The sequence below is a fragment of the Thunnus thynnus genome, chromosome 3 (genome assembly GCF_963924715.1).
Source record: "Thunnus thynnus chromosome 3, fThuThy2.1, whole genome shotgun sequence".
In the NCBI taxonomy this organism is placed as follows: Eukaryota; Metazoa; Chordata; class Actinopteri; order Scombriformes; family Scombridae; genus Thunnus; species Thunnus thynnus.
Genome location: NC_089519.1, coordinates 10,086,244 through 10,149,873, shown reverse-complemented (window position 1 = coordinate 10,149,873; position 63,630 = coordinate 10,086,244). Strand labels below are relative to the sequence as shown.

The following is a 63,630-nucleotide window of genomic DNA, read 5'->3' as shown; positions in this document are numbered from 1 at the left end:
TTACAAATTTGGTGTCTTTGGAAACTGTGCAATCTTAAGTGGAATTCAAAATAAATTATGTGGGTTTAAACAATGTTAGGCTGAACAGGATGGGTTTTCAGCTACACTAACAGTGGTGTGGCTCTAGGGACGGCAATGATGGTCTGTTGGTTGGTCCACCACTTTGGTCCAGACTGAAATATCTCAAAAACTTTTGAGTGAAATGTCTCAGCATCCATTGCATTGTCATGAAATGTGGTATAGATATCCATGCTCCATTGAGGATGAATTGAAAAAACATTTCCCTTAACTTCTTATCTTATATAGGACCATCATCAGGTACAAAATTGAGTGATCCAATACTTTGGTTAATGACCAAATACCTGTAAAACTAATGACTTTCCCAACAGCTTCAGCTGTACTTTATGTTTAGTGTTAATTAGCAAATGGTTAGCACGCTGACACACTAAACTAAAATGGTGAACATAGACATAGGAAACATACCGGTTAAAAATCAACATGTTACCATTGTCATTATGAGCATGTTAACATGCAGACGTGCTGACTAATCCAAACAAAAATGGCAGCCAATGGCTACCTGGATTGGAAACAGTTGCAATTTGGTAAACAGGTTAATATCTTTTTTTACTGTGCAGCAAACTGTGCAGCAAACAAACAGAAAACTAATGCTAACACATAAGAGGCACTAATGGGGCTAGTGTGGCTGACTGCCCCACTAGGCTGATGGTTGTTATTAAACTGAAAATGTAGTAAGTGTTACAAAAAGAAGTGAAATCAAATCCTTAGATCATTGATCACACTATAGGTGATATCCAAAGGTTTATTATGTTGATACTTGACTTTGCTGTGTACACAATGGCTCTCGTTTGTTGGAATATAGTGTGCATTTCAAGAGCCATGTTAGATGTTTGGTGGATTGGCATTGCATATCAGCACTAAAGAGGATTGAAAGCCAGAGGGGCCTTCAACACCTGTATATTTAATACACACACACACACACACACACACACACACGCGCACACACGAACAAAGAACATCCCTCCTTTGGTTTCTCCAAACACCATACAAAACAGATGGGATATTCTGTTTGTCAAAACAGAATATCCCATAATGCAATCTGACTGACCCAGCCACTCACGACTACTAATCATGTGGTAATAGTCGCCATGCCATAATCATATCACTACATAGAGTCATGAAGGGACTTATAGGCTTTGCCAGATTAATAGTGAAAAACAAGGACTTATTTTCCTGACTTTTCCATCCGCTGATACCCTAAGTAGAGGATTATAGCCTTTAGATGGTCTGAGTCCAAAAAGGCCGTCACAGAGGGGGATATTTGTGGAAAACACACCCCAGGAGTGACTTGCCACACCACACCAAAATATCCATCTGACTGTTCCAAATGAGTACCAGTATGGCTTTGTAACAGTAAAGAATGGGAGAGGGTTGGTTTTTTGGGGCATGGTTAGAAAAGCTTACGCTGTTTTCCTGTCTGAGAAGCAGATGATTCAAAGAAAGCAAGGAGAAGTCATTCTGGAAACTAATATTTTTACATCAACAAATGAAAGTATCAGAAGAAAGTTAAAAAAAAGAGTTGTTCTCTGCTCCTCAAACAGGTACCGCAAAGTAAATCAGCATGTGGTCCTTTGGTTATTTTCATCTGTCAAATGTTTGGAAATGCTGCTTCATTTTGTTTGCCATATGTCTTGTACTGCGAGGCTGGTTGTGTGTATGCAGCTGAGATGCAACCCCAAAGCCATGTCATATTCTGGGCTTGGAGGAGAAAGGAGGATGCCAAGAACTGAAACGTGATGACGAGTGGGTGTGTGAGACTGAGTGGGGGGAAAAGGAACCCTTCCAAGTCCTCCTTTTTTCTGTGTGTGTGTGTGTGAGTGTGAGTGTACGTTCATGGTGTACGCACGTGTGATCAAGAGTGCATTTATGTGTGGGAAGAAGGAATCCTTCCAGCCGTTTTCTTTCCTGAGCCACTTCCTGTGTTCCCCCCCGCATACAACTCTCAAAGCCGGCGTCGGAGGGTTTGGCCTCGGCAAGATCCAACCCACCAGAGGAGACTAAGGAGAGGAGCCAGTGTTTCTCTCTCTCTCTCTCTCTCTCCCTCTCTCTCTCTCCAAGCTCTGTTTCCACTGCTCACTGAATGTTACTATAAATCCTGTTCACACACATACACATACACACGTGCACAAATATTCCCACATCTCTCCATCCAGTGTGTTGGTGTATCTCATATGACTTGGCAGAAGTGAACCATGCATATGTGCGTGCCAGTGCGGGAATGTGTTCGTTAAGAGTTTTGGCAGTTTTCTCAATACAGCCTTACCAAAAGATCCACTGGGAAATGTGGTTTTAACGCCCCCTCTCTTCTCTCCTCTTGTTTCCTTTCTCTCTCTGTTTCACAATTGCATTGCCTCTGTTTCTCCATGCTCCGCTCCTTCTTTTCTTCTTAATTTCTCCTTTTTCTTTGCAATTCCTTTCCATTCTCCTCTAATTCAACCTGTGGAAACCCTCTCTGCTTCCCCGTCCTAGCCATTCCTTCTAGCTCTAATACACCAGTATCTGCTTTTTGTAGCGTATATTCACTATCTGCTCTCATATTAAAATCCTGACATCATCATTTGCATCAAAAAACATTGTACGCTGCGCATTCATATAGGCCTCCAATTCTGAATGAAACTCTCCCAGAGCTGTCCGCACACAATGAATGCTGATGGAAAGACATGATAGGTTATCCTGTAGGGGGGGCCGGTCAGATGAAATAGCTACTTGGTATTCCGACCCTCTCCGAACCATGACACACAAGAGAGGGATGCTGGAAATTATGCAAATGATGAAATACTTCATATATTTCGTGGCCTTCAGAAGTTCATCACCAACAGAATGATATGCAGACTGTGATTTGCAAGGAAATATATACTTGCAAGATACATGTATGTATATGTGTATACGTCTGCGTCTGTTTCAGTCACTCATAAGCAAGAAACGAGTCCCATTGACAGTGATAGGGATCGAACCGCACAGTCCTTTGCCTGTTTTCCACAGTGACTTCAGCAGCCCCCATTCTGCTCTGCGAAGTTCATCAGAGTTCATCGTCTTTGTCCCCGCTGAGCTGAGGCTGGCTACTGTCTCCATCCTTGTCTCGCTCATCTCTCCTCACCCCTGTCCCTCCCCAGGTCTAGTTCCATCACCTATCCCGGGGGGGATAACCGCCTCCACACTCACACACACACACTCACACACACACACACCTCCCCCGTGTGTCCCAGCCCAGCCTCACCCTGCCTCTCCCTCTGCTCTTTGGCTGCAACCTCTTTATGTGATGTCACTGAGGAGAAGTACTGCCTTTTTGGTGTGTGTGTGTGCGTGTGTGTGTGTGTGTGAGTATAGCTGGGTGTGTGTCTGTGTGAGTCAGTGAGCGGGGGCATGTATGTGTGTGAGTATGTGACAAGGAGAGAGAGAGAGAGAGAGAGAGAGAGAGACAGAGAGAGGATAGACAGAAAGAAGGAAAGAAAGGCACAAGTGTCAGGTTTCCCTTTTCAATTCAGAGGCTCAACTCCTTGTTTTTAATCTAGAAAAGAGGGTGAAAAGAGCAGGAAAGGAGAGAAGATAGCTGGGAATTTGAGCTGCTGACAGCTGTTTTTTGTCCCTTCTCTTCTCACCCCTCTTTCTTTCTCTCTCCTCTTTTCTTTCTCTTTTTACACTGTCACGTCTGGGTACCCAAAGCATTTATATAAGTATATATACAAACTGTTTGCATAATTGAGGCCTATTATATGTTTATATCTGTTCACACGTATATAAGATGTGATTTAACATGTCTTTTTTTCCACTGATGATAGCATTTATTTCTCAAATCACATTCTTTACTCTTCCTGTGACGTCTCGCTCACCACATCCTGGTTTTGACTTCAGAGGACGCCGACATATCTGCAGTTTAACGGTTTTCCTGTCAAATTTCAGTTAACACACTCACACGTATATGCACACGAATGTTCTCGCAGAACTTTTTCTCTCACTACGCCAGCCACACACACTGTACGATAAATAATTATATACTATCATGGTAGGCTACTGTCCAATCTGTGGGAAGCCCGTCTACTTTGGTGAGTCTGACCTTTTTCATTTTTACTCTATATGTCGGTCTGGTATTTTTGCTGTTCGTGTCTGTCTTTTTTTTGTTGCTACCTTTCAATGTCTCTCTTTTATGTAGTTTCACCTGAATAGGAAAATATATTAATGAGAAAAAGAGTATTGAAAAAAAAAGTTTTATTACCTCAGAAGTTGACGCAAATAAGAAGTCTGTGGAATAAATGACAAGTAAAAAAAATCATGTGAAAAAGGTTTTAATAACATCAGTATGTGACTCTTACAGTGAACATTTTAGCATGCCAAGCACAGGTGATTTTAATAACATTAATGATGGCTGCATTCCAATTAGGTATACTGTTATCAGCACTCTGATATGACTGGCTCACAGACACAGCTACAACAAACCGAGCCATTGTTAATGATAGTAGCTACACCTGTGCTTTTCCTATCTTTTGCAAAGGTTTTGAAGGTCTAATTTTCTGAGATATCCTAAACACATTTCTCTGTTCAAGCCCATTCTCTGTCTTGAGGACAAAAAAAACAAACAACAAAAAAGGGCCTATCACTCTTCCTCTCTGTCTGTTCCCTCTCTTTCAAGCGCACACAGTCAAATGCATGCACACGTATCCATAATAACAACAGGATGTGGGTCTAGCCAAACGAGCTTGCACGAAACTCTCTGGGTTTCCTCCTAACCTTCTGTCTCTTTTAGCTTGATGCACAACAGCACTCAAACCAATGATTTTAAGTCTTTTTTTTCCGCTAGTTTTTCTTTCCTATTCATGTGGCAGCTAAGTTCAAATTCTCTGATGTGACCCTGGCCTACTTACCTCTTTTCCTTCCAACACCACACTCTGTGGCCTATTTGCACTGATGAGAGTAACAGTCTGGAATCATGCTATTTCTTGAATAACCAATGAATAGATATCATTTAATAGAGCTGCTTATGGTGCAAAAACAGTGATACTGTGTTATAAGAAAATACTGAGTGTTACAATGTGTGCAAATGCAAAAATCCCTCTGACTTTAAGCTTACATATCTATAAAAACATCCCACCATGCCTCTCATTTAACACTGCCTTCATCTTTCTTTGGCCCAGGTGAGAAGAAGAGGTCCTTAGGAAGGGACTACCACCCTCTGTGTCTGAAGTGTCAAAAGTGCAACAGACAGCTCACACCTGGACAACATGCTGAGGTATATGAGGAGAATGAATGAGGGACAATAGTAAAAGTAATTGAATGAATGAAAACAAATATGGATGATGCAGTACATATCTCCTGTTGATTGTGTTTCAGTACGACGAGAAACCATACTGTTCACATTGCTACCTGAAGATGTTTGGTCCGAGAGGTACTGACCTTCCCGTTATGAATACACACATGTGGACACACACATTGGCACCCACATACAATTTCTCAATCTCTTTTCCTGTGTGGATCTCTCTTGACAGGTAACAGGTGACTGGTGTTGCCATGGCACAGCGCAGAAACCAAACTGAACCCAAATGGACAATCGCTGACGTAAAAAAGACACACAGGCCTGCTGAATAGGCCAAAAATTATATAAAATAAAATAGATTAATGAGTAAATAAGAATAATGGACACCACAACATAGAGTACATTCACTTAAGTTGATTATCATTTACAGCTACAATGTATTTATAAATTGAATATTTATGAATGTGATGATGCCATGTGTATGTGATGATTCACTTTTATATTGTAAATGTGTTTTGCATGTGTAGCAAATTGTCAGTCAGTATTAATAAATGCAGCATGTGACAGCATGGTGGATTTTTTTTGTCTCTGTGGTGGACTTTGCAAACACAAACCAGCAGCCCACAAGCTCATTTTTGGGCAAGCAGATTGGGTGTACAGCACTTGTTTGCAAACTAACAAATGCTTTAATCACCAACAACACACAAGCACATAAAAAAATGAGGTGAGCTATAGGGTTCCCTCTTTCTCCCTCATCAGGAAGCCAGGGGGAAGGAGAAGGAAGGAAGAAGGGATGGATAAGGGTGGTTGCTGTTGGCAGGATAAACCAGATCTTATGCCAGCAGAATCTGCTGGAATGGGTGCATACAGTGAGGCAAAGACGGATCACACACACACACACACACACACATACACACACACACACACACACACACACACACACGCACGCATTCATACAGTGTGTCTGCAGTGTGCCTTGACTGCTGCAGGGGCTTGTCACCCAGTGGTGGGTGAAGTACATAGGTTTCACACACAGAGACATAGAGAAAGAGAAGGATGTGCTGATGTGCTTCACTGTAAAGTGTCATGTGTCACACGAATGACATTTACAAATGACATTTCAGGTATTTGTCCTTGAAGGATAGAAGGATACAGAAATAAAGGAGGCTAAGGTTGAAAAAAAAGAAAGCACAAGTGATGGACAAAGAGGGTTGACAGGATTATTCTAACATCTTGCAAAGAGCTAGCAGAGGGATGCCTGCATGTCTTTGAACCTGTCCGTCTCCCTCTCATCCCCCCAGATCCCTCCTTCATCCACCCTTCTGCTCTATCCCTACCACTCTCTCCCTCCCTCTCTCCATGTCTCCTTCACCCCCTAACCCCCTACCTTGATAGATCACATGACTGCTGTGATACCAGCTGGCTGATTGCTCATTTGCATGTATTTCAGCTATACTCCCTTATTAGAGAGACGGGTGGTGATGGAGGGGCCGAGTTATAGGTGGAAAGGGGTTGGGGGTTAGCGAGGTGCTTCGGAGAGTGCTGGGTGATTGAGGGGCACTGTGAGAATTCAAAGAAAGATAGAGCTCATGAATTTATAGGGGAGACAGGGAGTGAGAGGGGAAAGTAAAATAGGCTAGAGGAATGGAAAATTACTGTAATAAACTCGGTATAAAGTAGAGGTCCTTTAACCTGCTGGAGCAAATGTATTATTATCTTAGATGTGATGGCAGCACAAGAAAAAGGCCTATTTGTGCTCCTGAACTTCAGACGGTAGTTATTCCAATGCTGACCAAACTATGATGACACAAGGAGCAGACAAATTGACATCGGCCTGTAAGACACAACAGTGTTTTCACAGCGATGCAAAAAACTAAGAAAGAAAAAGAAAAGTGAAAATAGTATATTTCTGATGATTTTGCGTGGGAATCAAGACTTTGCACCAGTCTTTATTTGTGTATCAATATCGACATCTAGTGGTCATAAAAGTTACTGCTACATTTCTCCGGAAGGCAATTCATTGACACATGAATGAATGGATAATGAAGGCCTCAGTATATTTCTTTGCAAAGTGTATGAAATTTGTGAGTGTGGCGATTAATTAAATATCAAAAATATTAGTGTTGTTTGTGTAACAGAGCGCCACCTGTCAGTTAGATTGAACCCACATCAGGTCAATTACAACGTCTGCCTACTGCCTTCAATTCTTATTAATAAAACCTAAGAAAAATAAGTGGTCCATTCATGTGCATACACAGGAGGCTAATTTTACTAGTGATCATTTTATTGATTGATTGAATGAAGGTGAATTATGTTGAAGCTCTCAGCTGAACTCTGTAGTCTAATAGCTGATTGGTGACTGTGGTTATTGTAGCTTTAAAAGTCATATCAGGTGTCACACATTGTTTACAGAGTGAACTTTCTTTAAAAGAGGCGATAAGGGCGGAGTAAGAGAAAAGCCCAAACTGGTTTCAACTGCAAAGCTAATATTTGGTTTACAGCCGACATTAGCCATAGCCTAACTTGTAACTGTGGGCGTTTGTCAAATGGGTACGTGACACAAGATTTCTACAATAAAAACGTGTTACACATCGATTTTTTTCTTTTACCGAACGAAAAATTGCTCCCGTCTTTTAGTTCCAGGAGTTCGGACTTCACAAGAAGCACCTGAAGGCAACTTTAGTAAACGGTGATTTTTTTTCTTCTGGAGCGCATGCGCAGTGAGCTAAATAGGAAGCAAATCAGACGAGCTTGACGGATTATTATGTGGACATATCGGTGAGCGAAACCAGCTGCTTTCAAATCATTTATATGGGTTAATGTGCTCTCGGGAAGCACGGAGTCTATTTAAAATGGAAGACTGACAGCTCGAAGAGGAGAAGAAGTAACCTTATGTACATTTAATTGTATGGTATTGAACCTGAGCAACAATGATGTCAGAATGCGACCCAACAGAGACAGAGACCGGCGAGCCTGAGCTGGACACCGTAGCGACAGCGGTGCCTCCGCCGGAGTCTAACTTTCACTCTACGGACCCTCCAAAGGTGTTATTTGACAGGAACAGGATAGGGTTGGGACTGGTGACGAACCCCGGAGTCGCCGTTCGTATTTCGGACTCTTGTGAAAGCGTCTTGACCGAGCTGGAGACAGACGGCTCCGGCGAAGAGGCGCTGTTGTTGCCGTGCATTGCAGGAAGCTCGTCGTCTCCGCGGGCTGGACGAGAGAAGCGGAGCAGGCGGAACAGACACAGCTCGTCGTCGGATAAAGACACCTTGGCCTCCCCAGGTAATTGTTTTTGGATCAAGCAGTTCGAGATGTGATTACAGTAAGTACGTGCGAATGAATAGGCAAGTACGTTAGGTCAGGATATACTCAATGAGGATGTGTCCTGGGGAGCCAGTCTCCACAAGATGTTGTATGTGTGTTTAACACCGATTGGTTAGGTGCAACGTTAGAGATAACAAAGTGCAACGTGGTCAAAACATTGTGACATTATGCAAGCCTTCTCAGTAATACTACTCAACTAACTATTTCACCATGGCTCCCTCTGGGACACCCTCAAGGGCCCCTGGAGGTTCTTGGGCCATATTTTGGGAACCGAAAAGGATAATGACAGGTTAAAAGCAATAACTTGTTGCGCTGACAGCTTAAATATTAAAAAAAAAAACCTGACAACTCTGATGGAATCAACACTATCATCCATCTATGTTACATTGTAGACATTTGGCTTGTTTGCATTGAGATGTGATCTCACTGCGTGTCTGTTTACCAGTCAGCTGATCTGATGCAATAGCTGCATGGTATCATCCATATGGATTATATGAGCTGGCACTTTCACATGGTGACCTGAACGTCACATGAAAGTCCAGCCACGAGTACAGTTAACTATGTCACCCTCACAGTAAAGACCTACTCATCACACTTTTGTAATTGATTAATTTTGCATGTTTTCCTCAGTGTGTATATATAGACTCTACACTGCTGCTACCATAGCCTGAGCTCTACACTGCTACTGCATTGCTTATCTGCTGTCACTCTTACATATTCACTGTGCTAGATGTACTTTAAACTACAGAAACAAAGGTTGGCATAGGGAGAACAAAGAAAAGGTGATCTAGTCACCATGGAAGTGGCACATATTCTGACTTAGCTGCTAATTGGATTTTAACACTACTCCCCCTCATGCCACCCACCTCGTTCCCCACAACACCATTTTAAAGCATTTGCTTCCTCCAGTATTCACTTGTATTGGTCTGTCTCTCTCTGCTGAGATCTATTGTTCCACCATGTTCTATCAGGGCCAGGAATCAAGGCCACAGGTAGGCGCGCTGAGCCCGAAATCGCACGTGTTAGCGTCCTATTTCCTCTGGCCTTTCAGGATAATAGTGTTCAGGTGTAGAATTACAACACTCTTTTTATCCGGTCAGTGCATCATGAACTAGCAGTCACGTCTTGATAGCTGCTGTACAGCATCTCTTTGTATGGTATGAAATGCAATGCAAATCTTCATTGTAAATTGTGGTACCTGAATTTTACCTTGCATATCTCACAGAACACAGACTAACTATGTGAGGTTTTACAGGTCAGCGGTAAAATTTACATGCATCCAACACACTAAGCTGCATTCAGCTTTTGGTTCACTTGTACTCACAGCCTTCTTTCACCAGAGTCCATAGTGAGCAAGATGCATTTATCCTCAACTGATACATTTATGTACATTGAATCCTATATTGACAAGTACAATCAAATTAATTCTGTGGGCTTACAATGGCATAAATATAAAGTTGTTTTTCAGTGTGGCCTTTTTGAAAAGTAACTGTTTTCAGAGTGCAAGGTTGTGACATCTCACACACTGCATGCACTGCAGGTCATCTGGTCTCTGGAGCTCTGGGTGAGCTGAGCTCCCGTTGTCAAAGAGCTCTGCTGGGTCCATTAACTGACCAAGGGCTCTGAGAGACAGACATTAAATATGCATAAGGCCTGTGAGCAAGGGAACACGCATGTAGACACACAAACACTCCGTAGTCCTGTACTCTGCATGCTGATGATGAGGAGGAGGGCATTTTGGGAGAGAGGAAGCATGCACGTGCATTTACTTTCACTCTCGCTGCCTGCTGGGTGGGAATAATGGAATGAAAGAGAGAAAGAGAAAGAGACGGAGAGAGAGAGAGAGAGATTCCATCCTCCCGCAGCCACACTACACAGTGACATTATCAGACTTTCATCAATAGTGCAATCCAAGAGGGGCATGCATCCCTCATCATGCAAGATAGCTGAATAAACACTCTGAATTATCTCTTTTGTTGAAGATGAAGATAAAATATTGTGTCAACACACACAGAAAGAGATAAGACTTTATCACAATTTATCTATAGGTCTGTGTTGACACCATCTTATTCCCATATTTCAGTCAAGATGGAGCTGCTTTTAGATAAGTCATTTTCACTGGAGGCCAACACAAATATACCGTCATGGCCACACTTTTGTTGTGTGGCAGGGTGGTATAGAGACAGTTAGAATCCTGTTAGCTTCAGGGGTGTTGCTGTGCACTGTAAAATCTGGGCTGCATAGTGACCTACTCAGGAAATGACAAATCTTCAGTAAATGGCTTGCTGTCCATACTAGACTGTGCTTACTGGATAACTGGGCAAAGAGGACGTTGCACACACACACAAAGCCAGGGGATCACACATTACATGCGCTCCAAATCAAGTTTGACAAGTTTCAAATCTTTAGGTAAACTGTGTTCCTGTGAAACTGCTTTTAGAACATCTGGAGACCTGTCTGTCTTGTCTTGAGGCAGTATCACAAAGAGATGATCTGACCTACTGGTGTGAGTCTCCCAGATTAGAGTTGCTCTACTTTTCAGGCTCCCTGTAAAGGCACGGTTTAATTCACGTTTTAGGATGACCTAGGCTTAGTGAGCGCCAAATGGAGCACAAAACAAAAGTGCAGCATAGCTTATAACATCATTATAGTTTCCCCTGTGAGGTGCACCTTATGCACAGACTGAGGCTTTTAGAGAGAAATGTCAGTGTTAATATTGTGAGGTTGGTGGTTTTTGGGTGAATAGAAATGAAGCATCAATGGAGGAACAAATCACACAATATGGGAACTAAAACTTTGCGGCTGGAAGTCCTTCAGGGGTCTGCTGTTGCATAAAAGGCTCAGTTTGACTTAGTCTCTAAATGCTCTATGCTAGGATATTCTCATGTATGTGGTCAAAGTGTGCCATATGAGCAAGTATCTACATTTTAAATCATCCAAGTCAGTGATGTCATGTCTGCATATCTTTTATCCATCCCTTTTATTGGCTTCTCTCTCCACCCCCTTCAAGCTAATTAGCTTCAAAGCTATCTTTGTTTCTCCTCATCTCTCTGTGACAAATGGCATGTTAACTGCCCTCCCCTCCCTTTGTCCACTCCTCCCTCCCTCCCTCCCTCCCACCCTCTCCTCTCTGTGTCTGTCCCTTCATCTCTCCCTGCATCCCACTGTGACTTCAGTGTGACTGATACAGAGCATATGGAGCCTTTCTGTCAGCTGACTGTTCTGCCTCATGCGAGGAGGAGAAGGTAGAACGTGTCATGTCATATGATTGAGCCTCCATCAAAGAAATAATTAGCAGCCCAAATTCATCAGAGCGCAGGCACACCCGGAGAACGGCTACATCTGCGAGGCAATATAGAAAATGCAATTTTCTGACAAGCGGTGTAGCGACTCATTTAGCAGTCACCTCACAGCTAGTAGGCACCTGGTTTAAATTCACTGACCAGCTGGGGCCTGTCTGTGTACAGTTTGCATGTTCTCACTGTTTTCCTCCCACAGTCCAAAGACATTTTGGTGAAATAGTGTGGGCGTAAATGTGTTTGTGTGTGTGTGTGTGTGAAAGATGAGTCCAGGTTGTACCCTACATGTCATCCAGTGTGTGCTGGGAACAGTTCCAGCCTCCCATGATCCTGAACAAGCAAACATTATAAGCAGTTTAAAGAATGGATGGATGGATGGATGGATGGATGGATGGATGGATGGATGGATGGATGGATGGATGGATGGATGGATGGATTGCTCCAGTTGCCTCTCACATACAAATTGTGTCTATGATATGACACAGTAGAGTGGGTAATTAGAGGAGAAACAGTTGATGGAAAAGATGGACCTTTAGATAGACTTAAAAATCACAGAAATATACAATATTTGGATTTTTTTTTATCATTTCAGCTGATTTTCTACATACATCACATATATTTTGATCTTAGTACACATTTTAATAAAGCAATATCCTCTTTTTACTTGACCCAGATGACCTATGAATACTTTTAAATATTTTAAATATTCTGTTTTTCCTTTGGGTTCATAACTGAGCAGTGAAAGTTTTCAGTAGTGAGCAATGATCTCTGACAGGGCCGGCTATAAATTTTCAAATAATACCTCCTGCTTTCACTTTTTGATACTTTTTCCTGCTTAAAATATGCTTTTTACCATTCATAATCCTTTTACCATTTACCATTGATGTGTCAGTGTGCAATATGTAGATAAGGTACCAGCAATATTACCAATGTGTTTCAGTTATGACTGTTTTCATAATTGTTTGGCAGCGATACTGATGATCTAAGAATTTCATAATGCTTTGAGGTTCACGAAAGTGTATTACCAACATATTTTAACAGCATGACATTAATTTAACGGCATATTTTTTGGCATGATGGTGCCGTATCGTTATTCCGCTCTTGAAGAAAAGCTATTGCTATTTCACAGTAGCACACTCTGATTGCCTGCAATGTAAATATGAATATTAATGTTAACCTATTTTCGTTCTAGGTACCAACAGTGGGGACTTCAACCATTTCCCTGACGATCCAGAGTTTGCAGATATTATCCAAAGGGCTGAACAAGCTATCGAGAACGGCGTCTTTCCAGAGAGGATTTCCCAGGGCTCCAGTGGGAGCTACTTTGTCAAAGACCCAAAAGGGGTGAGGAGGGGATCGAGTAAGGACACTGAAAAAAGGGGAAGGGGAGGAAAGGAAAGATCACGGATTGAACTTGTTTTTTAAAAATAAATTTGAACGTTTGTTTTTGTCAATAACTTTCTATGCCAAAGTTCTAACATTTAGTGAACTTTAAGTTCCCTATAAAATGGCTCTGCAGTTGAAAGGTGTGAGAGGAAGTGAGGAGTGGAGAAGAATTTACAGCAGACACTCCCTGAATAATGCAACTAGCGATGCTTGCATCAATAACAGATATCCAGCATGCATGATAAGCGTCACATTAACATGTTTAATGTACACCGCAGGGAAAGCATATTGATCTCTCGCTTGTTAGCAGCATCTGTCATTTTACATTTGCTGCCTATAACTTTACATTTATTACCTGCAGTTCCTTCATCATCTTCTCTAAAGCTGTTGTGAAATTAAAAAAGTGTTAGTTCTGTTCTGTCTCAGTGTCTGCTTTTTCTATTGCCTGCCACGTGCCAAATGAACGTCAAAATGCATTTTAGATATAACACCCTTATCATTCTCTTTCCCATCCACAGAAAATCATTGGTGTTTTCAAACCAAAGTCAGAGGAGCCTTACGGTCATCTGAACCCCAAATGGACCAAATACTTTCACAAGGTACACTGTGTCACATGTTTAATTGGTCTAAACAATCTGAAGCAATATAAGCACATATGTGACAACACTGTACAACAAGTCTCTCAACACCTGCATCTCCAAAACTCTCCATGTCCTTGTGTCTCTCATTAGCTCTGCTGCCCGTGTTGTTTCGGCCGAGGCTGCTTGTTGCCTAACCAGGGTTACCTCTCAGAGGCTGCTGCCTCACTGGTTGATACCAAGCTTGGCCTGGGAGTGGTGCCGAAAACCAAGGTGATACATGTGATTACAGTGTAAAGTTCTAACTTTCAATCAGTCTGTACCTGAAACTAATGTCTAAACTCATATAGATGTAGTCAAATGGAATATTCTGTGAATACTTAAATGAGTCTGGATGTAGATATGATTTAGTTTATCTGTATTTACAGTTTTCTAACTATATGATAAATTGTCTTACTGTGGTCACTGGATGTAAAACTGAGTGTTCTTCTATATCAGGTGGTGTATTTAGCCAGTGAGACATTCCACTACAGCGCCATCGACAGAGCCAAATCTAGGGGGAAGAAGTACGCCTTAGAAAAGGTCCCCAAGGTGGGACGACGATTCCACAGAGTGGGCCTGCCACCCAAGGTAACAGATTGTTTTCACTTTTTTCATTGTTTTATATACACATTTTATTTCATTGGCTTTCAAATGACACAGAATGTTCTGTTTTATTGTCATAGCATTTTCCTGTCATAACTCTTTATTTTGTATTGTGTGTTATTCCAGTCAGTTATATCCCTTTGGCAAGTTTATTTATGTTATTGTATGATTTAGAGGGGCTGTTACTCAGAGGGCCATAAAAATGGTGTGATAATAACATAAATACATGTTTTTTTTTAGATAATTCTGAACAGTATGTCTCTAGCGATGCTGTCTTTTCCATGTACATGGTGTGCTTTCTTAACATTATGAAATGAGGGACTGGTTGTTTTAGTGAAAGAAGTGCTCAGAATCACTCCTGCATCAAAGGCAGTGGACAGTAAAACAAATCATTCCACACTGTCTGTTTTTATGTTGCCTGAAAAGACCGTTTTATTCAAATAAATAGGATAGAGGGAGCATAAATGTCATCCATGCTTTAAATTGTGTTCTTTATTTCAGGATCTTTCAAACAGTGACTGGATATTCTTAAATCTTTCCCTACTGCACTATACTCCTCTCTAGTGCTTATGGTGCTGCTCCCTATCTGTCATCTGAAACAGACGTCATGATGTTCTATAGTTTTGTAGATCTTACAGTATGTGTTGAGGAAACGTTTTGAGGAAGTGGTTTCATATTTCAACTGTCACACACTGCTGACATTTCAGCCTCTCAAAATCACAATTTCACATATTGCACGATTGCACAACACCACAACATTATCATATAATCAAACTGATCACAATTTTCAGAGCACTGAGTAATGCAAATACAGTGGTGGTACGTGTGTATGTGATGTATCCCATGGTGCCTCTCTCTCTCTCCAGGTGGGCTCGTTTCAGCTGTTTGTGGAGGGTTACCGTGAAGCGGACCACTGGCTGCGGCGCTTTGAGGCAGAACCGCTGCCTGAGAACATCAGGAAGCAGCTGCAGTCACAGTTTGAGCGGCTGGTGGTGCTAGACTATGTTATCAGAAACACAGGTGAGGGTGTGTCTGTGTTGACATTTAACAGTGTTTACTGAACTCAATGTCGTCAGTTTTACCTGGGTTGGCTGTAATATGATTTTGATAATTATATAAATGCTATTTATAATACTTATCTCAAGTACGATTGCATGTTAAGTTGAATTTGCGCTTGTCATCACGGCCATTAAATCTGATTGCTGTCTGATCGTGCTCTCCCTTCACACCTTCATATCTACGTATAAACACTTTAGACTCCTTCATTTCCATTTTCTCTTTGTCCTTGTCCTCAGATCGGGGGAATGACAACTGGTTGATCAAGTACGAGAAGCCAGGAGAAGGAGAAGGACAAAAGGTGAGGTTAAGTCAACACATACTAATCATGGAGCAAATTTTCACCTTGCCTTATGTAATAAAACTGCTGGAGTGCTGACACGTTTTCATCTCGGAACACAGCTCATGTTATTTCAGGTCTGCAGGGAGAATGATTTTGAATTTCTCCCCCCCTCTCATTCAAAACACATGACACACAGGGGCCAACATAGACACACAATGGCTTGGATACTGTACTTCTGGAACAATCCAGTGCCCCAGTGAGCTTGCTGCTAGAATACTCTCAGACTACCTATCATCAATCATTATTTGCCATGTATTGATAAATGAGCTGAGGTTGTCATCTATCTGCCCAATTACTCATCCTTTTGGACAGTGATCAATAACTAGTGGGGTCATCGGTCGTTAATCATTCAGTCAGTTATCGGTGATGGCTTCTCTGATCCTCTTCTTTGCCCTCACTGTAGGATGCAGAGTGGCCAGAGAACTGTCCAGACTCCTGCATCAAGATTGCAGCCATCGACAACGGCCTGGCCTTCCCCTTTAAACACCCCGATGAATGGAGAGCCTGTATGTTGATCTCTCTCCTCCCTCACGTCTTTTCATTTGTCTGCTGTCTTTGCTGCTGACGGTCTCTGTCATCGCCTTGTCCTTACTAATCATGGTGTTAACAGTGGTTATTCATTTTCATCCTGTAGTACATGTAGCTGTATGTCTTTTCTTTTCCTTTTTTTGTACAAATTATACAAAAGAGATATTACGTGTTAATAAGATAACGTTAGAGGTGCTGGTAGACAAAGCCAGGCTAGCTGTTTCCCCTTGTTTCCAGTCATAATGTGATGCTAAGCTAAGCTGCTGCTGGCTGTAGTTTCATATTTAGCATACAGAGATGTGAGTAAGGTATTGATCTTCATAAGCATATTTTTCCAAAATGTTAAACTGTTCCTTTAATTTTCTGTCCATTAAGTAATTAGATCTTTAGATCACTTTTTGAAAGTGTGTTTTAAAAACAAAATGGCACGACACGGCAAAGACAACATTATATAACTAGACACTGTGGACTATAGAGGCAGACAAAGGTCACTACACTTACTGTCATACAGTGTGTTGTGAGAGCTTATGACAAACTGTACTATTGTGCTGCCTGCTTCCTTCAGACCCGTTCCACTGGGCATGGCTCCCCCAGGCTAAGGTGGCCTTCTCCCAGGAGACCAGAGACCTGGTGCTGTCCCGTCTCTCTGACATGAACTTTGTCCAGGACCTCTGTGAGGACCTCTATGAGATGTTTAAGGTACATGCCAACCTCATAACTTTCATCTTTTCTCTATTTATAGAAAATAAAAATTGTACTAATAATGGCAACAAAGTACTCTGTACTTTGTTAACATTGTTACAGGACATCTGCTAACATGAGTAACTTTCTCTCTCTTTAGACGGATAAAGGCTTTGACAAAACCATGTTTGAGAGACAGATGTCTGTCATGAGAGGACAAGTGAGTTTTTCTTATTTTTCCTCTAAACTGACTGTGTTGACTTTGTTGTTTCAGTCAGTTTTCTGCCTTTTGTCTTTCTCCTTTGTGTCTTCTGTTTAGTTCTTTCTGGCTCTTTCCTTTTACATCCTGCCTTGCTCTCCTCTCTCTCTGCCCTGCCCCACTTTCAGTCACCTCCACTGTTTGCTCTGCAACCTCATCATCACCTATCTTGACTTAATTCCTCATCCTCCGTCCCTGTCTGCTGGCTGTTGTGTTTCTATCCTGCTCCTCACCTCTAACCACCTGCTTTCTTTTTACTTCCTGTCTCCTCTTCTCTTCAGCCAGTGTCTTCTGCCTTGTTAATTCTCTCTGTTGGGTTTAGTGGGCAGATGAATGACCTTAGTCATTTACTTTCACATGAATGCTTCTTGCACTTTGATTGTAAATTAACACTAAATGCATCAAAGCATACAACACTGATCTAATTAATGATCCCATTTCCTCTGTCTGTGTACAGTATATAAGTCTCTTAAGGAAGAGTCATACACAATATTTTCATACATCTACTGAAGTTCCTCTTAAAATTAAAAAAAATGCCAGAATTGAAAGTTTCCTTAAGCAATTCTTCCCACAAAGCGACATACAACCAATGCACCAATACTTGAAATTTTAATCATTATCTTACGTTTCTTTTCCACTGCATAGTTTCTGTGTCTCATACATGTATCCTTTTTGTCTCCAGGTGTTGAACCTGACCCAGGCACTCAAGGACGGGAAGAGTCCCATCCAGCTGGTACAGATGCCGCGGGTGGTGGTGGAGCGCAGCCGCTCAGGTGGGCAGGGACGCGTGGTCACGCTGGGCAATGCCTTCACGCAAACCTTCCACTGCAAGCGGCCCTTTTTCTCCTCTTGGTAGTCAGAGAACAGTGTCGAAGGGCGCTGAGGAGAGACTTCAGAAACGGCTCCTTTTTGTCCTGAAGCCAGGAAGTGAGGAAGAGGGGAAATGAGGGAGAAAGAACAGAATGTCACACTGGAAATTTCTCATATTTGTCAAGAGGAAGGAACAGATGATAGAAAGTAAGATGAAGAATGTTTGGTGAAGAAATTGGGCCTCATTTTTGAAGAGATCGCAGAAATGTACAGGAGCTAGAGAGACTGGCATACCAGTGTCTCCTAGAGACAGTGGGACTGTTTGTGGTTACCATGGTGACTTGATTGGATAATCGGCTTTTCCACAGAGGTGGGTTTTGTTTATTGTTAGAACGCAGAAAGGATTTTTTTACCCACCCAAAGTACCTACTGAAGGCTCTTGCAAGGTCTCTTAGTGGGGCTAATGGCCAAAGAACAAGCACTTGCAAACCACAAACTATCAGATATGTGGTCCAGTGGTGTTTGGGATTCTAAAGGACTGGTTTCACAGATCTCTCCAGAAAGTGTTTGTTTTTGTTTTTTTTCAAGGGCAACGTTGCTCCTGGTTTGGGATAAAGTCTGAAAAATATTCGCTTTGCCTTGTAGGATTACTTATTGAAATATAAATGTGCACTTGCACTGCTGGAAGTGTTTGACTAGTTCCACACTACTGGGTGAAACTGCTCTTTTACCCAGTGTTAGTTTTCAAAACTATATCTGTTGAGCAAATACAAACCCAGTGAGTGTCTTCAACTCTCACTACTGCCAAAATCTGTCTGCGAAAGTAATATTGAAAAGCCTCAAGAAAAGAATATCGTTGAAACTTGAATATAAAACTCTTCATCGGAGGAGGAGGACTAGGAATAAACACATTGCTTGAATGTAATCTGTTTACCGTTTCTACACAGATTCTTGCTCCTAAACATTTCAATACGAGTGAATGCTGTCAAAAATAGAATTTTCTCGTAACAATGAATGTATTTGTTGTTTGACATGTATTTAATTGCTGGCAAGCAGCTTTCTCTCGAACCTCGTGGCATGGGGGACGGCACCTCCTCCCTCCCCTTTATGACATATTATATGAAGAGGAAAATCAAACATGACGACAATATTTCACACTTGCTCGATGCCGTTGTGTTTTCTTATGTATGCATCTTGAAATTTTTATTCCAACTCAGTGATTGTATGAGAAGAGTTGTATACTGTATGTAACAGATGAAAAATAAAATTTGGAAATTGGATTCTTTGGGGTTTTTTTTTTACAGTCTTACAGAAATAGCAGTGTTGATAGTACACATTGTATTATGCCTCTGTAGATTTATAGTCATCCAACAGTATTGACAAAAGTGTGTCCAGCAGAGCGAAGATGACTTGGGTAATACAGTTTCCATAGACCTGTGACAGGGTCTTTAAACTTAGAGTCCAAATGGTTACCTGATTTCAGGAACACCATAATCCCTCAAACCAAAGTCAGCTATTAATAACTGTTGAATGAATGAATGAGCTTCGCGTGTTGTGGGGAAAAGACTATTTGCATCATGTACTGATATAATTTGTATGGAATTTGAATGTTTCTATACATAACATCTGAAAAATAAGAGACCTTCACATTATAATAATGAAATAAGAACATAATGAGAAAACAACAAAGTGCCAAAACAGCAAAAATATAAACTGGAGCTTTGCAGTCCTGTTAAAATGGATCCTGATAACTCAGCTATACAACTTGATCATACTTGGTAAAGACAGGCAACACAACTGTGTATCTGCAGTGCATTATGGGTTTTCTCTGATCTATTTTAGGAAAGATTGTTGTACCCTGGGGTTTTGCCATTTTCTGCTTGACTTCCTATACAAACAAATTCAGCAATTTGGAGGATATGCCTACCCAGTCAACATGGTTGATCATAAACTGTTGTCATGGTGATATCAATGAAACACCCTGATAGACCTTAAATTGTCTGTCACACTGTTCCTGACTGAGGGTAGTTCAGCCAAGAATGAACTGAAAAAAGACTTTTTAAACAACTTAGAGCTAAAACAAACAAAGAAAAACAATCTCTTAAAGGACAGCAAGCTGAGACAGTATCCACTGCATTTATTGTTCTCTAAAAATGTGACCTGCTCTCACCAGCAGTGTGCTCAGCACCAACACAGAATGACTCCTTTGGTATTTGGCTTCTCCCACTCGATCATACCAAGAAACTTACCAAAACAACTAAAATATGACAACTGCGGTCAAGAACTCATAATGAAAATACATAAAAAATATTAAACACATTTAACCTCTACATTGTATTTAATAAAAATACCACAGACATTTGACATAGCTTAATTAGGCTGGAAGACAGGTCAAGTTGCCCACACCGCACTCAGACACAAATATAGACAGCCTTTACCTATACAGGTCCTTTATTACTGCTACAGGGGAAGAACAAACCAGACTGCAATATATTGCAGTAAAGTTAAACTACAGAAAATAATGAGTAACTACAGTACTGTGCAAAAGTTTTAGGCACTAAAAGTAAAGCAGGGACGCTTTCAAAAAGCCATGAGTAGTTTGTATTTATCAATTAACTTCATATAGTGTTCAGTAAACAGAAGAAACCTACATGAAATACTGATATACGTATTCTCAGTACACCTGCACACAGTTTTTCAGGTATTTGGCAGGTCAGTTGTTCCTGCATCTTGGAGAAGTTGCCATAGTTCCTCTGTGGATTTAGACATCTCAGCTGCTTCTGTCTCTTCATGTAACCCCTGACTGACTCCATGATGTTGAGATCAGGGCTCTGTGGGGGTCATACCATCTGTTGCAGGACTCCTTGTTCTTTTTGCTGATGAAGATAGTTGTTCATGACTCAGGCTGTATGTTTGGGGTCATTGTCATGCTGCAGAATAAATGTGGGACCAAAAGACACCTCCCTGATGGTGTTGCATTATGGATAAAAATCTAAACATCTAAAATAACTAAAACTTTTGCACACTAATGTAAATCTAAACCTTTAATGTTTGTTACTCTTATTTGGTGGTAGGAAAAAAAAAATACAGCTCAGCAAATGACTTGGTGTTAAAAGTTAGACAAGTCAAGCACTAGACTAATTTAACACTACTGCCTGCTCTTGGAGTCACACAGACATCATTGTTGTCTATTTAAATAGCAAAGGAAAGATCAATATCCTGCCAGTTTATAATGGTGGTTAGACTCACATTGTTTTTAATGAAGGCATTGATGAGCAGAGGTTGTCATGTGCACGCAAACACGTGCATAATTCACTGTTGCCCTCATTAAAGCATCTCTACATGCATCTGCAAATGAAACACGTGCACAAAACACACCCACGTACTTCCTCTACAGTGTGTTCCTCCCTAGCCATGAGACAAGCAGTGGCAAAGTGTCATCACACATACGCACATAGACACACACTGACAAAGGCTGTGCCTACACACACACACGCACTCACTGACTGCGTGGGGTACAGAGCACATCTGGAGAGGATATAGAATATGATAACAGACGGTGCAGTGTCATCAGTATAAGGTGTCAGCAGTAGCGTTGCCTTACACTGCCCCCATGTGGAAAACTGGCCTCATGCTGCTCATGGGCCAAACTTAAATACACAATCTGTAAATACAGGGAAACTGATGCTGCGCACTGCTTCTTTACATCAGTAAAACTAGAGTAAAACAGACCTGTATTTTGAATTGTGTCTGGTTTAGAAACACAGAAACTGTTCAATTATCAATGTGAATTTGTCTGAAAGGTGAAACAGGTTTCACAGGTTTGCAGTCCTATAATTACCTCACCATCATTCATTTTACATTTGGTGCTTCACAGTCACAAACAAAATTTAGGTGTAAACACAATGATATTACATTCTTATCTTCTTTTTTAGGCTAGCAGGTGATACAAGGATAACATATGAAATAAAAAAACAAAACAAAAAACAACCCAAAATACACACAAAAACACTGGTTATTAAAAATGCAGCTACAACACTTACTGCCTGCAGGCAGCCTATTAAAATTGAAAAAATAAAGCTTTTTTGCCTGTAGGTGGCAACATCAATATATTAGTCTATCAATGGTCTACATCTGCAAGTCAACTGCTGGAACCTTCTTGTTTAGGTGGTGCATGTTGCCAGGATTAGAATATGTCCGAACAGCTTCCCTTGTGGGGAACCTGCAACCTGCAAGATGTGAATGAGTGAGTTTTTGAGCTCATATGTGTGAGAGGATCCATAAGAAGTCCACATTAAAAAGGTAAATAAAAAAATAAAAAAACACCTTTTACAAATGATGATTATTTTTGTATTAATGTTCATTTCGTGTGAACTCCTGCTGCAAACTCATTATCTCCACTGAGCCTCTGATGAGGAAAAACAGACTCATTAAATTCATACCTGTTTTCTAAGAGCTGAAAGGCTACAAAATACTGACAATGGTTGAAACCCGAAGTTCTTATGACCTCATTATATGTCCATGCTGCAATATGACACTCGCCAATTCAACGCAATATAATTTAGCCATAATTGCTTAATATGCCTTTAAATGATAGTCCTGTACAATGGGACTGGACGGTTTCGGTAACTTCATGTCATGAATAAACGCAGACCTTAGTCCTCACTATATTAGTATGGTTGTGTGTGTGTGTTTGTCCCCACTAGATGGTGCACATTATCACAGCAGCTGGAGTCGCCTCGCAGTGCGCTTCAGGCTCTTGGGTCAGTCACAAGGCTGTCAAAGTCTGCAGGCACTGATGACTCTGATGATGACTCTTATTTCCACACAGAGTTTAGAAAGCTAGTTTCATGTCTGGGTCTGATCCCGTTTCATCCAGCAGCAGATCAGTGGAGTAAAGCAGCGCAGTGGAGAGTGTATTCATTTCAGTTTATTTAGGGTCTTAACACAAAGAAAAAGCCTGGCTGTTTGGATGTTTGGAGAGAAAACATTTAATATGGCGATATAAGGAGTAAATCACATTCATCCGAGCTTTCTGGTACTGTCGATATTTATGACAATGCAGTTACTTTTACTTGCAGCGGCGTTTCTCTTTGCGCACGACTTCACCGGAGCCGTGCGCTCTGACAGGTGCGCCTCCCGCTGCGACGTGAGCTTGTGTCCGAGCCCCAGCTGTCCCGGCGGGTACGTCCCGGACCTGTGTAACTGCTGCCTGATGTGTTCACCGGGCGATGGAGACCCCTGCGGCCGCACAAACGACCTGCCCTGCGGGGATGGCTTGGAGTGCAAGCTGCTCACTGCGGGGAGGCGGCGAGGCTCCGAGGGGGTCTGCCGGTGCAAGATGGAGTATGAAGTGTGTGGAAGCGACGGGAAAACGTATGATAATGTATGTAAGATGAGAGCAGCCAACCGTAAAGCTCTGCAGAAGGGGAGACCCGCAGTTAGCCAAGCGCACAGAGGACCCTGCTCACCTTCAGACACAGGTAGGGCTGACTGGGTGGTCAGAGGACCACAGCCTGGAGACAGAAATGTGTTTTTACTCAATATTAGCTTTTAGGCTCCCAAGTTGTCTGTTGTTTAAGGATTATGTTTGGGTAAAATTTATGACCATATAAATCCCCCAAATATCTCTAAATGCACTCAAAGTGTGTCTTTTGTGCAATTGTTGCCAGAAAAACACTGTCACAGCTGATGGTCCTTGCTTGACTTATTGTTTTGAGATTTGTGCAATATGCATGTGGAATTAAAATCAATTTAAATTAAAGGGTTGACAGTTAAGAGTGAGAGGTGAGAAGAAACACTTTACGCTCTTAAGAAGATTGTAAAAATCTTATTGTAATGTTGTTTCTCCGCCTCATACAATAAGATGGGTGCTCAGAACAATATCTGGAATTGTTATATTAACATACTTGCAGCTGAATTAAATCAGAATTTTGCAGTAGGCCTGCTTTACTTAAAAATAGAACAAACAGCCAAATCTAACAGTGAGAGGATCATCTTGAATATGAGATTCTCTTGATCCCAGTTCTTAAATATTATTTATTGATGAAGTTCAAGGATGTAAAGAATAGTCATCAGATGATATTAAGGATTTAAGGATGCAGTACAAAAAAAGAAGAGTTTATTGTATGTTTGTTGTATTGTGTGTGTGTGTGTGTGTGTGTGTTTGCATGATCATGTTAATGCAGTTGCCTCTTCATGTCTGTACAGGTCATGCCCTGGTCCATCCCAACAGCCCTCGCTACAAGTTCAACTTCATCGCTGATGCAGTGGAGAAAATAGCCCCTGCTGTTGTCCACATTGAGCTGTTCGTAAGGTGTGGCGTGTGTGTATGTACAGTATGTATGGGACAAATTCCAGTGTGAGAGATACTTATTTAAAAGAAAAATTAGTCTTTGCAGAATAGATCAAAGAGTACATCAGAGAAGTTTGTCTCTTCTCCCTTTAACTTGTAACTTCCCTGTAGATTTAAATGATTCTTTTGTTATTATTTGGGTAATTACATGTGGAAAATCTTCTCAGTGCACATGAGATGATAAATGGGAACTTTAAACAACTTCAACTAATACAACCTCCACCTGCTGCCTCTCTTATCCTCAACTATTAGGAAGTTAGTATCCAAGTCAAAACTTGTGCTGTTATGGGTGTAAAATTGTTGAATGAAGCCTTAAAAGATACAATTTTAATATTTTTCTCCTTCATCAGCACTTATCTACTTCTCTCTCTCTCTCTCCAGACATCCTATGTTCAGTCGCAACGTGCGTCTCTCCAGCGGCTCTGGTTTTATCGTGACCCACTCAGGTATGATTGTGACCAACGCTCATGTGGTAACCACAGCTGCCACAGTCACAGGGAGGCCCCAGCTGCGTGTTCAGCTCCATGATGGCGACGCGTACGAGGCCGTGGTCAGAGAGGTAGACAGCAAGGCAGACATCGCCACAATCAAGGTCAATCCTCAGGTAAATACACACTCACACACTTCACACAAGTTCATTTACAAACTCCTGTCAAGATCATACTACTTTTTTTTTTTTTAACTCTTTTCTCTTTTTCCAGTTTGAATAACTTTGAAAAAATGTAATTTTCTGGACATTTTCTACTTCCTTTGCCCTTACGTACTCTCCAAAAGCACTTTACTTCATTAGAGCCCACAACTTGAAACGTTTCTGTGCCAAGTTCTGACACAATTTTGCAAGACATTCAGAAAGCTAGCAGGAATAATTTCATAAACACCAGCTCTGTGACTCACAGACACAGCGTTGATGTGTGTATTCTCGCACCCATATCTCAAATACTTGGACAGTTTTGTAAGCTTTAAACTCTTCTTTCTTTTCTCTCCGTCTGCCTCTCTTCAAAAGTCCTTTCCTCATTCATCATTTGTATTTTTTTTCTCTGCATGTCCATGTTACCTCATGTTGTTGTGTTGTTGATAATTCAGACTGTATGTATGTGTGTCCATATCGGAGCAGAAGAACCTTCCTGTGCTGTCTCTGGGCTGCTCAGCTGATCTGAGACCAGGGGAGTTTGTGGTGGCGATTGGCAGCCCCTTTGCTCTGCAGAACACTGTCACCACCGGCATCGTCAGCACCGCCCAGAGAGACGGCAAGGAGCTGGGCATCGTGGACTCAGACATGGACTACATCCAGACTGATGCTATCATTAATGTGAGCTCACACACACACACAGAGTCATATACATGCATATATATATAAACTAATCAATGCCTTATTATATCATTTGCAATGGATTTTGGTTGTTTGCATACGTGTCAAAACATTTGTTTCTCTCTTATATTTCACCTTATCTGTGAGAAGTACGGCAATTCTGGAGGACCTCTTGTTAACCTGGTGAGTATTGTGCTGTGATATCAAATATGACTGTTATTTAATGTATTTGAACCGAGGTGTCTAAAATAACATGTCACAAAATTCTATTTCAAACCTATATAATTAAACAGTTCGAATATACCAGTCTCTGCAAACCCTCCGTACGTGTGCAAATTTACACAAAAGTATGACTGTTGATGGCAAATGATGTCACACACAATTAAACATGGTAAATGTCAAATGTGAGCAAGAAAAAATGTATCTGTCCCATACTGATCACTGCAGTTGTGTATACTGCTACAAGGAACAGAGTTACATTAGCATCATTTTACACAAGTACCTATTTATATACCAATGTGCAATGTGTTAAGCTATGCAAACATTTTGGTAATGTGACATTTTCTGGAATTTATGTACATCAACACACAGCAGTTCTTGGTGGCCAGTATTTGAGACGTTTTCATCTGGACAGTTATTTTACTTTGAGCTCTGTGTGTGATGTAATGTGTAATGTGCAATGTGTGTGTGTGTTTCTTTTAGGATGGTGAAGTGATAGGCATCAACACCTTGAAAGTGACAGCAGGGATCGCTTTCGCTATACCGTCAGACAGAATCAGCCGCTTTCTCACAGAGTCTCAGACCAAACATAGCAGAGGTCAGGGGTCAGAGCCCGAGGAAAACGAAGGTAAAAAAAAAAAAAAGTAAATAAATCCTTATACCTGTGGGAATACTTTTTATGGAGTAATTATTTTTCACTAAGTCTCACTTGTTCTGACAGATAAGACCAAATTTCAAAGAGGATATACAGAGAACCCACAGTCTGATACAGGTGAGAGACACTGTTATACAAGCTTTGGTCATCATTCAATTTCCGAGTCTGGAGACTTCAAGACTTTCATTCTTGATGATTAAGTCAATACTGTTGTTGTTTTCAGAGGTATCAGGAGTGAAGAAACGCTTCTTAGGCATCCGAATGCTCACAATCACCAAAATGTGAGTTTTTAACACACACACACACACACACACACACATACACACAGACTAGATCATGAGCAATTTCAGCACAGACAGAATTTAGAATTTACTTAAATTATAATGATTGATAATGACATTTTTATTCCAATCATAATATTTTTTAACATTTGAAAAGAACTGAATGTTATTTGTATTGTCGTTTATGTTAGCATTAATATTAGTGTGAATATTAGCAATAATATTAGTATTAACATTAATATTATTGTGTTTTCTGTGTGTCAGTCTAGTAGCACAGCTGAAACATCAGAATCCAGACTTTCCTGACGTCAGCAGTGGAGTTTTGGTGCAACAGGTCATACCCAACACTCCGGCAGAAAAGTACGTTCACATACACGTGCAAAAATCCAAGCACACACACACACATACACGCGGCATGGAACAAACTTTGCTAGGAACGAAACCATGATTCATCAAAGTGGCACTCATCATCACTGTCTTTTTTTCCACATCAAGTAGTTCCATTTTAAGATCAAGGATTTCTTGTTACATGGTTGATTTTTAGTCATGTTTACATTACACCTTTGGCCACTTTATTGCACTCCTGGCACTTCCTGAATCAAATAAATTGTCTTCCTCTCTGTCTTAGTGGAGGTATTATGGACGGTGATGTTATTGTGAAGGTGAACGGTCGACCGGTCCAGACCACCGAGGACATCCACGAGGTGTTGCGAGGAGACCAGCCTCTCCTGCTTGAGATTTGCAGAGGAAATGATGACTTACTGTTCAACATTCAACCACATTTTACGGAGTATTGAAGAAAGGGATTATTCATTTGCAAACAACTGTTGGGCAGGACTCATTTCCTGTCATCTTTTTTTTACCAGCCTGATGTATATTTTGTTTGGTACCTTTTGTTCTGAATGATCTGCAAAATTTGAAATGTGTTGTATCATATATATGGTAGTTTTTTTTGTTTTTTTTTTATAATACTTCAAATACTGCAGAGGAAAATACATTGCACTATATACTGTATGAGGCTCAGAGAGTTTCAGAATAAAAGCTTCCAAAGAAGTACATAGATTTGAATTTGTCTGCCCAGCCGTCCATCTGCCTGCCGCTCTGCCTGTGAGTCCAGCAGCTGTTGTCCATCTGCACAGACGGCAGGTTGGGCTTCTTTGTTTATGTCTTGTTATCCCACTTCCCTCCTCTCTGCCTTGGAAAGACATTCTCCTAATTTAAACAAACTAAGCTGACACCTTGACACACAGAGTACACACACACACACACACACACACACACACACTGAGCCCTGTTACTGGAAAATACACTTTTATCCTCTCCTGTTTTGGTAATGGAAATCCTCATGCATGCACGTAACAGCTGAACCCTGAAGTTAAGGACCGTGGCTTCAAGACAGAAAGTCCATGCGGGAGTACTGTCTCCTGATTGGTTGTTGGTGTTTTAGATGAACCAAATGCAGCCAGCAACTGATGACAAAATTCATCCAAAATTCTTCTTCTTCGTGGCTTGGCATGGCATTATTCCGGGACAGTGTTAGTCTTGGTTTGTCAGTAAAGATGTTAACATTACCTTAAGAGTGACCTTGTAACCCCACTTGAAAAGTATCTGTCTTTGCACAGCTCATAAACTGGAGCCAGACAGACAATCCTCTTTGCTTATTTGAATAGTTACTGTGCCATGTTACTATTGTCTGTGGCACAGTGTGGACGACAGAGACAAGGGGATAAAGAGAGGATAAATAAAATGGAAACAGAAGCTGATGACACTTAGATCAAGAGAAAAAGGGAAAACTGGGTGAATAAGTAACTCCCACAGTGGATAAAATTGCTACCATATCGCCCAGCAGGAGTTTTGTGGTTCTCTGAGCCTCAGCTGCAATTCGTGCAAGTGTGTCTCTGACCCAGTTGTTTGAGCATGTGCGTTGTGTTTTCTAGTCTTGCCAAGACACATTGTCATAGCAGAGCGCCAGGCTACTTCCCTGAAGCAGGCAGAGGACACAGCTGTTTGTTCTTACCGAAACAAATCTCCACACTGAAACCGTCCCTGAGCTCAGACTGAATCAAAGCATCTCTGTTAAATTAAACCACAAAGACCGCAGGTTTCTGTAACCAAACTAAATACATTGATCTGAAGTGCAACATATAAGCAACATTTTCCATAAGACCAGCTTGCTTGCATTGTTGAAGAGTTCAGCTCCTGTTCAGTCCTTCGATCAATGAATGTATCACCATCTAGAGGCCGAATGGAGTCAAGTCTTTGCAATAAAGACTATTTATAATTCCCAAATAGGCCAGTAGATGGCGTGTTAGGTATAAAAAAGTTCCCCCTGACGTGGCAAACTGCTCAGATGCTCAGATTAAAGGACTATTGTATATGAGAAGTTATAGCTCCTGCAGCAGGCTATAGATAGCTCTGGTTTCTGATTGGATAATGTTCAAGCTTAAGTAGAGGGCACAGCTACATATTTATAAGGAGTGTCTCCACAAATCTTTACTGTTGCTGTCACATCTCTACAGAAAATCTTGTAGATAACCCTGTTCCTGGCACTATTAACAGACTGAACAGTTCATGAGCTATAAGACGTCTTATGTGATCTACAAACATGAGTCTATGTAATACAAGGTTGTTTTTGTGTTGCATGGACCTACTGTATGTGTTGCTCACTGGATAGATGATCATAATTATGCTGTTAGTGTTAGATGTGCTGATTATCCTGTGGAATAACAAACAATTTTAGGAATTCCATGAAATTACACATTCAATGCTGTAGTGACCAGTATTTACCTTATTCACCAAACTAAGAGCTTAAAAAAACAAATTTCTAGATTAGAGGTAACTAATATCCAGACATTACTGGAGATTTAGGGTATGACTTTGTAGGCTTGGAGAGACTTGTCACTAGAATTACCTTGAATTATAAAACCATGCTGTATATTGGCTTGTTTTGGGATTGTATTTTCCCCCTGTAAGAAGTTTGCTCAGTTTTTTGACTAGGAAGAACATGTACACTCTGCTATGTGGTGTGTTAAAGACCCTAAAAGCTTATTTTCTAAATCGGCCTCTTACTGGAAGTGATGAAGTCCCACATGAAGACTAAATTTTCTGCAGTTCATAAGGGTCAGAACAGTTTTTGTCATTTTACATGAGAGATTTCTGTCTTTATGTTTTTTATCTGTGCTGTAGTTGAGAGGACCCCAGCTGGAAAAAGTTGATGACACGTGTTTCCATGTACCAATTAGGATTTAGCAATGTTTGTATCAAGATATGACGACAGCTGTGGGGTTGTTTGCTGATGTTGCCAGGCCACCGTCAGTCAAATCTGATCAAATCACACCCCCACAGTTCTTATAAAGCCGAATACATAAGAAACAATAACTAAGGATGTTTTTTCCCCAGAACTTTAACTTTGATGGTTGCACATTTAGAAATAAACATTTAGTGATACAGAGAGGGTCTGTCTTCACTTCAAATCTATTTTTGTTTTCCATCTGGTTTTTATCCAACCTTATTTTTCATATCCACTTTTCATCTCCCCTCTTATGTCTTTTTCTCTCTTCTGAATTTTCCTGAACTAGAGTTTCATTCCTATTTTTCCTCCCTGTAATACTGTAAGAGCCTACCCACGCTTTTGACCCCTAGGAGGATCCAGCGACCTTCGACCTCCAGTAGAGGCAGCTATAGGGAATAATGGACAACCAGGTCAGTCATGTGTTCAAGGGAAATTAATGATGTTGCTTGTGACGCTTTGTTAATTATTCATAGAGGGAGATAAAGACTAACAGACATTCATAGAGGGGTTCAATGATAATGCCATATAATCCCATATAATGTCAAACAGTGAGTCATCAGCGACCCCAGAGCCTGGTGACATTCTGACTGCCATCACAGCACTTAATGGATGCTAATCAACATCACCTCTTTGTTGCCTGCCAACAAACCCACATACACACACACACATGCATTTTTCATATGCAGCTCTCAAATTAACCTGGGAGGGAAGCATGTGCCATTAGAGGACACTAAGCTGAGCACCACTGTTTCGGATGTGTGTGTGTACATTTGTGTTCTCATATGGAAAGGAGCTAAAGAGGATACGTTCACAGTAAAGTTGTGAGTTGGAGGAAGTTTGGAGGAACAGACTGCAGGCTCGGGCATCTGGCATGGCAGCAGAGCTATAGACAGATTGGACTCAATTAAAAAAAAAGAAAAACCCTGTTAAACTGTGGCATTACAGTAGTACAAGCCCTAACTACTTCCATCTGTCTGGCATCTAACTCTTACTGTAGGCTATGAGTCACTGCCTCACTGACCAGAAGTACTGTTACTTAATGTGAGAAGAGGAGCGAAGAGAAGAGAAGAGGAGCGAGGAGAAGAGAAGAGAAGAGAAGAGAAGAGAAGAGAAGAGAAGAGAAGAAAGTGAGAACAAGGAAAACCAGTCTTTTTACACACGCACCCAAACACACACACAACCATAGCATACAGTATAATGCAACCAAAGGCAACATCTCTCTAACAATGTGGCTCCACAACTGGACAATTAGCTAAAGCTAAGCAGATCCATATGTTGTTGTGTTAAGTACTCTGCCTGGAATCTATACTGTGCCCCCCTCCTGAAGTGTAATAAAATAATTTATGGCACATTCAAGTGCAAAGCTGTACTTGCAAAGGTAGCCCATGTAAATGCATATGATATAACTCTCAACGGTTTAGTACATTTTCACTTTCAAAATGACCACTCTCGACAGGGCACATCATTTTCTGAAGGTTTTAATAAGGGCTGGAATTCCAGGCATTCCCGGGAAAGTACGATCTGTTTTTACTGATTTTTCCTCTGGAAAGTCTCCGCAGTCATTTCAAAGTTGTTTTGAACTTGAAGTGAGACAGTGGATGTCTTCTCTCTTGTTTTGCGTCTGTCTTGATTTTTGTCCTTTCAGTCCGTCCGCAGCAGGTTTCTGTCAAAAAAGAGAGGAAGGGCTGATTATAGTAAAAAAGAGGGACAAAGTAGGAACATTAAAATTAAAAAAGTGTTTAACTTTTTCACTTTTTTCCCCTTCATGCATACACTACATGCTCCAACACAGGTGCTGAGAGTTCCTTTTCTCACCTTTTCAGCCCCTCTCCGTCTATCTCATCTTTCTCACCTTGTCCATTTTCTCGTTCACACCTGTCATTCTGCTTTGTTTTTTTTTTCCAGCGGAAGAATGAGTCTCCAGTGTGTCTCTTTGTGGTCCTCAGGCCCTAAAGCTGGAGCATAAAATCAGCACTAGTTGACTGTGTAGAGGACACTGTGCCCTTTTTCCACAAAGACTTCTCATTTAATATTTCTGGGTGTGAATATGGTTGACGTTAATTCCCCCAGTAAGAAAACTGTTATGTTATAACAGTTCAGTATCCCTAATTATTATCTGACAGTTACAAGAAAGGGCATTGTAACATTAGACATCTGAGCCACCAGGTAAACTTTGCAAATCCACTCTGATCTAATTTGTGACAGTTATTTTCCAATTTAATCCACACATAAAGACATTCAAGGGATGCAGTATTGTTTTTTACAAGACTAGCTAGACTACTGTTGGATGATAGTCTTGTTTTATTTTAGCTGTACTATAAGCAGGTATAATTTCTATATCAACAATGGATCCCATGACCTCATTTGCGTGTGAAAAGTATCGCTCCTAGTGACAAACCCACAGAGAATTATCAGCCAACTCTGCAGTTCCCTACAGCGCTACAGAGCTTTAGTGTTTTTCAGCTTATTGTTTTGGTTTTGCAACCCACAACTTTACTGTTTTGGCTCACTGTTTCAAGGTTGAGATTTTGGGAAATACGCTTTTATTTGCTTTGTTGCAGAGAGTTCAGTGAGAATATCAGTATGACTCACATGTCTGTGCGTAAAGTATTTAGCTGGAGGAGGCGATTAGCTGAGCTTAGCATAAAGACTGGGAGCAAGGGGAAACAACTAGCCTGGTTATGTCCCATGTTAAAAAAGAATCTTCCTACAAACTGACTAATTAAACAATGTATCTTGTTAGATTAACGGGGAATTACTGGAACTAGCTGTCTCTTGTTAAGACCAGAACATTCCTGTAGCTGTCCGCCTCCTTCACAATCCAAACAACACTGCGGGCTGCTCAGCAGGTTCAAATAATTGTGCAATAGGGCAGATGTTTTTAATGCACTTGAAGCACTTATCTAGTAGGTTGTTTGATGTTGCTGCTAATTTCCCAACAGGTGCTAGTGTTTTATCATGTTCTTGTGTTGGATTTTATTTTACCAATTTGTTTTATGTTTTTATGATCATTTTATGGGGTGGATATTACCTGTTCTGTAGTTTGTTTAATGTATTATCTGCTTTATGAGTGAGTGGTTTTAATATTTTTGTCTTTTTCTGTTTTTGTTTATGTGAGCTCACTAAGACAAATTCCAATCAGTCATGTTGATATGGCAATAAAGTATTGAATTTTGAATCTTGACAACCAACAGCCGGAGTCGAGTAGCAGAAGACACCAGGAAGTCATCAAGAAATAGTTACAGCATGTAATTGTCCATAAAACCACAACTTGTCACATTTAGATGTGTTTGTGCTGTTGTTAGTAAGCAAATTTTTGCTTTTGTTTAGTGTTATAGAGAGTCAGTCTAGCTGTTCCCCTGCTTGCAGTCTTCATGCTATGCTAAGCTAAGCTAATCGCCTGCTGGCTCTAGCTCCATAGTCAGCACACAAGCACGAAAGTGTTATCAATCTTCACATACCTAATGGGGAGGAAAACAACTAAGCATATTTTCCCAAAAATGTTGAAACTATTCCTTTGAGATCAAAGTGTTTTTGTCATGCTCCAGGCAATACTGTTAAGCAAATCAGTTTCAAAACAGAGAGAGAGGCCAAAGCTTCACTGTGGTTTTACACAAATTCCTCAGGACCGGATGTCCTCATGTACCCCCTGCTGAGGAAATCACACACACACTTAGATACACACACACACACACACATACACACACACACACACAGTCACACAGTGAAGTGAGCCCAGAAATTCTTTTGTCAGGGCTCCAGTGATAGCTAAATCCTGTGAGTCCTTCCTCTGTCTCTCAACTCCCTCTTCCTAGCAGACTACTGACTCATGCTTTTTACCTCTCCCTCTCTCTCTTTCTCTCTTTCTCTGTGTCTATGTGTCTCTTTCTCTATAAATCCAGTCTGCAGCCTTCTCCTAAACTCCTCTTCTGTCTTACTCAGGCATTTCTCGGGATTTTGAATAATTCAGTAACATTTCCTCATCGTGTGACCTCTGCGTGGGTGTGTGCGCACACGCTCGCATAGGCAATATTGTTGCAAGTGCAGGCTGGTGTGTTCGATTGTATGTGTATGTGGGGGTGTATTTATGTGTGTAACCAGTCTTAATCACCCCTCCTCCATGTGCAGTCTATTTAATGTTTGAAGAAACAGAGTAATTGCCTTGTACTGTAGCCGGCTAAGTCTCTTAATGAGAATAATGCATGCTGTGCCAAAGCTAGAGGCCCAGTATTCTGTGGGTAAAGTTGGCACACACATAGAAATCAGCATTTTACTGTAGAAAAAGGTTCCTTAAATCTTGAATATTTAGCTTTTGTTCTTTATATCTTACTGACAGACTAGGAATATTTGTTCAGCCTGACAGACTGTGCATTAGTTCCACCTCTGTCTTAAGAAGCATCACAGGTGTTGGTGACATGCGGTGCCAGGTGGTCATATACCTGGTATGCAGGAAGTAAGTCGCAAAACAATTTTGTTTCCCAGCAACTTTTTTAAGGATAGAGCATCCGAGAGTCTGCTTTTTTCATTTTAAAAGCAGAGGTGGAGACGTCTGAAATGCATATTTGTGAAAATAAACAACAAGCCAGCCAAGAAAAGCAGAAACTATAATCTTGTGTAACTGCAAAGGAGAGAACCACATGTCCTGTAATGGTCTGAGCTAGGGCAAGAATTGTTATATTTGAAAACAGTAAGCACATGCTGGATTACAAAGACAATAGGAATCCAGAAATGAGCCCAACAGACAGTTAGGGAAGTGGCCTATCAACTCAAAACACTGGTTGCAAAATGGGACTAAAGGTTTGGATTTTGCAGAAACAATAATAAAAACACTACTTTCAAAGTGATGGCAATTGGAAATGTTGACATGTTTTTTTTTTCCTGCAAATGGTGGGATCTAAGGATGATTTTGTTGGCTGTTGCATCAATCACTTTGTCTGTTTCCTATCAGGGGATTTCATGTAAAAAGTATGGTCCAGAGGAAAGTATATTTACAACTACAGGTCAGATTGCAGTGGTGGAGGGGTGACCAGGCTGAGAACAGTATTCACCTTTGGGTGGCTAAGTCAGTTTTTTTCTGCATGCCATGGCTCCAGATTTTAGGACAAAGAGACACTGTTTCAGGTCACTCTGCTTAATAAGCACCAAGCTTACAAGCATACCATTAAGAATCATATATGCACTTCTTGTTTTTGTGGTGGCCAAAGACGTAGGGCTTCAGGCACTGATCACATATTTGCTCTGCCATCTCCATAAAATTAGGTATGAATATTGATGATCTCAAGAACACGATTTATCATGACTATGCTGGTTCCAGATTTCCTACCTGTCAAAAAGTTCAAATGACAAAGATGAGAGTGATTTTTATGTCAGAGGGAAATATTGTTCTGTTAATTCCTCTACATTTACTAGACAAAATTATTAGTTACTTTGCAGATGCAGATTTTACATACAAAATATATGATCAGCTTATAAAATATGACACATTATAATAGATTAAACTAATAGTATATACAGATGTGGCTGAAAATATTGGTACCCTTCCACCTTTTTGAAAAAACAAAATTTTCTCTGTATTAAGTTGAAACTGACAGAAGTATATGGTATCCATCATTCTTTATTTCACATTGAATATGACTGAAACGTTGCTTTTGATTTACATCTTAACATATTATTTAATACAATAAAACAAATGAAAATGACATGGCCAAAATTATTGGTACCCTTAACGTAATATTTTGTAGCACAGCCATTGGAGGCAATAACTGCAGTCAAGCGCTTTCTGTAACTCTGAATAAGGTTTCTCCACTTCTCCACTGGTAGCCCTGCCCACTCTTCTTGAGCAAACTGCTCCAGTTCTCTCGGGTTTGATGGGTGTTGTCTCTCAACTGCAAGTTTCTTTCCACAGATGTTCAATGGCATTCAGATCAGGACTCATAGCAGGCCCCTTCAGAACGGTCCAACATTTTCTTCTCATCCACTCTTTGAGGTCATTATCCTGCTGGAAGACCCATGACCTGAGACTAAGACACAGCTTTCTGACACTGGGCAGTATGTTTCGCTCCAAAATGCCTGATCGTCTTCTGATTTAATTGTGACCTGCACAGATTCAAGGCACCCAGAACCTGAGGCAGCAAAGCAACCACAAAACAATACTGAGCCTCCTCCATGTGTCACAGTCGGCATGGTGTTCTTCTCTTTGAAGGCTTCATTTTTTTTTCTCCTGTAAACATAGGGTTGGTATGATTTACAAAAAAGCTCTAATTTTGTTTCATTTTGTTTCCCTCTGAAAGAATGTCCAAACCACCTTCTCCCAGAGGGACTGTGGCTTGTCAACATGTATTTTGGCAAAGTCCAGACTGGCTTTTTTGTGTCTCCATCTTAGAGGTGGGGTCTTCCTGGGTCTTCTACCATGGAGCCCATTTTCATTCTGACAGTGACGGATGGTGCGACTTCAAACTATTGTACCTTGAACTTGAAGATCAGCTTGGATCTGTATTGAAGATTTCCTTGGTTCTCTCTCGACCATTCAACCAATCCTTCTGTTCAATCTCAGGCCAATTTTCCTCTTCATTGAACAACTACAACAACTAAAGTGTTGCTTACTGCATCAGTAATGATAATCCAATAATATCACATGTAATAAGTAATACATGTATAATACTGTCAGGGGCCATTCTGCTGCCAAATGACTACTTTTACTTTTGATACTTTAAGTCCATTTAGCTGATGAATACTTTATTACTTGTACTAAAGTAAGCTTTTGAATGCAGGACTATTTTTATATTGTAGTTATTGCTACTTTTATGTCATGGATCTGAATATTTCTCAAAATGTTTTCCACCACTGGACAGCAGCATGCATAGATATCAATATTTTTGCATGATTAGTGATTTGTGGTATTTATATCCTCATCATATTGAGATGTGCAGGCTAAAACTGATCACATATTTGACCTAACCCATCCATCATCACCCATGTTTCCTTTAATGCTCCTAAAAGTGGTTACACTCCAGTATTATTCATATTATCATCAAAAGGTGTCTCTCACCATCACATGCTCATTCCCCAGTCGGGCCCCCATACTGTTTGCACGTGACTGAGAGTGAGATAAAGAGGCAGAGCGAGGCGGGGAGGGAAAGAGAGTGTGACAGACAGCATGGATGAAAGTGAGTATATATGTGTGTGTGTCTGGACATGTGAGTGTCTGTGTGAGTTAGCGTTTCTGTGCAGAGCGTTTGCTTTGTAGCTCACAGGGCTAGGACCTATTTATACACCCAGACTCCCACGCTCTAGAAACACTCACCCATGACATTTGTTTCCATTCTTTCGCTCTCTCTCTCTCCCTCATATCATCTTCTCATCCCCATCTTTTATCACATCTTATTCTTCTCTCATCACCATCACCGTCATCACTGGACAGACTACCGTCACCTCCACAAAATGCCTTGCTCTTGTCTTCCGAGTATAGAATTGAATTGAACAAAGCAGGCAGATTAAGGTCACTGCTTCCAAATAGGTGTGATTCTCTTCAATCAGTCACTAAGTGTCTTTCTAAAGAGCATGCACCCAGAGGGGTACACTGTGTTGTCAAACAAAGCTCAGAATGAGGATTCATTCAAATGTGAATTTCTGGTTAAACTCTTCACTAAAATACAGGCGACCAAGCCTCAGGAGGGCTTGCGTGCAGCAGTGAGGATGGAGGGATGGAAGGACAAATGGATGCATGGATTGGTGGACAGAGAGTAAAATCATTTTCGTGCTTAACTGCGAAGTTAAGGTGATGAGAGAGCTCCATACTGTGTTGCAGACCGTGGGAATTGTGATGTTATGTAACGGTGCACACACTCAGCATATACATAGAGTCATACAGCCAGGGGCAGTGGCTTAGGGGAAGTCGGATGGACCCTGCCTGCTCTAACAGGACTTCTTAAGTGCTTCTGCCATCAGCATTCTGTTGCTTGCATAACAGCCTCTCCAGCCCTGGGAACCCAGAGGAAACATGTGACCACTAAAAGGGTTCCTTCTGGCTGAGGGGTGATTTCTCATTCCCTCTCTTCCTTGTTTTTTTTTCTCTCTTTCTTTCTCTTTCTTAGCAACAAAGGGGTTTTTCCTTCACAGCAAGAGAATCATTAAGTTAACAGCAGTTGGGGGACAGCAGTTCCACTGAGGATAGTGCATGAAAAAGAATAGTAGGGCAGTACATCGGGTGTCTTACTGTAAATGTGATCTTCTAGGAACCTGTTAATGATTGAATGTAAATGGAGCCTATGAGGACAGCAGGGATAAACAACATGTTGGGAGCTGCTGGGAAGAAAGGCGACACAGCCAACGTTCATGCCTCATAGACAAACATATATGATGTGTAAATAGTGAGGAAAAAAGCTGCCCACACATTCGCACACACTAGCACACTCATGCTTGCATGCTTGCAGAGGTGAAAACACGCACACACACACACATACACACACACACACACACACACAAATTACTTCAAGCTCATTTTAACCACCACATTTAAAAAAAGGTGGTAAAGATAGATATCTTAAGAGATTAATACCATCATCCTGCACATGTCCTTCCTTCCCCTTAACCCATTTTTCTTTCTGCTCCCTCCACTCTTTGTCACATTTTCAGCCTCAGGTTCCATCCTTCCCTCCCTCTTTCCCTTCTCTTCCCCCTGGCCACCCCAGCTCTAACAACCCTCATTTGTAATGTAGATTACATCTAACACTGATATGTATATATATTTATATTCTAACTGTCTGATATTTTGAAGAATTGTATATGTGGCAAATTGGTTTCCTACAGGCATTTGAGGGAGATCAACAGAAATCAGTGCAAAAGAAGATGAAGTTCAAAGAGTGATGAAGCCACCAGAGATTTAGTGTTGCTATGGAGATGGAGTGATTCTCCCTCTCTGTGCTTCACCTGATGTTTTGTTTATTTTTTTTATTTTTTTTTTGGAGGGGGGACTAAATCTGTCCCTGTGATCACAGCTTAACTGTGGCTATGTGCTCATGTTGAACCAATGGAAGGTTTTTAAAGGCAATTTAAACTGTATGTCAAAGAAAGGATACAAAAAGTCACTCTTTAAACACGCACATGCACACAGACACATGACAAAAACATATTTATCAAATCTTAAGCAATGTCATATTTTCACAGCTATCACTCAGGAGTTTTATGCAAAAACAAAGAGTCATTTTTAGTTTAAAAAAAACCCCCTGAAATTTCTGTGCAAACACCATCACATCCCCATCTTTGATATCAACTCCTGCTTGCATGAATATTGTTAAAGCGTCACATGAGCCAGCTAACCACTGCACGTGCAGGGCGCACGGCATTGCCAGCGAGAAGGGAGGCGCTGGATAGTGCGCATGATCGAGAGTAAACATAGAGAGAGCAGTTGATAACCTGAAGTCACCATTTCCACAGCTTTTCACTTTGGACTAAACAACTGTGATTATACACTGGAGGCGGTGGGGGGATCAACACTAATTTAATAGCTGGGAAGTTTAAGTGACATATAATGGGGTTCAAACGCTGCTCATGCCACTGACAGGCACTGACAGTTTCAGGAAGACTTGTTGAGGCATTTCAGCACACTGGACAGCTCTCTCCGCGTGTCTCGTGCTCACCAGAGCGCTTCTGGCATGTGCGCTGGGAATACGACCATCAGTCACAGCTGGTGGAAGGCACGACCAGAGACCATGGCGGACTCGCCACAGCATCCTTCCTACAGCTGCTGATAAAGCCGAGCCTCAAGAGATGAGCATCCCGGAGTTCCTACTGGAAGTGTCCATCGTGGTGATAGCTGTTGTCTCGTTGTTGACAAACTTGTCAGTGCTGTTATGTTTCACCCAGAGCGCCGACTTAAGGTCCCATGTGCCCGGAATCTTCGTCCTAAACCTCTCCTTCTCCAACATCCTCCTCTCTCTCATCAACATGCCCGCCACTTTTCTCGGGGTAACCAAACGCACAAAGCCCTTCGGGGACTTGTTCTGTCAAGCCGTCAGTTTTGCCGAGACTTTCCTCACCATTAACACCATGCTGAGCATGGCCGCGCTGAGCATGGACAGGTGGATAGCGGTGGTGTTTCCCCTCAACTACTCCAGCAAGATGCGCTACAGGGATGCTTTTCTGATCGTGGGGTACTCCTGGCTGCAGTCTCTCACCTTCTCTCTGACTCAGCTGCTGATGGACTGGGGAGGTTACAGTCACACCTATGCCACATGTACTGTGCACCTGGCCGGGGAGGAGAGGACGCAGCTGGCCGCCTATGCGACCTTCACAGCGCTGTTCCACTGCAGCAGCTTTGCGCTCTGCCTCCTCGTCCTGTGCTTCGCGTACCTCAAAGTTTTGAGGGTGGCCAAGTCCCACTGCAAGAGGATAGATGTCATCACAGTGCAGACTCTGCTTCTGCTGGTTGATATTCACCCCAGGTAGAGTATACTGCACATAAAACTTGGAACCTTTGAGCTATTTAAGTATCAAAAGTCTGAGATGTTTCGGTTGCAGTTTGACCTGTTTTTCAAGCTAAATGAAATTCTTGACTTATTGAGATTCTGTTCAAAATGAATTTTATAACACTGATTATTTAAATGATTCATATATTAGTTGTCATGTTTATTTATCATGTCAGATATGAATTAGTCACTCTGTCTCTGTGTGTCTGTCTGTCAGTGTGAAGGAGAGGTGTCTATCGGAACAGAAGAAGAGGAGGCAGAGAGCCACTAAAAAGATTTGCATCTTCATCGGCTCCTTCCTCCTCTGCTTTTCACCCTATGTTATAACAAGGTACGAGCCTGATCTAATAGCTGTACTTATCTTTCTTTTTAATGAAAGGCATTGTGCAAACTGGTGTGACTTGTCTGTCTCGTGATGCTTTTACAATAATGGAAAATCAAACTATATAACATTTCCTGTTGATATATGATAAATGAGTCTATGATACAATAATAGATTTATATTGACCTAATCCCTTTTACACATCGAAGAATATTAACATCTTATTTACAGGGACTGGACTCAATACCATGCACTATATTCAAATACAACAGACGTGAAACACTACCAGACGTTTCTAGTTATAATAACTAATAATAATAATACCTTTATTTGTATAGCACTTTTCAAAACAATAGTTACAAAGTGCTTCACAAAGCGATGAGACACAAAAAGCTTACATAAAATGCAGGGTAAAATAAAAACAAAGCAAAACAAACAAACAAAGCCATTCAAAACCCATGCACAATAAATATAAAGTAAGCTCAACACAATAAAATAATAAAAGTAAAACGTAATTAAAAAAAAAAAAGTTTTAGTTCTGTCTTATTTATCTGTGTCTCAAATAAAGAGCATCGAGAGGTTTTAGATCAAGTTGAGATGATTTTTTCAGGCCATGTTTTTAGTTACTGCACTGTCATAATGTTTTTTACAATAAAACAACACAGCCTCAAAACCTCTGTAACAACATTATAATGTGAACCTGGGCAACATTTGTGCAGGGATTTTGCAACAGTTTGCATACAAGTGTATTATTGTGTCCACCAGGCGCTAACACATGAATGAAACTTGACACATTTGCATTTAAAGTAACACGCTAAAACGTATATAGGATTGGTTTTAAATATTTTACTGCTAGTAAAAATTGCAACACACAAACATAATGGCTAAGACAATGTGTGCCATTTGAAAGACAAAAAATTATGAGTTTCTCATAATTACAAGCTGGTGACAGAAATAGGCTTCCGTAGGAATGGAAATTAACTTCTTTTGCTGTTCCTCCTGCAGGTTGGTGGAGTTGTTGCCCTCCGTGCACATCCCCCGGTACTGGGGCATTGCCACCAAATGTCTGTGCTATGCCAAGGCTTCCAGTGACCCGTTTGTCTACTGTCTGCTGCGGCAGCAGTACAGGAAGGTCCTGGTTAGTGTCATCAGTCGGGTTATGAAACAGAATCAGTACTCACTGTCTGTCCACAGCACAAGCAGCACATTGGACACCACAGAGGACCACTGTGTTGCCAGAATAGCCTGAGCTCAATGCACAACTATTTTAAATTACGCAACACCTGCATCCCTTCTGCAGAAAGGTCAGAGGTCAGAAGCAGCCCTGTAGATGGAAGGGAGTCAGTGCCTTGCTCAAGGACACTTTAATAGAGGGCTGGACCACATGACTCTTTCAGCCACAGTGCTGTCCACTGGGAGGACTGCGAAGGACACATAACAATAAATCTGAACACACTGGCCTCTGATGAGTGCTAAAGGCCTTTTCAGACTCTGTTGTTTCCAGAGGGCTCGTCAGTTTGTCTGCTGAGGCATTGCCAAGGATAACTCCACATGAAATCCACCACACAATATTTATTACTATCATCACTGTAGATGTATATTTGAAGTAACATTGACTTTGTGAGGAGGTGTTCTTCATGTCTGTAATGTAAGTCTGATGACATATTTTGAAGCTAATATTAAAGTTTGTGTTAATGACTTTTTTAACACATAGAGTGTAAAAAGTGAAGTGTCAGGATGTGTGAAGATATTATACCACAGCAAAAACACAGATTAAAGAATAAACTCCACTGCCACAAACACAATATGACTCCACTATATAAGTACAAACGGCAAGTCATAATTAGATTGTGGGAATATTGTGTTACTGTTAGGTAATTTACCTAGCAGTTAAAGACCTGTGGTTCCCAACCTTTCTGTCTTGGATCCCTGATTACACGTTATGACCTTAATGTGAACATGAGGTATGTGCATTTCAAATATTTTTTCTCAGATTTGTCTCAATTGAAGGATGCCTGAGGAAATGAATGTATGCAGGATTTCACAAAAAATATAACAAAAATCAGAATAAAACCATTTTCTGCATAAGATTCTTTTCTTCCTTATTGCTTTAATCATCTTATGACCCTTTAGACTTTCGGAGGGTCGTGACCCCAGGCTGGGAACCACAGCTAAGGACACATTATAAATCTTCGCAACAGCCTAATGATATATATATATATATGAGTATTATAACAATGCAGCAACGAGGACATGAAGGTTGATGATTTTTCACAGACGGAGGGTGCAGAGATCTACCGTATTTTTGCATTTATTGGCGAACAGGCTCAGAAGCCCTATTATGTCAAACAATACAGACATGAATTTCTCTCAGTCCCACCCCCACAATCCACGTTTCTTCCTCGTGTCCCCCACCCTCCCCCCCAACACACACACACACACACACACACACACACAGACACACATCTCTGTGCAGTGAAATATGATCGGTGCTCGCCCTTTGCGCACGGCAGTTAGCCATAATCCCGGCGCGCCGCAGTGTTTTTCAGGTCAGGGATGCTCGGCGCAGACAAAGGAAGGAGGTTTCCGTGCTGTGGGTGGTAATTATCATCCAGCCTAGAGAACGGAAAAAGTTGCAGCTTCAAACACTCACTGCCACATCACGCACTGCCGTTGCCAAGCAGCCTACTGCGCTAAAAACATGCATTTAGGACTTTTGGTGCTGTTTCTTTCGTTGACGAAAAGTTGTTGGTGCGCTCCGCAGCAGACTTGTCACCCAGGAGACGAGTTGTTGGGTAAGGACACTTAAACTTTAAACAACTGAATCATGTACAGTGAATGTGTGTAGCCTGCCATACGAAGCTAAAGACAGAGTCTATGGCGATACGACACGTACGAATGACCAAGAAACAGCTGATAGAGCCCATGTGCAGACCTGCAGACAACACTTATCATAATCATATATTAAGAGCGCCTCTGATTTAAATGTTGTACCTTAAAATAATCGATTATCATGCTTATCAGCCACGTGTTTTTGCATTTAAGTCTACATCCTCCAGTGTGTGGAAGCTTTATTGCTTAATATCTAGTTGGAGTTTATCTATAAGTCTATATCGAGAAAACTGACAATGACATCATGTTGAAGGACATCTGTTATTTTTCTTAAAATCATCTGCCATAACCGGTGATAACAGAAAGTAGAGTCCCCTGCTTTGGGCTCTCGCTGCTTTTGAAGATGTCGCCTCCTAGCGTTTTTATCTGTGACCCACTGCTGTTTTCATGCCTCTTTATCTCTGTTGTCTGGCTTGTTTTTTTCCTCACAGGAAGATGCAGCAACACCGTCTTTGAAGAAAAACGTAGGTGACTGATTGATTTCACTGTGTGCAATTTTAAGTGCCTGCAATTATAAATCATACCTGTGATGATGACACAGTAACAGACTCACAGGTACAGAAAGTTACACTAGCTGTCTAAATGGTGTCAAAGGTATCCATGCTGTTATCTCAGGGCCCGGCTGTCCACTGTTATCTCAGGACCTGGCGGTTCAACTTGCTCAGTTGAATTTTCAAGCCATGGCCTGACCTTCGGGGCTAGGAAACTGAAATACCAAGTGCTACTGCAAGATGCAACAGGCCTCCTCTCCAGATAGGCAGAAACGCAGCTGCTGCACTCCAGCTAATTCTGCAGGGCTGCAGGATTTATGGAGCTTCAAAAATACCATCCTGTACTTTTCCATTTTGAAACACCAGGTGTGCTACATCAGGTCTCTTGGTAGTTTTTCTATGAGATCATAATAAGGAAGAAGTTAAATATGTGAGAGATACAGATCTTTGTGCACAAGCCTAATGCTGACCTGAGATCCAAAAACTCTTCTAGACAAACCACAAAGAAGTTTTGTTTTACTCACTTATTTAACTTTTCAGCTTTTTTCCTACCTCTTCCCTCTCCCCACAGCTACCTGCACAGAGATGAACCTGGGCTACTGTAATGATATGGAATACTCTAGGTGGGTCTCAGAGGTTGGTACTAATGTGGACAAGGCAATCAGCTAAATACTTCTTTTAAACCAGTTTGTGTCTTTGTTTTAAATTCAAATTCCTCAATAAGCTCTTGACAGCTTATTGTAGGTCTTCATGTTTAAACCCTGCTTTTAAAACACTGCTGCTCCAGAACAATATTCCCCAACATCATTGGCCATCGGAGTCGTATGGAAGCTGAATCAGGGGCAGAATACCTCCTCCTGAGCGTCATCCATGGCCTACTCAACGGGGAGTGCTCCCCTGAAATACGTCTCGTGGGCTGCTCTGTGCTCGCCTCCCCCTGCCAGGACGACAAGATGATCAGGCCCTGCCGCAGCACATGCGAGGCCCTGCGAAAGGACTGCATCCATGCCTTTGAGGCCATCGATATGGCCTGGCCCTACTTCCTTGACTGTGACCGCTTCTTTGCCAGCGACCAAGAGGGCTGCTATGACCCACTAGCAGGGCTGAAAGGTAAAGATCAAGCTGTTTTACTGGACCGATGCAAACCTAGCGCTCTTTGAAACACTTCCCTAAATCCTGGTATCCCTCCTCCAGCCAGACAGGAGCTAGCATTGTCCAGCCTCTCTCCTGAAGAACCCAGTACCATCATCCAGTTCACCTACGCCACCAACGCTCAGATGTACAGCGTACTGAAGAGAACAGCAGCCAAGTGCTCCCATATATCTCACGTTTACAGCATCGGACGCAGCACTGAAGGCAGAGATTTACTGGTAATCGAGTTCACCAACAATCCTGGACAACATGAGCTATGTGAGTAAGGATCTGCTGTGTAAATAAGCTGCATGTTAATGTTAGTACTGTGGTATCTACAGCTTTGTGTTTACTTTTTTTTTTGTTGATTCCTCTTACTCATGTTCTGTTTGTAATATTTTTCTCTTAATTCTGCATCTATCTGTCTCTGCTGTTCATCATTTCTGCTCTCTTATTTCAAAATCCCTACCTTAAAACGATGTTGTGAATTTTCATTTTTCTTTCAATATGATCACTACCGTGACCACATAGTTTCACCAGGCACCATGATCACATAGACAAAGTCCAAATTCAAGTTGCAAATGTCAGCATCCATAGTAACACTGATAGGCATCTTATGCACAATACAACAATAATATTCTTGTAGTGACAAACCCTCTATAGAGCCTTTTAGTATCTTTCAGCTTCATGTTTTGTTTTTATGGCCACAACTTTATTGTTTGTTTCACACTAACTGCTTTCCTCAACCTCATTTCCAGCCACAGCAGGCAGCTATTTTCATTGAAAAAGCTCTGATAAACCCACTGTCAGGTACCTACCCAGCACCAAACAGCCAAAAGACACAGGTAGCAACTACCTGGTGAAGAAATGTAGCATTTAGCAGCTGAAGAGCCAGATATTTTTCTGTGGAGTTAGGTGATTGTTTGCTAACACTTTTGCCACAGCTTTATAAAGTGATAATATGTCAATGTTTGTTTCTGCGCCTTAGTTACTAAAAAATCAAATAATGCTGCTTTAATGATATTTGTGTCTGTCTGTAAACCCTAGTGGAGCCAGAGATCAAGCTAGTGGGAAACATGCATGGCAACGAGGTGCTGGGCCGCCAGCTGCTCATCTACCTGAGCCAGTACCTGTGCTCAGAGTACATGCTGGGGAACCATCGAATTCAGACCATCATCAACACCACCCGCATCCATATTCTGGCCTCCATGAACCCGGATGGCTATGAGTTGGCTGCCTCAGAGGTAGAGGATAACAATGACCCGGAGCTCAGCAACCACGAAGTAAATATTGTTAACAGTACAAAAAAGACAAACCACCATTATCCATTCTCAATCCACTATCCACTGTCTGTCCGCTGTGGAGGGGGAGGAATGAGGTGCTGATCTGAAGAAGTTTGAGATTTTCTAATATCTTTTTTTAAGTTTCTAAAGCTGTATGTTTGTGAAATGGTACAGCATGGAGCAACTTTATGCCAAGTACTAATACGTTTTGTAAACATAGATGATGACCATTTTGAAATATAGCAGCTAGCTTTTACCATGCTGAAAGATAAAGATCTGATTCAGAAACTATGACTATCAGGGATAATATCTGCAGATTGTACTGCATGTCATTAGTAACTGGTGCAGTACTCTTGATGTGATATAATTATTACATAGGTAATTTAATAATTATGTTATGAATATAGTCATTTACAAAAGAAAACAAGCAGTAATCAGTGGTTCAGGAAAGCAATCCAAGTGCTCAAGCCTTCCACCTCCTACTTGCTTGTCTTTCCACATCATCTTACTAGTCCAGGTCACTTCCACTACCAGATAGAGTAATCAGCCAAAATTTGAGTTAACCATAAAACATTTTTGGACATCTTAATGAGCCTGTACATATGCAAAATAAATATTTAAAACCTAAAAATATTCATTTATATATAACCATAGCTGGCAGTGGGAAAACCACTCTGTCCACTCTACTTTTACTAACCAGAGAATTCAACACTAATCATCACTTCATTATACTTTTGCAATTGTAGAAGTGTCCCCGCTCTGTTTCACTTTATATTATAATTTTGTACAATTTCCAAACAACTGAGACCAATAATCTGTCAGAAATGTAATCTGTATGAGAAAGTGGGACTTCTACAGCGGCATCTCTTGAACCTTTTAATGCTCATCATAACAATACTGATACAGCCTTTGGTCAAAAGTTGTATATTTATTCACTAATGCCTAAAGCCTTATTACTGTGTGTCTGCCAAGCTCTGCATGCATATAGGCTATGGACTGACCATGTGTATGAAGATCATCATTGTCCATGTATGCATTGTGCAGTCTAAAATATAATCTGTGGTATAATTTTGTCATATTACACAACTAAACTGAACTTCCTGGGTTGTATTACATAAATGGTTCAGGCATTAATGAAATTGTACAGCACACTGTGCCTTTTGTACTATCAAATGTCAAAGAGATAATGTTGACCAAACTAATGTTAGCAGAAAATCTACCCTTTGAATGCACTAATAAACTGATAATTTTATGTATTATTATAATGTTAAAGTTATAATTAACAATGGTTTCCTCTTCACTCCATTCGCTATTTTTTCTCCTGGCGGATATATGGTCTTGTCTACATGTTAACAATAGAATTAACTAATATAGTCTAACATGCTCCTTCTTGTGCTCCTGACTAATATTCATATCATTTGCTCAGTATTTCCTTCACTTAACCACTGCTCCTACTTATGTCTACACATCATCCTCATTGTCATCATCAATCCACACAATTTAAGACTTTCTGATGATCCTAGTTGTTTGAACCTAAATATTTCAGGGTCACTTGTTGAATGGTTGGACCAATGGTCGGACAAATGCCCAGAACATCGACCTAAACCGCAACTTTCCCGACCTCACCTCCGTCTTCTACCGGAACCGCCGCAGCAGGCACTACCGCATTGACCACATCCCAATCCCTGACGCCTACTGGTTCGGGAAGGTAAAAGGACGTTAGTTATTAATTACCTTATCTGCACTAGATACACAGTACATCCCAAGAGCATGATATTTTTGCTAAAACATGACAACATGACAACATTTGGGCCAAGAGTAGGAAGAAGATGATATAGGGCCTCTAGAAACCCACACTCATTACCTTGTTTTGGGCTGTAGGTGGCACCAGAGACCTATGCAGTGATGAAGTGGATCAGGTCACTGCCTTTCGTTCAGTCTGCCAGCCTCCACGGAGGGGAGCTGGTGGTCTCCTATCCCTTTGACTTTTCTAGACACCCGCACGAGGAGAGGATGTTCTCACCCACTCCAGATGAACAAGTAAGGATGGAGGACAGAGGTGGACATACAGGTTGCTGAAATATTTTGGTTCAACAAAAGGACAGATATACAGATACAGTATGTACTGTAACAGGTGAACTGACATTCCCCTCACTCACAATTCGCCCAACTCAAAAATCTTCCCATGCTCAGGTCTTAAAGCAGCTGGCTCGTACCTATGCAGACGCTCACGCTACCATGTCAAACAATGACACAGAGCGGTGTGGAGCCTCCTTTTATCGAACCAGGGGCATCATCAATGGGGCTCTGTGGTACAGTTTTGCTGGTGGTGAGATAAAACACTTTCAAACTACTCATACAATGAGACATTATAGAAATCCAAACACTGATGGTTTGGATAGGTACCTGGATTAACATTGCAAATAAAGCTACACACATGGGTCTTGTTAGTTTTTAAATGTAATTACAGTATGGAAGTTTTTTTTTAACCTTATTTACTTTTACACATGTCTCATATATATTATATATATAATATATATATACGTTTTTCCTTCGCAGGTATGTCAGACTTCAACTACTTGCACACTAACTGTCTGGAGATCACCGTGGAGCTCGGCTGTGACAAATTCCCGTCAGAGTCTGAGCTTTACCCTGAATGGAAGAATAACAAGGAGGCTTTGCTCACCTTTCTAGAGTCTGTACGTGTCTGGTATTCTCCTAATTGTGAAAAATGACCTGTTTGATATTTTAACAGTGCTGTATTCATTTCAGCTGCTAACAGAAGGGTGAATAACTGACAATGAAAGTGTTGAATTAAAGTCACTTCGGAAGACAAATTTATGGATAGAACACTTGTAGCGAGCAGGTTTCAAGGACAAGACTTGACAGAAATGATAAAACCGATATTAATAATAAGTAGGTAGCTGTCAAGGGAACTGTAGCCAGTGCATGTAGGTAGACAGGGAAATAATACGGCTTGTCACTGTGCTCCCTGAACAGGTCCATCGAGGGATAAAGGGAGTAGTTAAAGATGTTGATGGCAATGGGATAAAAGGTGCCACCGTCTCTGTTAGGGGGACTAGAAGAGATGTCACCACAGGTAAATCAACACAGATCAAATATTCTCCAATTGCCTTGACTTGAAAGATTTTTTTATCTGCTTGATTTAATGTCTGATAGACGAGTTAAAATTGTATTGCTGTTCACTGTAGCCTTCAGGAATTTGGTGGTATGGTGTAGCTCTGGGCATATACATATATATATTGTTGCCTTTTGCTATTCCTTCCCTTTCTTTGATTTGTTCGACTGCCTGTCTGGCATGTTTACATCATCACTCTGTTCCCCTTTCTCTGTTCTCCCTCCAGCTGAAGATGGAGACTACTGGCGGCTGCTGAACCCTGGCACTCACATCCTGACAGCCACAGCCAAAGGTTACTCCAGGGTCAGCAAGAGGGTTCATCTGCCTTACCACATGAACAGGGCTGGACGTGTCGACTTTGAATTGGAGAGGGTTTGGAAATTTTTCTTTACGATCCTTTTCAACAAATGTGGCATATTTTTTAAAATCTTACTTCAAGGCCAGGTCCGGTCATTAATTCATCGTCTCTACTCTCCACCTTCACCCTCTTCCTGCATTCAGGTTCCCGTGGAGCCCGATTTTGATGACCACCTCTTCCCCACAATAGACACATGGGATCGTTTCGACCCCTACAACCAGTTTGAGCGCTACGGTGATCCAGTCGTCAGTGAGGGAGGGATAGAGCGGGAGGAGAAACCGTGGTGGTGGAACTACTTCTCCCAGTCTGGTATCTCACCTCCAAATTGGCTGTTGCGAACTGTCTAGACGCATTTGAGGACAATAAAGATCCCGTCATACCACTGCAGAGGGAGATTGTTGATGACGGTCCTGCATCCAGTTCCACTGGTGCTATCAGACCTGCACTTTGTAGCAGGAGCTGTGACACTGAAATCCACAGTACCTAAATAGGTTTCAGTGCAGATGTGAATAGGCTTTATTTCCCCCGGGCAACACATTTAATTCCAGCCTGTAAGTGGAGTTTTTGGCCAATATTGCTTTGCAGCTGCATTTGACCTGTTTTAAGTTAAAAAAAAAAAAAAAAATCTGGGAAAACTGGAAAGTGGATGAGTTATGGGTGCCTTGTTGTTTTAAAAGTTGTTCACAGTCAAAACTGAAGGCATGCACTTATTTGAATATTGTGATTACAGATGACAATTTCACGTGTGACGGCAGCTGCATAAAATGTCTTTGTGCACACTTTAAAAAATGAGTTGGGTAACGAAATGAATGCAGATTTGACTATTTTTGTCTTTACAATGTGATTTCCTTATCTGTTTTATCCACATTTCCTACATTATATAAAGCACAAGTGATACCGTCAAAAAGTTCTGGACATGTAACAGCATCTCATATTGAGCACCACATTTAAGCTTGGATTAGCAGCATTACTGTGCCAATTGTAGACAGTAGAAATTCTTGCTTTGTTTTGTTTTTCACAAGTATGAGGAAATAAATATTAAATATTTCTGGCATATCTTCGTCCATTTTTTATTTCTTGAAATGTTTAAGTAATATTTTTAGAGATGAAAATAAACCCTACTTGTTTTACATCTTGAGATGCTGTTGTGGCCTTTGATCACCAGAGGACACCAGAGAACATGTAATAGCAGACAGTATGCCAACTTCATTAAAGTCAGTGATGAATCTCACTAATATATAATAAAGGGAATTTGTACCCTTCAGTCATTTGGGAATTTATAAAGGCCTATTTCTTCATAAACACATTCACTAACTTATACGTGTCTTTTTCACACACGCCACCAGTGAGGATGGGTTTGCTTACTAAAAGTTGATTTTACAGTCTATGCAAGACTTAAATCTCAGGTGAAAGGTCGGTATACTCTTTAAAGTCATTGGAAAGGTAGTTGCTGCTGCTAGCCTCTCTTATATTTTTAATATTTTCGCAGCCATCTTGCGGAAGAACACTTTTTTCTTTTTATGAAATAGTGCACAGGCGACTTGTATCCTTGCGCCTTTAATGGATGACCGGTGTGATTGTCAGTTGTTTTTTCTTAACAACGGAGTTGTTTTGCTAACAGACTAACAAGGGAGAAAGTTGCTTTTAAATTAATGTAACTGAAGTTAACGGCTCAACAAACTTTTGTAACGGAAGAAGAAGGCTAAATTTAGCTTTTGTGTTTGAGGAACCAAATACAAGCTGAGTGCCAGCTAACATTAGACAGATGACTGACACACGTCCATCAGTTATCGACTCTAAGGTAGACTAACGTCACTCTGTCACACAAGTAAAAGTTATAAAAACAGTCTGACAGTCTATCAAACTTTAGCAGGCCTATTTTCTTAGAGCAGGGGGACAGCTGTCTATCTCTTACCACTTAGCTATTCACCTGTCATCATGTCTGCCATTCAAAATGAGTGCCAGCTACACCTGGTTAGTTAGGACAGACCACAGGACCAGGAGGCCTTCACGGGACCAAACGGTACCGATAAGCAAAACAAGTGTTTCCAGTGCGCAACCAGGAGCTGTAAGTTGATGTTTTGAGAAATGTTATGTAGAGTGAGCATTGGTCTTCACTTTATACTCATTCAACGTAATTTTGCAGGTGTCTTACAAACTTGTAGCAGCACATATGTGTGAATCACTATTTGGCAGTTGTCTCACATTTTGCTTATATACCTGCTGGTCAACTTCTTCTCTACCTTTGTTGAATCATTGGATGTAAAATCATACACACAACAGTGATAACCAATACAGCTTTTTCACAGCAGCTCATCTTTCATATTAGGAAAGGCAAAGGTGTAACTAATAGCGTTAATGGTGGCTCAGTTTCATTTCTGTGCCAGTAAGTTATGCCAATGAGTCAGCGTGTTAAATACCTGGACCCTGGAACTGGCACACAACCATTACAAGAGTGTGATTAGTTACACCTGTGTGCACAGTGAGAAAAGGTCCATTAAGGAAATTTTAAGGTCAATTTCATGGCAGTGATCCTCGCAACAGGCCAACATGTTTTCACAGAAATCTTACTCTAACAACCCTTTGAATTTTAAGGTTTTCTACATGGTTTTGCTTACTTGCGTCCAATCACGTCTAGGGTGACAATTTGTATGTTTCAGATGAAAAATATGAAGTTTAATTTAATTACAAATGATTGTGCAGCTATGTGGCAAGAATTTATGAGTTTGTGGAACAGTGCTACTACAATACATTTACACTCTTTTCAGTCATTGCTGACCAAAAAGGTGTCATGTGTTTCTGTGTTGTAGATAAGCTTACAAAATGTTTTAAATGTTTGCAACTCAATTCCCTCGTTTCTGGCCATCAAAATGGTAATTGGGACCCAAGCTGAGCAGCTCTCTGCCATAAAATTAGGAACTTGGTGTGGTAATTCATTGCAAAAAAAACCCCTCCAGAACAAAATAAAAAACATATTATCTCACCTCACTATCAACTGTTTTCACTGTAACTATATCTACCAAACAAATAATAGCAAAGTCTGTGGATAATCCAGAGTAACAAGGATACAGTTTCTAGAAAGTGATGTTGCCAATGAATTTTTAAAGTGTTTTTTTTTTTTTAAGTGCTTTGAGCAGCTCACACAGAATTCCATTCACCTTTATTATGTTGGACTGGCAACAGAAGTCTCAGAGACTGGTAAACTCGAGCAAATACAACCAAAACTGTCTGCATGGGAAAATGTCTTTTTGTGGTTTGGTTGAACTGACCCTTTAATCCCCCTTACTAGCAATAATTTAAGCGATTAAATGAGCGGTGTCTTGCTACATTCCTAAATCCTGTTATAGGTTTGCCTGGGCCGAGCAATTGCACAAAATACCTGAGTCAATCCATGCACATACGGCATTAGGGACACTTTATACAGACCAAATTATAAAACATGCAAATAAGTGACCATGCTTACAACTACAAATATATTTAAAATCATGATCTAGCATTAATCCATCATTGCACTGTAGTCTGCATAGCGTCTGTTTATTTAGGTCTATCCAGCATAATCCATCTGCACCACCTGCATACTACAGCTTACCCAATTGTCACAGCTGGAGCAGAGGATGCACAGCAGTCTATCAATAATATCTGCTGTGGACTGGATCGCGTGCAACCTCTGCTAACCTCACAGTCCATCTGCTATCTGCTTCTAAAGCACGCTGACCTGTGTTTGAACTGATGTATGCAAGTGTATTAAGCCAGAGCACAATTCATATCCATAATCTATCCCATAATTAGCAGCACTAGATGGAGGCCTAGACAGTAATACTATATGGTGCAATTTATGCAGTTGACAAGGAAGCTGAAGTCATTATTGACTGGTGAGATGTAAGAGAGCAGGTTTTAAAACGATGAGCCTGCAGTAGGTGGGGAAGTATCCTCATTATAGGACCATGTATAGTGAATTAAATTGAATGCAACAGTAAAAGCCACAGCAATAATTGTCAGATATTAAATTAAGTTTTAAGAGTATTCATTTAAGTTCCATATTGGAGGTCATAAGGTTCCAAATACATCCTGCAATGCTGGGTGTAAACTAGCTGTGTAATAATTGAAAGGTTCATACTAGACTCAAGCCACTGTAGTGTCCCTGTGGATCTTGTATTAGTACATCAGTATGAAAACCAAACTGTGAGAGTCTTTGCTGTTTGAACAACAATGCTATGAAACGTCATGCTGGAAGTGTTTAAGGTCTCTTTGTAATCTTCTGATTTGTCATTTGATATAAAGTAGAAACACACAGTATAGTTGAATGTCTTCTCAGCAATCAAAGCATATCAGATATGTCAGATAGAGAAGTTTTGATTTGTCCCTTGATATAAAGTAGAAACACACAGTTTTACTGCTAATCTAAAACCTTTTTACATTTTCTTAGGGGAGTGGAAGTCTGAATACACACATGCGGAACATGCAGCCGTGGATACGTCTGTTTCTACAGTACCTGTTCCTTACTACCAAACTCCAGAGCAAGGTATTGCATGCATACAACACAGTGATTTTAATTACTAATTACAATGGAGACCTTTTCTCTATTAGGGTGCACTATTGCATACTTCTAGTAGCAGAGACAACCAAAATAAAACTTAATGACAGTGGTGGGTTCTGTGCAACTGCTTATTGATTTAGGCCCACCTGTATTCAGTCAAATAATGTCCATTCAAACTGCTGCTGCTGCTTATGATTTGTTACAACACAGCATTTTATAACACATATAAACCATGCATTTTTAGCATGCTGTCTGTATGCCTTCATGATATTGTTATAGAGGTTGAAGTTCTGACATTGAGTAATGTCGGATCTCGCAAGACTGACCCAATTTTATCAAGAGGTAATACTCCCACTTTAGACTGCTCGCTGCACAGTCACATGCACGGTACTGTTTTTGGCAGAGACGGTGCAGGCAGGACTAGAGCCAGCAAGAAGTTTGTCACAATGGCCGACTTTTCTTGTACATTAATGTGAACATAACTTTGGGCAGAGTGGAAGGCAAAGTTTTCCCGAGGGATGTGCGGTAGTGTTTTCACAGAATGGTTTTGATAAACACGCAGCGGTCACTGTGATATAAAGTCTTCTAAAGACAAAAATCTTTATTGTCTCACTGAAAATGTGGAGTCCCATTTGTCAGTTTAGCATCATGTCTCTGCACTGTTATCTATGCACCTTAGAAAACTTTTTGGAGCCCTTAGTTTCCTTGACGCCTGCAGAAGAACCAAAAGTGTTACAAATACAGCAGTGAATTTGGACTTTTTATGAGTTTTATTTTATTCTTAAATGAAAAGAATTTCAAGGTTGTTAGTTGGAATTCAGTATAGTTAAACATCTTCTCAGCAATCAAAGCATATGTCAGTCTGATAGAGAAGTTTGAAAGTGACTGGATTGCAAATTCTAGTTATAATTGTAACCTATTAGAAGGAAAAAGAAATACATGTCCTCCTCCTGTAAGCAACAGAACAAGAACATCCGATGTTTGGGGCCTTATTTCTGATTGCAGCCTTCACATGGACTTGTTTCTCTCTACTATCTCTAATACACATGACTGACCTCAGTGAGACCTACCAAATAAATAAAACTTAACTTAATGGTAAAGAAGTTTTGATACATAGAAAAGCAACAGTTCTATTTCCAAAGTGTTTTTATTTCCTCATCGGTGAACCCTGCTGTTAATACAACAATGAACAACATGAACAGTTATGTAGCATTTGTATGTTTTCTTTTTGAAAACGCCATTTTTGAATCCTGCTATAATTATCTTCTTTCCAAGGCAGCGTGTTCCCAGATGTCTCCTCCTTATGTTCCTGGAGTGAGTTTCCATCTGGCAGACTTCCACTGAGGTCTCTGCCTCTCTCTCTCTCTCTCTCTCTCTCTCTCTCTCTCTCTTTCTCTGGCCTCCCCAATGCACCATGTAGTCACTTTCAATCTGACTGCATCAGTTTCTCTAACATAACACTTTTTAACACTCTGCATATATAATGCAAATGCAAAACCACTTTGCTCTGAACTTCCTCCATCCTTCTCTTTTCCTCTCCCTCCTTTCTCTCTCTGTCGGTCTGTCTTTCATTCCTGTAGCTATCTAGCTGTTATGCCCCAGGAGTAGAGGCCTGCTCAATGTGGCAGAGATGATTTGTTTGCTTTGCAATTATTTTCCGTCAGTGGAGACAAATGGATTCATACTGCATAGAAAAACCCACACAGACAGGGTCGGAGCGATGAATGCAGTGGAACAGACTAATATGTACTGCCCACAGATAAAGATAGAGATGGGGAACATAGAGCACCTCGGATGAAGATTAGATAGCTTCATAAAAAGCTCTAAGGACAAAGAACTTCACAGTACCATATGGCTGTGCTGCAAATTGAAATATGTGGTGGCACTTTAATTGTTGCTTTAAAGAGCAAGCTTATGTTTTAAACTGACAGCCTCTTTCAATACTATGGTCCCTACATACCCTACATACTATACATCTTTTCTGACCCATCTCTCAATGCAATGTTGCTACTGCCACGCATGTAAATGCTAGGTGAGCATTGATTCAGAAGGAATCACATTTTGTTATATTGTTTGCTTTTGTTTTTCGTGTATCTACTGTTTAACTGTCTCAAAAAAATTTCATTTATATACAACAGCAAATTTGTTTTAAGGAAATGCAATGCTGCCTGGATTATAGTTTTTTATCAACATAATGAGGAAATGTCTTTCATGAATGTATCTGCAAAACTTCTACTGACACTGGTTTTTATTTTTTTTTCCCTACAATATCAACTTGTTGCAACTAAATCATGATGGATATTTTTATGTTTATGCTGGATTCATGCCATGTGGGTTGGATGATAAAGATGGGAGAGTTCATGTTACCGAACTACTTAAGATGGTTGTGTGGTTACGAAGTTGGTTGTGAAAGGCTTAAAAATGGTATGTGGTGCTAAATTTGGTTTTAATTACCTTGACGTGAAGATCTTGGCCGATGTCAGGCATCCATATTTGTTCACTTTTTAATTTTTCCCGTAGAAATTATGACTGGTACTGATACTGGTAATTATGATAAGGCTGATATGACATGATTGCAGCATTAGGTGACTCAAAGCACTTGGTTAAGGTTAGGGAATGATTGTGGTCTTGCTCAAATACAGAGAAATTCAGTGCTGACTTGTAGCAGTCAGTACTTAAATCAATATTTATTCAAACCACAATTTTTCGGCAGTCTTTACCAAGAGCCTTGTGTTGCCTAATGCTGCATTCATGTCATATTAGTTACCATGACCAAAGTGTTTCATTTCCCTGAACCAAACACATAATACAAAACCTGGTCTCTTGTGTCAAAGTCCTACGCTTTGTACACACAGCATCCACCCTGACCACCATCATATGACCTCTGTGTGTACGTCAGATTTTAACCATTGCTGGACTATAAATAAATGTTGTCAGTGAACATAAATCAGTAAGGAATTATGTTTTCTCCAGAATGTATTTAGGAAAACCGTTTAGTTGTACGCAGATGTTATCTTTAACAGTCTTGCTAATGTAAAATATTAGATTTTACTGATTTACTATCAATGTTAATTGCAGTTTATACTTTAGACTTTCAGAATGAGCTTATAGAGTGTGGAGGTAGAAGACAGACTGGAGGTGAAGGTTCTCCCCATTTGCCCTCAAAGTGTGATAGACACAACTGGGCTGCAGACTTTTTTCTGTGTCTGTTGAACTTTCAGACTATCAACAGTAAAAGAGATTAACCTTTTCCTCCTAGCTTGCGTCTCCTTGATTTTTCTCTTTCTGCTGCCTTCTGTCTTCCCTTTCCTCTTTATGACCCTGTCTCTCCTTTCCAGTGTCTCTGTTGACTATCCCTTGTCCTGTGTTCCCTCCTCCCCTTGTCTCCCCTCCTTCCCTCCCTTTATGCGAAGGGTAGGTTCAGGGGTCACCAATTACGCGGAGAGGGCTGAGAAAGTTGTATGGGCTCTGCCCTCGGGGCTGCCATGTTGCATTATCATCAGGGAGATTGCAGGTACGCAGCAGCCACTGGCTGCCGGCACAACAACCACAACCCTAGCCCCAGCACCGGGCTGTATAGACTCAGCTAGGTTCAAACCCTCCTCATGCCTGAGCGGCTGGCTGGCTCCGAGTCAGCCCCCCCTCTTACTGACCTGCTGGGCAGAACTAATATGTATGTCTAGACTTCCTGGGAACTCTACCTGAGAATACATACATGGACAGTATGTGTGATGACTGTACAGTTCCTTACTGCATACTTTTTGTGACACCTCGAGCAACTTGTCATAACTTTCAGTGTATTTAAAGATCACACTTGCCGTCCTGACTTTTGTAGTCCGTTTAGTTCATGCAGGAACATAGACCACTGCTCTGAAAGAAAAAGGGAGTAATGTGCTGAGATGTGTAGTAGTTATGTTCTTACTTCTAGACAGGCAATATACAGGATAGTTTCCTGCATTTTCTATGCAAAATGTTAACAGTCAGATCATTTTTCAGAGTTGAGAGATTATCAGAATCAGGTGAGGTGGGAACTTGACCACCTGAGAGGAAGTACTATGTCTGGACTTCTTTATCTTTTAATCGCCACATGAAAATCAAGCGCAAAAATATCTTAATCTAACAGGATATGCTATCTTATATTTTCTCAAAAGGTCACGCAAATTCTGTAAAATGTAATTTAGCAACACCAGCGTTAGGGCGACTGAATTCTGTCCCCCAGTGTTACCACTGCCACATATGCAGGACCCATCAACTGTTTACATTGATGATGCTCGAGCACTCTGTGTTGCACCTTACAGAGATGTGATGGAGGGTGAAGATGATCAGTTTATCCCTCTTCCTCTCTGCTCTGCCTCCACACTCAGCCTTACCACATCCAGGCTGCCTTTTCCTCCACTTTGTCCATCTTGCCTGTCTCGGCCACTTGGGTGCTGCCTCTGCAATAGAAACATCAGTATTGCAGGACTCTTGATTCTGACGTTTCAAAAAGTGAAGACCTGGCTCACTTCTCCTTTCCAAACACCATCAGAACCGATTTTTCAGGCTAGAGGCCCAGCCCAGCGCCGTTTAGGCCGGGGCCAACAGAAGCTGTGCAGCCAGTTGGAGTTGAAACGGCTCCTGAATAGAGAATCCCAGAGTCTGATTCAGTGTGCTCAGCCAAACCCTCGGTAATTGCAAAAACAGCACTTGGTCCACTAATAATGGGTGCGTGTCATCTCCAATCCCCAGTCCGCCTGTCTGTCCACGCCACAGAGGCAGCAATTACAGACTCGGGCCTGCCACTGGACATGCACACAGTAAGGGCAGAGGAACAGTAGACTGTGTATGAGTGTGTGTGTGTGGGGGGAGGGTAGGTTAAGGGGTGCATGAGTAACTGACAGAGGTGTATGTATGCTTCTGTGTGTGTGAGTGAGGACACTGGAGCGGGCAAATGCAGGCTTGAAGCTAAGTTTGATTTTAAGAATTGAACAGGTATTCTTGCTTAGCCAGGCAGCCGCTTTGAACATTAATCATCCTGAACTTGAAAACAGTGGTGACTTTAATGTGCAGCTGGCAGCTCCTCAGGTTGCAATGAACAGCTCCAAAGTCATTTTTGGTTGAGTTGTGATCAGTAAATGATTAGTTGTCATTCACTAAATGCACCAGTTCTCCATGAAAAGGCTTTTTGATACTGTTACTGTCATTTTCCTTTTTTTTTTTTTTTCATTTCATTCTCTTGGTTGCTGTGTAGTGGTATGACGTTAAAATTTGGGTTGCAAAACAAAAGCACGAAAGCAATTTCAGAGAAAGTATTTATTAAAACCATCTATTTTCTCCTTGAAGTTGAAACCTATTTTTCTACTGCCCATGTAAGTGTGATAACTAAGAACTTGTGTGAGCAGCACACAGTTGGACGTCTCTCTGAGTCATTTCCTTTACTAAACACTCTCATGGTTACCCATCCATGACCCCTACAATGGCCATCACGAGGATTTAGTAAAACATCGACTGATCTTTCCTGTTACGCTGCTATTGTTTTATTTGATTTTCTCTGCAGAGGCATGACGAACCGGTGTCATGGCGGACAATAGAACTTTGTCAGGGTCTGACCCCAAAACTAATTTGCCATCTTAAGCTCTTTTAACAAGTGGCAGTTTCACCGGTACTGAGTTTGTTTACCCCTCGTTCTGCTTTCCCTTTATTTGTTGTGACCTTTTTCTTTTCTTTTTCTGTGCAAAGAGCGGTAAAAGGGAAGAAGGAGAGAATTTAAAAAAATACATGTAGGGCTTTTCCCTTTGCTTTCACACACTCTTCTCATAATCTCTCTGGCTTGCTTTTGGGAAGTCTGAGATTGAGTTTTATGATTTATGGGTGTTTTTCAGTCAAATACTTTGAAACCATTCAATTCAGGAAATACAACAATCTAAAGGCACAACTGTAACCATAACAGTATTGTGTAATCAGTTCTTCAGTTAATAACTTTTTTCCTCGTGTGTTTCTCATAAAGTTGAATTTCATTGCTTATGATTTGTTAAAAGACAGTATCTGCTTTTGATTTGGTTGGAGTGTTCTTGCCATAGAACTGTACCACAACAGCTAGTGTCTGGTTGCTGAAGGGTCAGAGGTCAGGGCAGAGTAGCCGTAAGCAGCGAAAATACGTGTGAAATTGGACACAGCTATGCACCATTTGTGTGTGATTACGTTGATTTCCTAGGGCAACTTCTGTCTGCACCTTCTCACAGACAGATAGCACAATGTGAGAATCTATGATCGGAACAAGGGTTAGTGTGCTGGTTTTAGACTTAATGATTTTAAATCTACATGAGTGTAAATTGTTTTTCACTGCTCATAAAGGCAATATTAGACTAGGCCTGCAGAGATTAGTAGGGCTGTAATGGGACACAAAATTCAGACTTTGATGTGGTTTTGGGGTCGTGAGTCTGTATGTTTTTGGTACAGCGGGGGAAAACAAATGATTGAATTTCTTTATTTAAAAAAAGATCACTAAACAGTGTCTCAGCAAAGGTACTCCAACATTTGGTTATGGTCAGAAGTAATCTAAAAACAAAACAGGGACAACATATCTGCATTGGTCCAATCCAACTATAAAACTATGTGCTCAAGCACTCTGAGTGTTATGCTTAAATGCTACATTTTCTGAGTCTGACTGAGTCACATACAGCACTCCTTTGATGTGGGTTGTTGTTTCAGTGCTTGAACACTTACTGAGGTGAAGGACTGCTAGTCTGCCAGGCAGACTCTGCCTACCACTGGTAATACATAGTCAATTAATTTGCTGTCACCAGTGAGTAAAGTGTTTGATGTCGCGGATTCCTGACTTACTGTTACCTGACAAGAAATCTGATGCTCCCAAACAGGGGATCTATACAAAAAAACAGTTCTGGCTTCCTTTTTTGCATTTGCCATACAGACACTGCTATCTCATTGAGCTAGGCTAATCTGATCAGGATGGTTTACCTAACAGTCAACAACTGATACCTTATGAATGTTATTGTTTCATAAATTCTATCTAACATATTAGCAAACAATTGCCTACAGTACATTATCATTCCACTGGAGTGATGTTTCTGGGCACCTCACAAATATTTAGCCTCCTTATAATTCTATTTTGTTGTCCACCAGAGAAAAATATCTTGATCTTTAGCTCACTATAGATGCTCCACTATGTACACAATCCAGTTGGTAATTGTGTTAACCTGCTGTTAGGTGCTGGGCAGGTAGCATACAGTTGGATTATCAGAGCTTTTTTGCTGAGAACAGTAATTGTGGTTGCTGGAAGTGGACTAAAAGCAGAATCTGCATGCTGCACAACCAAAACAACTAGCTAAAAGAGCTAAAAGGCCCTGTAGAGCCGCATAGTTGTATAGTATTTCCCTGTGGGTTTGTCCTTACGAGTGACCCCTTTAGCACTACAAGAAGTCATTCCATTGATCCATTGTATATATAGACTTTTAACAGGTCATAGGATTATAATAGGCAGAGACAAGTCATGTATCAAATCCTGTTCTGACCAGTTAAGGACAAATACTCGTACCATTACACTCCTAGCAAACAGTCTGGCCTTTAACTGTTTTGATGAGCCGAAGACAATTTTCCACACTGGTGGACAATAAAGATATCTTCTTTCTATTTGACTGCTGTAGGGTAGTGGGCTAATGACACAAATAGACACACAACATATGTGCGCAAACATATAGTGGCACAAACATGCAGTACATAAACACACACACAGTTAATTTTCCAAAATAATTGTGGCCCTGGCTGTTTTTCTAGCTGTAACGTGCCTTAAAGCCATTTGGCCTCTGAAATAAATATAAAAGCGGAGGATGTAAATCTATGGAGAGCCGTATTTTTAGTATTAGTCATTATTATTCAGGGGACAAGTGAGCAAAGTTAATGAGGAGTAGAATAAAGGTTAAAGGACAATGTGATTATTATGTGCTTTATTGCAAACCAAATCTAGATCAAACTTTAGGCGCATGTGGATAAAGGCAGATGGAGGTTATTTGGCTGTTTTTAGAATTGCTGAATTTTCCTAATGGATGGTTAGTCAGAAGATTCACTTGAGAGATATTTTTGAATATGTCTGATTCAAGATGTGGGTGATGAAGTCAAATGCTAAAGTAGAAATGTCATTCAGTGGAAATGTCAGGACTTGGAGTAAATATTTTTTTCTTTCTGTCATCTTGAGTTCAAGAGGCATAGTAGACCACGCAGCGTACATAACTCAGAGATATATGAGAGATATATTTTGTAGCTGTGCTCACATGGAGTGCTCTAAAATTGCCTTTTCATCATTCAGGTTAAATTGTTTTTATTCATTTTTTATCTCTCCCATCTTTTCCTCAACCTCCAATCCTTTTAGTTTTTGTTGAAAGTAGTGAAGTAAAATGCAATTCAAATAGGTGGTTGTTACCCTGAGGATTCTGATGTTCCTTCTCTTACTACCGCTACTCCAGTCCGCCTCCCCTCTTTTCCTTATGTAATGTTGAGAAGTAGACCAAGCAGTATTGTTATTATTACACATGGCCACCAAACAGTAGGCCCAAGTGGGCTCAAAAACAACAAAAATGTAGAACAAAAGCACCTGAAAACATTTTCATCATTATCAGTTACATTGTACTGTACGTTAAAGAACAGTTTCATTCAATAATTCACAAAA

The 63,630-nt window shown here is 40.9% G+C and overlaps 5 protein-coding genes across 7 annotated transcripts; all 5 read left to right on the top strand.

Moving 5' to 3' along the window:
• Nucleotides 1–3,921: 3,921 nt before the first annotated feature.
• Nucleotides 3,922–5,895, top strand: zgc:195282 (uncharacterized protein LOC100192223 homolog). Its single transcript, XM_067585933.1, has 4 exons — nt 3,922–4,121; nt 5,208–5,302; nt 5,404–5,458; nt 5,559–5,895. Exons 1-4 carry the CDS (start codon nt 4,079–4,081, stop codon nt 5,567–5,569), a joined length of 204 nt encoding a protein of 67 aa, XP_067442034.1. The 5' UTR covers nt 3,922–4,078; the 3' UTR covers nt 5,570–5,895.
• Nucleotides 5,896–7,854: 1,959 nt separating this feature from the next.
• Nucleotides 7,855–19,518, top strand: pi4k2b (phosphatidylinositol 4-kinase type 2 beta). Its single transcript, XM_067584131.1, has 11 exons — nt 7,855–8,611; nt 13,145–13,296; nt 13,857–13,937; nt 14,070–14,189; nt 14,415–14,546; nt 15,428–15,581; nt 15,857–15,918; nt 16,364–16,466; nt 17,054–17,187; nt 17,330–17,389; nt 18,111–19,518. Exons 1-11 carry the CDS (start codon nt 8,257–8,259, stop codon nt 18,282–18,284), a joined length of 1,527 nt encoding a protein of 508 aa, XP_067440232.1. The 5' UTR covers nt 7,855–8,256; the 3' UTR covers nt 18,285–19,518.
• Nucleotides 19,519–21,653: 2,135 nt separating this feature from the next.
• htra3a (HtrA serine peptidase 3a) lies at nt 21,654–28,113 on the top strand. 2 transcript variants are annotated; one of them, XM_067584130.1, is made up of 11 exons: nt 21,654–22,540; nt 23,320–23,721; nt 24,449–24,554; nt 24,975–25,197; nt 25,708–25,902; nt 26,053–26,085; nt 26,605–26,749; nt 26,843–26,893; nt 27,000–27,057; nt 27,322–27,417; nt 27,686–28,113. In XM_067584130.1, exons 2-11 carry the CDS (start codon nt 23,454–23,456, stop codon nt 27,852–27,854), a joined length of 1,344 nt encoding a protein of 447 aa, XP_067440231.1. In that variant the 5' UTR covers nt 21,654–22,540; nt 23,320–23,453; the 3' UTR covers nt 27,855–28,113. The 2 variants fall into 2 exon arrangements, with proteins under 2 accessions (XP_067440231.1, XP_067440230.1); XM_067584129.1 differs by lacking the exon at nt 21,654–22,540 and having other exon boundaries at nt 22,970–23,721.
• An 11,455-nt stretch (nt 28,114–39,568) lies between these two features.
• On the top strand, nt 39,569–43,511 carry gpr78a (G protein-coupled receptor 78a). Its single transcript, XM_067584128.1, has 3 exons — nt 39,569–40,791; nt 41,033–41,146; nt 42,143–43,511. Exons 1-3 carry the CDS (start codon nt 40,118–40,120, stop codon nt 42,384–42,386), a joined length of 1,032 nt encoding a protein of 343 aa, XP_067440229.1. The 5' UTR covers nt 39,569–40,117; the 3' UTR covers nt 42,387–43,511.
• Nucleotides 43,512–43,603: 92 nt separating this feature from the next.
• On the top strand, nt 43,604–51,485 carry cpz (carboxypeptidase Z). Of its 2 annotated transcripts, none has more exons than XM_067584123.1 (13): nt 43,604–43,932; nt 44,461–44,493; nt 45,092–45,143; nt 45,308–45,630; nt 45,715–45,930; nt 46,699–46,895; nt 48,481–48,642; nt 48,816–48,974; nt 49,128–49,263; nt 49,494–49,633; nt 49,935–50,034; nt 50,300–50,445; nt 50,575–51,485. In XM_067584123.1, the coding sequence occupies exons 1-13, from the start codon at nt 43,839–43,841 to the stop codon at nt 50,776–50,778; spliced, it is 1,962 nt and encodes a 653-aa protein (XP_067440224.1). In that variant the 5' UTR covers nt 43,604–43,838; the 3' UTR covers nt 50,779–51,485. The 2 variants fall into 2 exon arrangements, with proteins under 2 accessions (XP_067440224.1, XP_067440223.1); XM_067584122.1 differs by having other exon boundaries at nt 43,605–43,932; nt 46,699–46,934.
• The last annotated feature ends 12,145 nt before the right edge of the window (nt 51,486–63,630 follow it).

Excerpts from the sequence above, each read along its gene's own strand:
- cpz (XM_067584122.1), top strand. The coding sequence starts at position 43,839 with ATGCATTTAGGACTTTTGGTGCTGTTTCTTTCGTTGACGAAAAGTTGT. Across the intron at positions 44,494-45,091 it reads CACCGTCTTTGAAGAAAAAC|CTACCTGCACAGAGATGAAC; the intron begins GTAGGTGACTGA and ends CTCTCCCCACAG. Across the intron at positions 48,643-48,815 it reads ACGCCTACTGGTTCGGGAAG|GTGGCACCAGAGACCTATGC; the intron begins GTAAAAGGACGT and ends TTTGGGCTGTAG.
- zgc:195282 (XM_067585933.1), top strand. The coding sequence starts at position 4,079 with ATGGTAGGCTACTGTCCAATCTGTGGGAAGCCCGTCTACTTTG. Across the intron at positions 4,122-5,207 it reads TGGGAAGCCCGTCTACTTTG|GTGAGAAGAAGAGGTCCTTA; the intron begins GTGAGTCTGACC and ends TCTTTGGCCCAG. Across the intron at positions 5,303-5,403 it reads CACCTGGACAACATGCTGAG|TACGACGAGAAACCATACTG; the intron begins GTATATGAGGAG and ends ATTGTGTTTCAG.
- htra3a (XM_067584129.1), top strand. The coding sequence starts at position 23,292 with ATGACAATGCAGTTACTTTTACTTGCAGCGGCGTTTCTCTTTGCGCAC. Across the intron at positions 25,198-25,707 it reads CAATCAAGGTCAATCCTCAG|AAGAACCTTCCTGTGCTGTC; the intron begins GTAAATACACAC and ends ATATCGGAGCAG. Across the intron at positions 26,086-26,604 it reads GAGGACCTCTTGTTAACCTG|GATGGTGAAGTGATAGGCAT; the intron begins GTGAGTATTGTG and ends TGTTTCTTTTAG.
- gpr78a (XM_067584128.1), top strand. The coding sequence starts at position 40,118 with ATGAGCATCCCGGAGTTCCTACTGGAAGTGTCCATCGTGGTGATAGCT. Across the intron at positions 40,792-41,032 it reads CTGGTTGATATTCACCCCAG|TGTGAAGGAGAGGTGTCTAT; the intron begins GTAGAGTATACT and ends TCTGTCTGTCAG. Across the intron at positions 41,147-42,142 it reads TCACCCTATGTTATAACAAG|GTTGGTGGAGTTGTTGCCCT; the intron begins GTACGAGCCTGA and ends TTCCTCCTGCAG.
- pi4k2b (XM_067584131.1), top strand. The coding sequence starts at position 8,257 with ATGATGTCAGAATGCGACCCAACAGAGACAGAGACCGGCGAGCCTGAG. Across the intron at positions 8,612-13,144 it reads AGACACCTTGGCCTCCCCAG|GTACCAACAGTGGGGACTTC; the intron begins GTAATTGTTTTT and ends TTTTCGTTCTAG. Across the intron at positions 13,297-13,856 it reads TTGTCAAAGACCCAAAAGGG|AAAATCATTGGTGTTTTCAA; the intron begins GTGAGGAGGGGA and ends TCCCATCCACAG.